The following is a 70,891-nucleotide window of genomic DNA, read 5'->3' as shown; positions in this document are numbered from 1 at the left end:
GGGTTGAGTTAAGACCAGATGGTAGTCAGAGAAACACAGCAGACATAGACAAAAGAGGTTCTAGCGATCAGGTGTTTCTGACGAAAGAAACATAGAGGGAGAGGAAAAGTGGTTGGGGAGGTGATGGGGGAGAGTTCAGTTCACCGTAATTTCCCAACTATTATACATTGATTTTGCAAAATTTCTTCAGCTATTAGGTTAATACATGGGGGCAGTTAATATGGTATTAATATGTTTGTTTGTTTGGTTTTTTTTTACTTGCATAAACACTGCCCTGCGGTTTATACACAATGTGGCTAATACACAGGAAATAACTGTACTGAGAAACAACAGTGGTGTGAAGAGCAGGGAAACGTAATAGGTTCTGGACCCAAGAGCACAGCCCTTATACCAGAGCCGGAATCCGGGTTGAGATGAAGTTTTGAGTGTATGATGACTACTGTGATCTACTCTACAGCAGTGCATTATGGTCTTTGGGGCCATCTCTAAGCAAGGCTTGATTAGTAGATTGAAAAGCCAGGAGAGCAGGAAGAGTAGCCGACACCATCAAGACCAGCGGCAAAATTGAGCCCAACACTTCATCATACTCTATAAGAGTTTCATTCATTACAATGATATGATTATTGGGAGGGTTGCATTGGCCACTTTTGATTATTGGAGGGATTTGCCCCCCATCCCCCACTCCACACTCATGTTATGCCTATGATCAAGACACAGGCAGCAATATGGTGACATTGACTGAGCAACATCACACAAGAGGTGTAGCAAGGAGATGGCTGCCGGACACCATGAAAGACTCTCAGCTCAAGGTCCTACTTGACAATATCCATTAGTTTAGACCTGGCATGTCCAGTGCTGTATACTATATAGATGGTTTGAGATGTGGACTATGAACATTTAGATTTTTTTCAAGAGCCTCAAAATCTTAAATGTGCCTGAATCTTACACTATGCAGGTTTAGGTATTTTTGGAGACTGTAGCACTCCCTCTACAAGTCACAGTATATTTATATTTTACTTTGCTGTTGTAAATAGTAAACTTCTCATGACTTATCCCCCCTGTACACAATGAAAATGCTTTTGTTGTGGAGGTGAAGGATTAACAACAGGCAAAAACTATATCCAAAGAGCTATATCTACTGACAAGATAATGTTTCACAATTCTCGCAAGATTTATTTGGCCACCGTTCTTAAAGTTGCATTGCTGGTTTTCTCGATAGTGACTCGCTACGTCTATGCTGTATAGCTATGCTAGATGAACGATTCGCCTATTACAAGTTCATTTACCAACAAATTGGCTTCGTTAAATGCAGAGACCAAATTTCCCTCACGGGATCAAAAAAGTATATATACTTTATACTATACTTTAAAGGTGAAAATCTTGCATAGTGTTCCTTTAAGACAATAATAAATAATCAAACACACAGTTCCACTCATACACTGTCTACATGTAAAGAACAGTAATAAATAGTAAAAAACAAAACACTTAGGGACCGTTCGTTATTTATAAACGGGGTCACCGGAGGAAAATAGGGGAGGGTCATGTCTTTTTATTCTTTGCTGAGGGGAGGGTCACCTAACTTTTTTTGTCTAGGAGGGGGGTCACCCATCTTTTGTATTAATGAAAACAGCAAAAAATCAAAGTGGCTTGTTTGATTGTTGATTTCTGTCACCATAACGTTCTCTTTCATTCCATAGCTCTGTCAACATTGAACAATGAAAATAATTCCCGGGTTTCTCACGCAAAATACGGAAAATGTCAACATCCGTCCCCATTAACATTGGAAGGGTTGGAGCAACAAAGTAGCCTACTTTATTCACGCCTAACAGCCTATATCCATTTGGTCAACTTTATCCAACCCTAAAAAAGCTATTTAACTTTGGTTTACTTATAATTTACCGTGTAGCCTAGCCTAACTTTAAACAGTGTGCATGCTTATAAAGCATAGCCTACTTATCCACACATCCAGCTCCTAACGTTTTGACAAGCATCTCTACCAATTGACCTTGTTCCTGCCCATCTCTAGCTTTGCTGTCTCCATCCTTTCTGTTTTTGTTGTTTGCAAAAAATATATAGTAGGCCCTATTTATTGGTAACCAGCAACAAGTGCAATTTGTTAATCGCTGTCATTCTCTCTCCTGCCAACAAAAATGTGTTACGTTCCAAGTAGCAGTGCGTAATTCTGCTTCATAAAGTTGAACAAATACATTGGTCATACAATAGCCAGTTTATGGTCTACAGTCTAGAGTTGGTAAGTTATGGTAGGCCAACTTATATACTTATATACAGGGGGATTTCTTTGGCTCTTAGCCTGGCAGGTGCGCACGTAGACATACCTAGCCTACAGCCAAACACTGCAAGCGCCAATGAATCGTGCTCTCACGACAACCACGTCGTTAACTTAAATAGGCCTACTGTAGGTTAACATCACTCTGAGTTCGCATTCAAGCAAGCAAAACGATGATTTGAATACATCTGTTTCTTTGGAAGGGCAAGGGGTAACAACAGGACAACACAGAGACAGGCCAGAATGCAGGACTATGAGAGTAGGCCTAGTAATATGGGATATTCTACGGGAAAATATTAAAACGGCAAGACAGCGGGGAAAAGTTAAAATGATAGGCCTAAACCCGGAAAAAGTTGGCATGTTAGGTATTTTTCGGTCCCTGTGATTATTTGTGAAATTGTGCAAACGGCCTTTTCAAGTCATTTGAGAAGGAAGGAGTGCAAGCTCCCAAATTGACGCTCGTCTGAGAAATTGAGTTTTGGATAATGTTCAGCTTCGGCAGCTTTACAATGACTGAGGAAGCCTAGAGACGAGTCAATAGCAACAAGTTCATGTGTTGAATTTGTTATTACCCAGTGTGCTTTGTTGAATGGTCTCAATGTTTTATTGTTTTATTTCATGTGAATACTTACTAGAGGAGTAACTTATTTCAAGTAGGCTAATGCAGTTGCAGGAAGTGTGCATTTAGTTTCCATGCTTATTGTGTTTCCACAACAATGTTAGTGAGTAAATCTACTGAAATGGCCACCATCTTGGTGAAGTGTGATGTGTAAGATCAGAAAGCAGAGGGTGAGTTTAGAACGATAGCTTAAGTCGATGTGTTTTCATAGCGCTTAAAAGCGTGGTCGATGTGTTTTACAACGTGGGCGGAAAGTATCGACAATTGGCCGGGGAGGGTCATGTCTTTTTTGAAAAGACTGCTAGAGGGTCGTTGAAAATTTTCTTGCAGGCAAGGGAGGGTCATGCAACTTTTGATTGACGCACTCAAAATCCCTCCGGTGACCCCGTTTATAAATAACGAACGGTCCCTTACTCACTCACACACACACCATACACACACAGCCACACACATTGTACAAGCATCCAGTCAATGTATCAGTATGAAATACTGTATCAGAAGAAATAAAACATAAATAGTCCCATTATTGCCCATGATGTCCCATTATTGCACATTAACATTTGATTTTGTTCAGTTCACTGACCTCTAACCTCTCCCCTTGTGGCACACACTGAAAAGAGGTTCACTACTTTGATAAGTTGAGGTTGCACGAAGATATCTTCTCAAAATCTCAGATCTTTAGCACCCTAATAGCCGAGCTCTCCCGTTCCTTAACTATTAGAGTCTGGGTCTAGCGACTTCAAAGTCACGCGTTCAGTGTCCAGGGAGTTGAGGGCCATATCGCTTTCACTGTGCGTCGTGCTGGATGAAAGCATGTCTAGAATGACTGAATCTAAAAGGGAGCTCAGTGTTCAGGGTAAGGATCCATTTGTAATGATCCATCTCTAAAGTCTTAATGCATGACTGATAACACAGTATGCCATTTACAGAATGAGGTTTTATTCATGTGAACCTTTTAAGCACTTGATGGAATGAGAGAAGGGAATGTATGTGAAGACATTATCATAACTTCTAGCCCTGGTAATTTACTGCATACATACATTCTTAATTGTTGTACATGACCGAAATAGCTATAGGACAAATTATATATTAGCCAAAAGATGTTTTAACCTCTAAATATGCCTTGGAGCCATCAGTATCTAGTTACGTAAGTCTACATATATAGGCATTTATTTCATAGGTTTATTAACACACTGAATTTGTCTGTGTGTGTGGTGTTTGGATTTGGCTTTGTTGTTTTGAGACACACACTATTCTTCATTATTAGCTTTTTGAGATTCTAGTTGGAGGATCCACAGAAGTGTAAGTGCTCATTACACTTAGGGTTCAAAACACAGATGGGAATACTGGCATAGGACTTCAAATACTGTATGTGTGTGTGTGTGTGTCTGTATGTGTGTGTGTGTGTGTGTGTGTGGTTACTGAGGAGAAGCTATAGCATCTCTGCAGCTACATACATAGTGTAGACTAAACTGTACTTTACTTCCAAGCCATTATAAACTGAAATGAATGGGTAATGGTCTATACTTTATCATATAGGGCTCCCTGATTATTTTTATGACCAACCCTGCTATTTAGATCACGCTATTGCCACTCTTAATCTCACCATCTCATCACTGAATTTCCGAGCAATCAGAGCATACATGCTTCACTGGCATGGTTTCTTGTACAACATGATTTGCCAAGTGTAGCACAATGCTCGCGCCGGGAGCTACAGCTAATGACTGAATATGGTGGGCTTAAATATTCCACTACTTTTCATCCACGCCTTGGACATTTACAATTCTGGCTATGGCTACTACGAATCACACTTACAGTAATGGTGGAAGCAGTAGGAGTTCAAACTGTGTCTTTTTTTTTATTGTGGAGTTTTTCTATTTGTCTGGAGCTGGCCCTAATCCAGGCGCTATGCTCAGGGTTAGAGTGGCGCTGGCCCTAATCCAGGCGCTATGCTCAGGGTTAGAGTGGCATGGTGGCAGAGGTACGCTGCTGGTGAACTGTAGCGCTTTAGGCTTTGCACAGGGATTTGCCACTGCAGGGAATAAAGGTGGCCTCTGCTCCAGTAATGAAGAGGCGGATTGATGGTGTGTGCGAGCAAGTACTAACCAGCCTGTGTGTGTGTGTGTGTGTGTGTCTGTGTGTGTGTGTGTGTGTGTGTGTGTGTGTGTTTGTGTTTTACCTCCACAGAATACAGAGTAGCTACTCGGCTCTCCAGAGGATCAACCAGGACCTGGAGGACAAGATCCACAGGACGGTGAGTTCATGAAGTAGTAACATAACCACTTTATTAGGTGCCTAGGTGTGTGTGTGTGTGTGTGTTTGTGGGTGAGTTAGAGAGACAGGGAAAGTGTGTGTGTGTGTGTGTGTGAGGGGGGGGGTTGTGGGTGAGTTGGGTGTGTCTGTGTGTGTGTGTGTGTGTGTGTGTGCGTGCGTGCGCGCGTGTGTGTGTGCGTGTGTGTGTGTGCATGCGTGTGTGCGTGCGTGTATGTGTGTGTGTGTATGTATACTGTGTATATACGAAAGGAAGAGAGAGGGTAGACAGATGATCGAAAGTAACACGTACGTGACTATGCATACAAAGTCCCACATCTATCCTGTGTCCACGTCCGTCCATCTCTGTTCGGGCCCGTCCACCCGTCTGGGAGCCCATCCATCCCTGTATGCGCGATTAGGTGCGACCACGAGTAAACACACTGACTGGGTGAGCGATGGCTGGGTGTGTGTGTGTGTGTGTGTGTGTGTGTGAGGGATGAGATGAGATGGGTCCACGCATGAATCTGAATACCGACGCGGCCCACCCCGGGGCAAACTGACACTAATAACAGCCCTCCTCCACTGCCTCTCTACCCCCCCCCTCCTGTGGCAGACGAGGCAGGAAGTCTATTGTCCCTGGGACCATGCTAGCGTCTCTCATGTGTCATGGCTGGCGCTGCCGCACACTCCATGGGGTGCAATTAGCCATCTTCATTTGGAGCATATTAGTACTGTTGATTATTTTGCGCGCATGTTCCAGGCATGTCGTTGGATGTGCTTGCGTGCCCCTCGGAGTTGCTTGGAGTGCATTAAGCTAATGGGGTTATTAAGGTGTCAGAGCAAGCATGTGACATACGTACGTAATGGGGTGTTTGCTTATATGTTTTGTTTTTCCCTGTGTGTGTGGTGAGATTGTAATGGGGTGGGATGTCTGTGTGGTTTGGGAGTATTTGATATTCATTGGTTCATGTCCGCGTGGTGAAGGAGGGGGAGGTGGGGGAAGATGAGGACGATGGAAGTTTCTAGAATAGATATTTGAGGTTCCGGCGTGTGCGTCTCATCAATCAAGCTGTCTTTGAGTGAGACAGTGAGAGTGGTCACTATGTGTGTGTAAGTACTTGAGTGTGTGTGTGTGTGTGTCTGTCTCGCGCACGTTTCCTACCCTGTCGCCACTGTTCCTGCCCGCTCACGTGTAAAAGCGCTTTGGAAACGAGTGACATCTCATTCTGCTGCCCCGTTACGCCTGACGGACTCCACGAGAGCCGCTTCAATCCAAATAATGAGGAGTTCATTTGAATAATTAAGGTAAATCCATTTAGCCATTAGGCACGACGGGACGCAGGCGCTTTCTGTGAGAGGACGAGGATGAGGAGGGTGAGGATGAAGGGTGAGTTCAGAGGCAGCTCTGCAGTGCCAGGGAGGCTCAAGCAGAAAAGTGCTGACGGCGTTGTGTTCAGAGCCGGTGTCGAAGTGCCGCCCCCCCACCCCCCGACCCCCCAATCCTACATACACACACACGCACGCACGCACGCACACACACACACTCACCACCACCCCTTCTCTTTCCCCTCTCCTCCCCTCAGTCTCAGCACCATGACGACGAGAAGCGAGCGCTAAGCCGAGAGATCATCGTCCTTAATAACCACCTCATGGAGGCAAAGATGACCATCGAGAAACTACGAGAGGACAATGTAAAGCCTTTCTCTCCCTACAACCTCTCTCTCTCTCTCTCCATCTGTCTCTTTCTCTCTCTTTCTCTTCATCTCTCCTCTGTTGTCTTCCCTGCTCCCTCTCTCTCCTTTTGTGTGTGGGTGATGGTCATGATTATTTACATACGTATATATATACAGTCCTATATGTGCCTGTGTATATATATATATATAGTCCTACTTGTTACAATACATCTATCACACAGAAGCAACAGAGGTTCTCATCAACATGAGCCAAGTTTATTTGTTTAGCTGTACTTGTTCTACTGAACACACCATCATGTGGGGCGCCTTGTATTGATGAATCCCCCAGCTCCTTTTAATTACATGAAACCACAGGCACACTGTGGCCATGAAACAGAAAACATGTGAAGCCAGCCCCAGGAATCTGTCTTGTTATCACCCCCTGAACACACACACGTACACACACACACACAAACATGCACACACATATACCACAGCCGCAGTCCATACAAAAACCAACACACAGTCACGCACACACACACACACACACACACACACACACACCACAGCCCCCATCTACACAAATTATCTCACACACACACACACACACATACAGAGAAAGACACACACACACACCACAGTATTACCATAGCCTGGGTGACAGATTGCTTGTGGCTGAATGGCATGATAAATTAGCGATGATCACAGAGGGGGCTGCTGTCCCACCTGTCTCTTTCCTGTTTCCTGCTTTGGGGGATTGCAGGACCTCTACCGAAAGGACTGCAACCTGGCTGCTCAGCTCCTGCAGTGCAGCAAGTCCCACTACAGGACCCAGCTCTCTGAGGTGAGTCTCGTCCGTCCATCAGCTCAGGAGGAGGAGGGGGGGGGGGCTATGAAGGGGGTGAGATCAGGCATCATCTTTTACTGTGACACCTGCGGATATTTACTAGCCAGTATACAAGACTAGAGGATATACAGTATTATAATGACATGTCAAGCGCCTATTCGGATACTCGAGGCCCCAGCTTCAAATTTCCTGAACCCACTCCCCATCTCTCTCTCTCTCCCACTCATTTCCTGTCACCTCTTCACTGTCCTTAAAAAAGCAGAGTGTGAGACTGTTCAGAAGTTTGTGGATTAACCACAGGGTAATGCGTAATCACCACTTTCTGCAGCTCGGAGATGAAACAACTTAACAATGGCATAATCATCTCTCACAATATATCTCAGAGACACAGATACTCTCTTGTAGTCTCTTGCGAATGAGCAAATGAATTACAGAGTGACATTGAACTTGCCCATTGAAACTCGTCTGAGAAGACGCATGGCACTCCTGATGGATGGGTGACAGCTTGTTGATGGGGCCGAATGAATAATGCATCAGGCGGGAGGCATAAAAATGTAGAGCTGATGATCGCGAAGGTCCCTGTCTCGTTCGCCAAAAGCATCATGTGTTTCTTTAAAGTAGCCAGCTTGCCTGGGCATTGATGAGACGCACTAACGCCAACACAGCCTGGTGCTGCTGCTCACTGCATTAGTTGCGGGCGCTGTGCCAGTCCTTGGTGGTATAACAGAGGATTTAAACTGGCATCCTGCCTGGCATTTGAGAAATATACAGATAAATATGAACATACGTATATATTTCTGTGCAGTGTCTGTGTTTTGGCACATCCATTGAGATATAACTCATCAGGCCTCGTTATACTATTAGATAATAGCGATTTATTTCCCTCATAGTTTCCGACCTTCGACCATGAAGAAAAGAAACAGGTGGATTGTTAAATTATACACACAAGGTGTGAATAAAAGAAGACATAGATTGCGTGGGTCTATGAGATATGTTCCTCAACACAGCCAGATGGCCATTAGAAATTCAGAACACATTTAAATTTTGGTACCAGCAACATTTGAAATCATCCCTTCCATAAATGTTACTTATATTTCATTTTATTTTTAAAGTTGTGGCAAGCCATGCTTAACATTTACCTAGCGTTGCTGGCTTTCATATGAAATCATTTTCTCTGGAACTAGCTCCTGTTGTTGGCATAAGACTATAATTAGCTATGTTCCCTTTGGAATTAGTTGCAGTTTACTTCTTGTTGTTGCTATGGTGAGCGATCTGACAAGTAAAGCGAGGATGTGATGTTAAGAGGATTCAGGCCTAATGTTGTGTCACTGTGCACACACTGAAACCTGTGGAAGTACAGTACATCTCAAAAGAGCTTCACACCAAGGTCTCTATGAGAGAGAGAGAGACCTTTTCAGTGGCAGGGACACTTTTCTTTTTTCCACTTTTGTGTAAAATACTGATGTTTTATTCCTTATGTGTATTCCTTATATATTCTAATGTGACTTCCAAATGTGTAACTGAAACTACTGAATCAATATGCCAAGGTCCTATTGCTTTCTCTTTCTCTTCCACACCTCCTTCACACACATCCTTCACACACCTCCTTCACACACCTCCTTCACACACCTCCTTCTCACACCTCCTTCACACACCTCCTTCTCACACCTCCTTCACACACATCCTTCACACACCTCCTTCACACACCTCCTTCACACACCTCCTTCACACACATCCTTCACACACCTCCTTCACACACCTCCTTCTCTCTTTGTCTTTTCCTCTTGTGCTCATTTTTCTCCTATCTTCATCATTTCACTTCTTGCTGTTCTCTCTCTCTCTCTCTCTCTCCCTCAGCTGCCTGCTGATTTCCAGGAGCGCGTGAGCGTGCACATGGAGACCGCCCCGCTGTGCCACTCGCCGTACTCGGACTCGGTGCCCACCTCGGTCATCGCCAAGGTGCTGGAGAAGCCGGACGAGGCCTGCAGCAGCAGCCAGGCGTCCCGCTCGCCCAGCCCGCAGCCCCAGGAGCAGGCCTTCCTGCTGGGCAGCAGCATGGGCAGCGTGGGCAGCAGCGTGGGCGAGCGGCTGGGCGTGGGGCTGGGGCTGCGCGGGGGCACCTACAAGTCTGACCTGTACAGCAGCGACACGGCGCTCTACTGCCCGGACGAGCGGAGGCGCGAGCGCCGGCCCAGCATGGACGTCCACGGCAGCGTTGTCATCGGCGGCGGCGGCGTTGCCGTTGGCGTTGGTGGCGCCGTATCGCAGCAGCAGCTGCAGCTGCAGAGGCAGCATGTGGCGCAGCTCTACGGACCGCAGAACTCCACCGACAGCAACCCGGACGAGGGCGACCTCCGCGGAATGTCGCCGGGGCCCTTCGGCCAGCAGGAGCACTTCGGCGGCAAGTTCGGCGTGCCGTCGCTCGGCGGCGGCTCCAGCTCGTACTCGAGCTTCAGCGGCGGCGGGGGTTCTGACGGCGGCGGCGGCATCGGCGGCAAGGGCCAGGGTCCGCTGAGCAGCGGCGCGTCCTCGCCGTCCTCGCGCCACCACCACGCCACCCTCTACATGGACTGGCGCGACGCCGGCGCCGACTACGAGCACAAGAGCGACTCGTCGTGGGAGCGCGACAGCCCCGGCGCCTTCTCAGCGGCACCGCACGGCTTCCAGCAGGAGCTCAGCCTCCACAGCCAAAACGGCGGCGGAGGAGGAGGAGGAGGAGGAAGCGGCGGCTCGCCCGTCTATAGCCGGACGATGTCGTCGTGCTACAGCGAGCCGTACGAGCCGCTGCCGCCGTCGTCCTCGCCGAGCGTGGCCGCGTACGGCGACAGCCGGCGCAGCAGCGCGTTGCCGCCCGACGAGGAGGAGGAGGAGGAGGACGCGGAGGAGGACGAGGAGCTGATGATCGGCCGCTGGCGGCAGCTGAGCGTGGACGACCTGAACACGGCAGCGGCGCACGCCTACCGCAGCAGCCCCGGCCGCGCCTCGCCCTACAGCTTCTCCGAGCAGCACTTCTCCGTGCGGCCGGCCAAGATCCGCCTGGGCCCGCTCTACAGCAGCTTCCAGGAGGGCACCACCGACGTCTACCACCACCACCACCAACAGCAACAACAACAACAACAACAACAACAACAGCACCACCGCCACCTGATCGGCACCGCCAGCGTCGACCCCATCTGCTTCTCCTCGCCCAGCCCCGAGTGCAGCCCTGGAGGTGGGGGTGGGGGTGCTGGCATGCGGCAGGCGCACAGCCAGGCGCAGCTCTACCGCGCCGCCAAGGACGACAGCCAGGAGGAGTCCGAGCACAGCCTCTACCACTCGGGCGGCAGCTCCAAGGACATGGAAGGCCTCGGGGGGCCAGCGTCTGTGGCCGGGAGTGGCGGTGGCGGCGGTGGCGGCGGTGGTCCTGAGGCGGCCGAGTACGTGGACGTGAGCCCCAACAGCTCCACCGAGTCGCTGCACATGCAGGGCGCGCTGGACATGGCCGGCGAGCACGAGCTGCAGATGTATCAGGCCGAGATGCACGGACACGGCGTGCACGCTGGACACGCCGCCATGACCGCCGTCGGCCACGGCAGCTCGCCGCAAAGGGTCACCCCACGGCCCTCGTCCGCCCAGCCGCATCAACAGTACCAAAAATTTGGGACCCTGGGGCTCACCCGCAAGGACAGCCTGACCAAGGCCCAGCTGTACGGGACGCTGCTCAACTGAGGTGGACGGCCCGGAGCGGAGCGCTCCCTCCTCCTCCCACTGGGTTTTTAGTGGAGAGTGAGTGAGTGTGGAGCTCAGAGCGGGTTAGACGCCAAGGGGGCCGAGGGTGATAAGATGGAGGGGAATGCTCTGCTGCTGAGTCAGGAAAGTCTAAGGGCAGACTGTGGCACAAAAGGTTCTCAGTCTCTCTCTCTCTCTCTTTCTCTCTTTTCATGCTATCTTTTCCCCTCTCTCTTCCTCAGTCTCCCTCTCTCTGTATCTCTCGCTCTGCGTCTGTTTTTCTCTCCTCATATCCCTCTCTCACCACTTTCCTTACTTTCTCCCTCTCTCTCTCTATTTATCTCTCCCTCTTTTCCACTTTTCTTCTTCCTCTCTTTCTCTGTTGCAGTATTTTTGTAACTATTCATGAATGTATTCCGGGTCTGTAACTCTGTTCACGCACAGCTTTTGGACTGATCTAAAAGGTCTTAAGGAGAGGAGTAGGCTCAGCATCAGGTACTCCTCATCCCTTCTACAGCTGAATCTCTCCCAGCTTAGTTCAGGTCCACCTGTTCTTATGACCCTCCCACCCAATGACCTAGCAGCATTGCATTGCTACTGCAATGCAAGACCATTATAAAGACACATTATGGTGTTTTTTTCAGTCATGACATATATCCGGGACAACAACACAGCCCAACTTATTACAACTTATTTATTTCATGTTAACAAAGGTGTGTCACATTTAATACACACCCGTTAAATTGCTATGTAACATTACTTTGAGACTTGTGATGTAGTAGAGGTATCTGTAAAAATGTAAAAAAGTCATTTCGATGATGGATATATTACAACTATATTTTAACCATAGCTGCACTGAACAAAACAAGTATATTAATATCACTAAATGTTGTATGGGATCGAATATTATTATTTTTCTTTCAAAGAGCCCCTCAGCCCTTAGGAAAATAACCTAGACTAATATAAACTGTGGTAATTATATTCATAATCAAATAGAAAAGGCTAAGACCAACAGAGGCGGTGGAGACCTAGAAGTCAAATAAAAGAGTATTTGTATGTGCTGGCTGCTGGTAATCTGAATCAATTTCCACAAGAGCCTTACTGAAGATAAGCGAGTCACAGACAACGTTTAAGCTGACCATTATTATTCCATTTCTCTTAGTAATCTAACTGAAAACAACAAAAAGCATTTTGCCTTGAATGTGAATCAATGAGGTATTTTTCAGGTAATCAAGAAAGACTACTATGGTTTGTCAAGTGTTGTATGTTTGTGCACAGAATTGTTTAATTTAATTTACTATCTGCTATACTGGCCTATATCAAGGGTTAACTTTAAATGAAATCTAGACGTGGAATAAGAACTCTAATTCTGGTTCACTGATGGACATTTCAGCTTAATTTGATGAATTGTGGTATCAAAAAAAAAAATTGACTTGATGTTTTTATTATTATTATTACCTGGACGAAACCTGTAAGTTGTTTTGATGCGATTTTTTTTCTTACTGGTTGAATGTGTTGAGTTGCTGGTATTTTATTCCGTTGTGAAAACTCTTCTTTCTTTACTCTATTCCAAGTAGTCCTGGCCCACTCTACCTCAAGACTCTTCCCCCAACAATCCCCCCCCCCCAAACTCCCTCCCTCTCCTTTCTCCTCGATCAGCTGGGAGCTCATTTCTACTGACACCATGATGCATGACTCTATATTTCTGATGTATGTTTCTCTACCCAATAAAGCACAAGACAGCGCAAGATGGCTGTCTCTGCACCAAAGTGTTGTTCTGTCCTCTCTCTCTCTCTCTCTCCATGCCGACATAGCCCTCTCATCTCATTTTGGCGGTGCTCAGCAGACTTCCTGGGGCATGCCACTCCAAACACACACGTACGCACGCATGCACGCACGCACACAAACACACAAGTTTCAGAATCAGACTTGGCTGTATAATTAAGTGTTGGATGGAATCTGTGGAGCACTGGGGCTTGTTTACACCCAAACTGGAGCAGTGCACGGCGACGGGTCCTCTGGGAGAGCAATCTAGTACAGCAGTGTGGAGTCTTAATGCGCAGCACAGGGATCAATCCGCTTCAGTCCAGATAAGCAACACAAAAACAAGAGAAAGTAATGCCCCCACTGAATTCACTTGGGGCGGACTGGTGGAGGGGGGCGTGGGGGAGGAAGCGCCAGCTCTGTTAATGAGCTCCTTCGTCTCTGTGCGTTACTGTACTGGACAGCATGGTCGGTGACTATGACGTTAAAATTCACAACAGCACACTTTTTTTTTTTTTCATTTTTGCTTTCTCAAAAGGGGGGACGCAGCTTTGCTCTGGCTGCTCAGCGTTTTGCCCACTGACTCTCAATGTCACTTTCATTTCACCGGCCCACACCAGACACAGCGGGACCTGCATTTACACTTCAAACCACTCCACTCGAGCACATCAGCTAGGAAAACAAGCCATCTCTGCAGCCCCTGCTGCAAAACCCTGGACACTTGAGCGAAATTTCAATTGCGTGCTGGGCTTCAAAAGAACTATGTGTACAGCAGACCATGACCACAGCCTAATTCTTTTGCTCACTCTCTCTCTCGTTTTATTCAACCAGTTAAAAATAACTGAGAACAATGCAACAGTAGCAGCATCACATTCACATACAAAGACGCTTTCCCTTTGATCATGTCACATGGGAAAGCATGCAACTCCTTTTTACAGAAGCACGGATGGGTGGTGTTATTAAAATGAATCAAAGTTACAGGCAAACTTTAAATGTGTTGAGACACACCGGGTTAGGCCTAATGCCGAACGAGCCGTTAGAAGCCCTGTTTAATAATTCATGAGGCCAGTTCCGATTATTTATGAGTGGCCAACAGCTGAACTAGTACAACAGCTGCCGGAGATAAGGGAGGCAATCGCAGGCCGGGAGGAGAATCCCGATTATTCTGGAGGGTACTTGTAAAATATTCATGCGAGCCATTTGATTTTTTTAGAGAACAGTGCGTCTCGCTACCAACCTGATGGAGTTATTTTTAACTGTAATTCGCAAACAAATTCACAAACGCACTCTTTGGCACCCTTACAAATAAGTAATAATATGTGACCAGATTCACCATTTCAATTACAGCATCCGATACTGCTGCAACAGCACCTCTCAACAGTCCAGTTCAAGTTCAAACACTCCAAGAGACTCGCATCAAAGCTACCAGCTTCTGGTATTTCACAGATCTATATATAGTATGAAAAAATGAGGGTTGTGCTGTATTATCAGAGCATCGAGTCCGTTTTGTTCATTTACAGCACATGATAATTTGCTTTAGAATGACCCAGCAGTAAACCCAGGCTAAAATCAAATCACTAAATCACAACAATATGTAATGCATCATCATCCCCTTTATATGTAGTTAAGTCTTGAAAATGGGCGGAAGTGGACACTCCCACTTTCCTCAAAGCCTCTGTGCTTACAGCTGGGCTCTAAATGGTCCGAGAGGTGTGTGGCCTGGCGAGGATTTGTGGTGGACGGATGGCTGGACGCCTCACTTTCTCAGTCCGACCATCTCCTCGCTCAGGGTCCAGAGTCTGTGTGCCGCCTGGTCGTCGGTGGCCTTCGGCTGCAGCACCTCCTCCTCGCAGTTGGCGAAGCACTTCCCGGTCACGCCGTCCACCTCCGGCGAGCAAGCCAAGTAGAGTGGCGTCTGAGCGCCCTCTAGTGGGCTCTTGAAGAACATCCAGGAGACCAGCTTGAACAGGGGCCTGGCCAAGAACGGGATGCGGACGTGCCGGCCGAGGTTGGTCCTCACGATGCCTGGGGTGAGGGCGTTGACGGTGACGTCTGTGCCGTCTAGCCGCCGAGCCAGCTCGCGGGTAAAGAGCAGGTTGGCCAGCTTGCTCTGGCTGTAGCAGAAGGCTTTGTTGTAGTCAACGGTGCTGTTCAGGTCGTCAAAGTTGATGTGGCCGTACTTGTAGAGCTTGGAGGATACCACCACGATGCGACTGGGCGCCGACGTCTTTAGGAGGTCGAGGAGGAGGTGAGTGAGCAGGAAGTGGCCGAGGTGGTTGACACCCAGCTGCATCTCGAAGCCTTCCTCGGTCCTGCTGTAGGGGCACTGGTAGAGGCCCGCATTGTTGATGAGCACATCGATCTTGGGCTCCTCCTGACAAGGATAGAGAAACATCAATGAGAATTAGGCTACTTCATAAGATGATGTTTTGACTTACATCTCAGTTTCATCTTCCAAATGAATAAATCAATTTTACATTAAAATTATGAGACCAATGAGGTTCATTGCTATTCAGTCATTCATGCCAACTCAATTCTCAGTTTGTGTTGGATTTTCTCAATGACAGCAACAACAAAAAACATGTAAAACGTCTATTAAATTCATGAAGCCTTGAAAAATCCTACGGCTCTATGCATACACAATACTACCCGGATCTAATTAGTATAGTAATGCATATGAAGTTTTGAAGTTTGATTCTTTTCTTAATTTGTGCAATTGCCTAGTGTATTCTTAGCCAATTGCTTATTTATCACTGAAAATTGTACATGCAAGAAACCATAACGATGATTTGAAATATATAGCCTACATTCTCCTACAATCTCCTAAATATTGACCCCTCAGCTTCAACACTGGGGGGAGCTATTCAGCCTGTTCAACTCTGAATCTGCATTGACCTTAGTTACAAAACATCAACTGGTCAACATATGCGTCAAAATATGCGTGGTCCCCTCATAAATAGGCTTGTGTTTAACTTGAGACTGAAACTGTTTAGTTTACCAACGCGCTAGCTGAAAGAAGTCAGTGTCTCAGGCTCACCTTGATAATCTCTTCACAGAAACTGTGAACTGACTTCAGGGACGCCAAATCCAAATGCTTGATGACAACCTCTCCTTGGTCAGGGCCAGCCGTTTTCTTGATTTCCACTGCTGCTTCCTCTGCCTTTCCCAGATCTCGACACGCCATGATCACACGGGCCTGAAGTTTCAACAGTTCAGCGGCAGTGGCTTTCCCAATGCCACAGTTTGCTCCAGTCACAATAATGGTCTTTCCGCGCATCATTCCGGTTGGGAAACAAAGCAATTTCACCGATTTGCGCTTCGAAAATATCCTGCGTGCAATGAGTAAAACTCCGCCACCGAGCACAGCTGTTAAAATAATCGCGGCTGACATTAGGCCAGTGCTAAATTTCCTCGCCAGAGAAATGAGACAGTCGCCGCGTGAAAGCTAGCAAGTTCTGTCACCGCTTTGTTTTGGTCGAGCAAGCGCATGTGTGGTTCGTCACTTCCTGCCTGTCACATGTTAACAGGCTAGCGCGCAGAACAAATCAGAGGATAAAACAACTCTATTTTGTGTACAATATGTATTTCTTCTTAAGTAGCTTACACATTATAGGCCTATGTAATAAATACAAAACAAGGAAGGACATATTTATAACAATTAAGAAAAAAATAATTATAGCTGTGAAAATTAGAATCTACTAGTAGCTCCAGGGGAGGCAGTAGTAACAAGGCTAGCCTATATCAGTATGTCCATGGAGGTGGCCTAAATGCTGAGCAGTGCAAAGTGATTCAGTGTAAGCAGCTGTAGTGGTAAAATAAGATGTGGACTGTAGAGTGTGCTGTTGCCATTGTGCTGGTGTTTTGGCAGGCTTCCAAAAGTCAAGGAAGAGTCTTGAGGTAGAGTGGGCCAGGTCTACTTGGAATAGAGTAAAGAAAGAAGAGTTTTCACAACGGAATAAAATACCAGCAACTCAACACATTCAACCAGTAAGAAAAGCGTTGTTAAAAAATGTATTGTAAAAATGTGAAGACAAAAAAATCTTGTTCCTTAGACTCTATACTAGCAAAATATGCAAAAAAATAAAAAATTTTACATGAAAATCCAGTGGGAGCCTATTTTCCAAACACATGCGTACTGTACTATTTGGGGCCATGGCACTGGGCCCAGTTTCCTGAATGCATTGTTAGCTAAGTAGCGGTGGTCCCTCTTAACCGAAACCATCCTAAGCACGTCATGAAAACACTGGCAGATTTACTGCATTTGTGATCCAAAGTAGCCTAGTCATAGATTAACCTGACTCTCAGCAGATGAATTTCGTTCCGCCTAGCTCCACTCATCCATCTGGGATCGCTCCATTGGAGAGGTGTTTCAGAAGGCTTTATAGCTCCACTCATCCATCTGGGATCGCTCCATTGGAGAGGTGTTTAAGAAGGCCTTATCAAAAATCCTTGCATATGATTGGATTAGCCACTTGTCCGTCATCTTTATTGACGTGCTACTTCAACCACTCACATCGAAGCCAACCCGTGACGCTTGCTTCCTCGATGCGTTGTCTGAATCAAAACAGTCTCACAGTCGCTTCTCCGCTACGTCACATCTATGAAACTCCAGCTCTGCGTCCTGATTGGCTCTACCATAAAATCTGGTGCCGAAATCACTCCCAACGGAAGCGATCCCAGATGAATGTGAGTGAGCTAGGCGGAAAGAAATTCATCTGGCGAGAGTCAGGTTAGTCATAGATGGCTAAGAGAGTTTGAACTTGGAACTTTGCACACTTACAAATTATGTAATTGCAATGAATTAGCTTTTAGCTGAAAATATGCTCATATATTTCATGCTCATAAAAATGTGATTTTGAATATGAAAGGTGACATTAGCAGAATCGTTTCGGATTTCAATTGTCTAGGCTATCTTTTTATCAAAAGCTTTTTGATTATTGATTATTGAATATTGAATTTGAATATTATTATGATTATTTGTGTCATACGCATACCAGGGGATGATTTATCCGGTTATATAATGCAGAGGTCAAAGTTGTTCTAGTTTTGGTTTGTACATTTTAGGCAAAGTAAGAAGTAACGTTAGGAATCTCTGATCAATGTGATTGGTAAGGCCTGGGGACAGAGTGGTAATTTGGTAATATCAGGGGACATCACGTCACAGCTTCCATTTGAAATTTGGACCTACATGACTTAAAGATAAAAATAGAACTATAGTGTTCCAGACTAGATTTCTCTGAAAGAAGATCTAGTTGGGCGGGTCCAACCCTGCCAGGTAAAATGATTACCTCCATATAGCCTTGACCTCATTGGTGATAAAATGTTTTGAGAGACTTGTGAAAGACATTATCTGTTCATCCACACCTGGCTTATTAGACCCCTCCAGTTTGCCAGACCAAATAGAAGTGCTAATGATGCCATATCCTATCCACACCACTTTCTCTCACCTGGATAAAGGAAAGGAAATTATGCATGCCTGTTGTTCATTGACTATAGTCAGAGCCTGTCTACGGAGAGCCATGGCAGTTCCATTAGAATTCCACTGGGGATGATCGCGGGCGAGCGCAGATTGAATGGGGGTCTATGGAGCTATCTAGACGGCTAAATGTATCTCTTTCACCTGCTTGTCGTGGAAGAATCACAGATTTTTATTGTAGTTTATGCAAGTTCAATTTGGATATTAGATCTAAAGTTGAATGAACATGTACTTATGTCCTTTTCATTTCTTACAGGTTGGGTCGTTGTTGCCCATAGCACGCTAGCATTGTGCTAACGAATGACGTCATTGACATATTTGAAAGACTTTGTAGAACAATTACATGACTTAAAAAATATAACAATCAACAGTGTGCAACATACAAATTACTAGACAAAAAAATATATCCAGAGAAAAGTGGATATTATCAGGATAAATGTTTCTGCACAGAGTGGTCAGATATGCTGAGAGAGTTGTCAAGACTAAACTACCTGCAATCACAGGATATTTACACCAGGCGTTGCCAGTCAAGGGCAAAGAAAATATTAATGGACTGTCACCACCCTGCCAGAACCCTGCCATGAATGCATAACTGTCCCAGCACTTTTCCTTTATTTTATGCCCATTAAAGCATGTATTTAGTTGTACTTATGTACCCCCCCCCCCCCCACCACCACCACCTTTCTTATTTATTGTTATTTTATTTTTATTTTATGTCTTGCTCTTCTACTTTTCCTACTATTTTTACCCTTTGCATAGCGTGGAGTTGCTGTCACAATCCCTCATTTCACTGTTTTTATGTTTCTGTGCAAATATGCAAGTGACAAATTAATCTCTTGAATCTTGAATTACGGCATAATTTAGCACTGTTAATGTGGACAGCTCCTGTAAGGAACTTTTTTAGTGCATGCATGTTGACGCTATGAGCATGTTCAGGAAGGGGGAAAAAGAGAAATGTTCGGAGGATCAATCAATTCAATTGACCATTTCAATTCATAAAGGGCGTTCTTTCAACGTGTCTTGGCAGGGACAGGTATCTAAGTCTCATGACCTCACCACAGGTGTGCCTCAGGGATCAGTATTAGGACCCTTGCTTTTCTCTATTTACACCACTTCCTTAGGTGAGACCATTCACTGTTATGCAGACGACACTCAACTTTACCTGTCTTTCCCACCTGATGACTCTAGCGTTTCCCACCGGATTTCTGCATGCCTTAAGAATATTTCAGCCTGGATGAAAGATCGGCACCTTCAGCTTAATCTCTCAAAAACAGAGTTTTTGGTGTTTCCAGCTAAAACAGCTATTCCCCAACAGATTAACATCCAGCTTGACTCAACTTCACTGACCCCAACTAGATCGGCACGTAACTTGGGCATTGTAATTGATGACTGACTTAACTTCTCTGAGTAGCTTCTATTGCAAAATCATGTCGGTTTATGCTTTACAACATTAGGAAGATCAGACCTTATCTGACACAAGATTCCACACAACTTCTTGTTCAGATCATGGTCATCTCTAAGATGGACTATTGCAATTCACTATTAGCTGGCTTACCCGCTTGTATATTAAGATCATTACAGCTGATTCAGAATGCTGGAGCACGCCTGGTCTTCAATCAGCCAAAGAGGACACATGTAACTCCTCTCCTAGTTACTCTCCATTGGCTCCCTATAGTAGCCAGAATTAAATTTAAATCTCTCACTTTGGCCTATAGGACACTGACTGGATCTGCTCCTAGTTATTTTAATTCAATAATCAAGCCTTACATCCATAACCGCCCACTGTGGTCTTCTGATGAGCGTCTGCTATGTCGACCAGTCATAAAAACTAGGTCTAATTCAAGACTCTATTCCTTAGTGGTTCCATGTTGGTGGAATGAGTTGCCCAGTGCTCTCCGTTCCTGTGGTAGTTTTGGGTCGTTTAAGAGGGGTCTAAAGACATTCCTGTTCAACGTGTACTTAGTTGTTTAAGCGCTTATGTGTTATGGTTTGTAAAATATTGTTTTATTTTCATTAGGCTGTTGATTAATTTGACATTATTGTTTATTATTGATATTCTCCTTAATGTAGTCTTACCATGTCATTGTTTTTATATTATTAATTTGAATGGACATTATTGTTTTATTATTGCTTTTCCCCTCATTTTCATTGCTTATTTTATTAGGCTACTGATTGAATTGATATTGTTGTTTAATATTACTATTCTCCTTATTATATTTGACCAACATTCTAATCTGTTCCCTGTTCAATTTTAAATATTATGTTGTTTTGTATTATGGTTCCAGAGAGAGTGCCCTGGTGGTTTTTCGTTAGTGGCGTGCACTATCAAAAGCTTCCATTTACTGTACCATATGTGTGGTGCGGTAGGGCTGTCAACAATATCGCTGAAGCTACTGGTCCAATTCTCACAAATCTTGTTGGAAAGGTGTAGCACAGGCTAAGGAGCCGATAAGACTCAAAGGGAACTTTGAAGCATTTTCCATATTGTAGGCTATCCTTAGCCTAGAAATCTAGACGCACCCTAGCGGCGGCAAATCAATTTGCTTAGCCTGTACGTCTAGTAGCAAACCATAGGGATTTCTATTGGCTGACGCTGTGGACGTCATCCAATCACAGGGCTCTATTTTGTTAGAGAGTCTTAAGGCGGGCTTAACAGGATGACGACAGTCCTGCGATGGTGAACAACAAGGAAGGTGGCTATGGCGAACGAAGAGCGGTTGTTTGAACCGGCCTTGGCGTCAACTTTGGAGGAGTTGGACTTATGCTTTTCTTTGAAAGTTGAGCAACACAATGCACTTTCGAAGTGGATGTATCTTGCCGACCGGATAAGGTAAAAGTTTGATATATCAACGTCATCCTGCTCTTTGTTCTGATTGGTCGTAGCGCTGGCCTATTGCATGCCTAGGCCCCTTGGATTAAAGGAGAATTCCGGTGTGATTTTGACCTAAAGTGTTTTGAAACATGATACCGAGTGTGAACGTATGTCTCTTAGCCCATCTCGGCTTGTCCCCTGCACTCCGAAATCTGGCGCTAGTTAGCCGATGCTACCAACAAGGCGGTCAATGGTGGTGCCTCGGCATCGGCATAGCCATGCAAATAAATCACTGTTTTACACCATTTACGAGGCTCAATGTATCTCCACACTTCATTGGTAGACTTCCAAGGGCCCTGACATTTAAAACGAGACATTGAGAACTTTGAAAAAGCACTGGTAGTTTACTTACAAGACGATTTATACAGACAGTATCTTCTCGAAGTTTAGCGTTTGCAGCCATCTTGAATTTAGTCACGATAAGTCGAGCGACGAGTAAGAATAAACAGGTATGATAAGGGATCAGATTCCAAAAATAATTCAGTGGAAATGCATGGATTCCAGTTGCTGCTACTGGAAGAAACTGGAATCCATGCATTTCCACAGAATTATTTTTGGAATCTGATCCCTTATCATACTAGTTCATTCTTACTCGAGATGGGCTATGAGACATACGTTCACACTCGGTATCATGTTTCAAAACACTTTAGGTCAAAATCACACCGGAATTCTCCTTTAAGCGAGGTGAATGGGTCGATTCCAGACTATACATTTCAATGATATAGGATGGCCCGCCAGGCTAGGATATCCTCGCAATGATAGCGAAAATGAAACTTAGTGCCCATTTATTTTAAATTATGAATTTGTGCGTGCATATGTCACTGATTTTTTTCACGTCTTACAACATATAATGCATTCATATGCTAGTAGTAATGTCAGAAATTATCCAGTTTATAGGCCTCTTAGAAATAGTTGTTGCATCTTGCATGTTACATTTAGATGCGCACTCAATCGCGCATCCATGCAGGCAAAACGTAGGCCTACGACTCAAATGTGGCGACGGCACACAATTTGTAAAAAAAAAACGTTTACAATGCACTGGCGGTGATAGCCTACACTTAATGTGAATCGCGGACAATAACCAAAGAAAGGAATTTGCACCTCCATTCACCAAGTAAGGGCTGTAGTAGGCCTAGTGTTTCTACATGATGGCACAAAACGTAATTTCTGTCAGAAAGGAGCCTATAATGCTCAGGGTAACATGAGGTGATGCAGGCAGAAGAGGGGCCTTAGCCTATTCCTGAATCCTGTCCCTTTCAACGTTAAAATTGTGTGATTAGCCACCAGCATAATATAATCAAAATACAAAATCCTATTAGGCTTTAGGTCCAAACCTATGAGTCTAAGCCCTAGTTTTAAAAAAAATATCTTCAGGTGTAAGTAATTAGTCAAAGAGCCATTGTAATCTGTGTAATATAGAGGTTAATAAAGATACTCTAGTTTGTAATGTTTTTTAAAATATTAATTTGGGAGACAAATGGAGTCATACCATAGGTCTATGTCCAGGGATGGATTAGCCTACTGAATGGGCCTACTGGGCCGAAGAGCTCAGGGGGCCCTGAAGCCCAAGCCTCTGCGTGAAGCTGCTTGTTCTCCACCCTTCAAGCAAGCCCCCGGACCCCCTATCTTATGCATGTCCGTCAACAGTTTGGAATACCCTAATTGACTAAGTGAACTAATTACTTGTTTGTGATTTTTAATAATATTTTTGCATGCAAGGAAATGTATTGAGATTCTGTTTGGGGGTCCCCCAAACCTCGCCACAGATTTGGTCCCCCCCAATGTTGACATCATGACTACGGCCTTGCTTAATAGAATGTGCAGACTGGTCCAAATAGCAAAGCTGAATGATCTGACTGGTTCAACAGGTGAAAGAGGACCTTGCAAATTTTGTGAAAGGCAAATTTTGTAAATGTGACAGTAGGATTTAAAGACAAAATTAATTTAGAAGATATCAAACCATGTGAGAGAAACATGCTGGAACCTGTTGTAGCAACATTTTATGGGTTATTAGTTTAAAATTGGTATAGCGTCTGTATGCTATATGCTAGCATCTATATTATGAATTAGCCTACATAATTTCATTACTGGTCGTTCATTGGCAATTTGCTTGGCTGTAAGTGGACACTCTGTTGACTGACCCAAATTGAACTAATGGCGATGTGAGCACACCTAAGCAGTTGTAAAGTCTCGACGGCTTTCCAGGATTAGAAGGATTTGAAGAGTTAAATCCTGTTGACAGAGTATAAAGGGCAGGTTAAGAGTACGATTTATCTGACTTTTATCCCCTGTGTTATCCCCAGGAGCAAAGATTTTGTAAGGCAGATGAGTAATAACACCTAACCAGATTGTCAAGCAGCATAAACACCTTTCCTTACATTTTGTCAGTGTTTTTTTTCTAATGAAGATGGATGGTTAGATATCAATGCTTTATGATACATCCAGAAATAAGCAGAATGAAAATTAAGAAGACCTGCATAAGTAGTCTGAAGTCTTTGCAGATACCACAATGTTATGGCTGGTTCCTTCAGGAACAAGTTACATCTAGGGATTTCTTTGGCGTAATCAGTTATGCACTCTCAACAGCTTATTTACTATTTTAAGACACCAAATTCTGCAAACAACTGAGTACCCCCCCCCCCCACCACCACCACCACCACCACCACCACACACACACACACACACACACACACACACACACACACACACATTAACTCTTTGCTTTTGACAAAACCATTTCCATCAATTGTGAGATGAAATAATAGTCGATTAAAGACCTCTTGTATTCCATTGAACCCAACTGACAATGGACTGCTTTCCTAAACTACGTGAATTGGTATGCTTCCTTGTATCTTCCTATAAGAGTAGTAGTCTAGTCCAAAAATGTGGATTAGAAACCTGACTCCGTAAACACAGAGTAAAATGTAAATGTCCTTCAAGAACTGGCGTCAGGTTTGCCCAAGTTGTTTTGTGGCCGTTTTTGGAGCCTGGGTTGTCCACAGAGATCACATGTTTTTACAGTGTATTCAGGACACAGGCAGATAGCAGATGGTGAGGTGATGTTTGCTGGAAGTGACAAAAAATGTTTTAGCCTAAAAAATGTATGACATCACTCAGTGCACCTTTAAGGAACAAGGTGGATACGAATACAACTGGAAAATGGTGTACGTAAATACTAGTGGAGAGCTACCACCAATGCAGCAATACCATTTATTTTCCAACTCTAGGGTTGTATATCCTACCAAAACTCATTATCAGACTTATCTGGCACTAAACAAAAGTCTGTTCAGACACACACACAAATAAACCTAGGTGTGCACACAAACACACACACACACACACACACACACACACACACACACATAGACATTGGCACACTACAGTAAAATTCTAGACAAAACACAAAAAGCAGTGTATGACCACTTCATAATAAAAGTAATATGCGGATACAGACATGCATTTGGGTGTCATCAAAGAGTAGGCCTACTGTCTGTTGTTGCAGATTTGTCTTTCTAGAAAGGTAGTGCGCACATGTTTGTGACTTTGTAAAGACTATGAGGATGGCTTTAAAACACAGTTTTTGTACAACAAATTTTGCAGGAGCTACAGGGGTAAGGTTGTTTCAGATAGTACATGACATCAACATGTATGTGGCCATATTATGTATCTGTTACGTGTAGTTTTTTACATTTCAGTCTGAGTCAGGTAAAGCGCTATGGGACCTTTTATTATATATATAGGCATTGATGCTTTGCTGAGGTACAAAATCAATGAAAACAGACAGGGTTGAGTATGCTGTGACCATAATTGTCTTTCTTAGTGTATTTTCATTTTCTTCTGAACACAAATGATAAACAGAGAGAAAATGTGATCACTTTTATTTTACTGCTGTACTCATATATTGGTGACCATCTTTTCAATCACTTTTTTATGTTTTTACAGCATCACGCAAACCCTGTAAAACAAATACGTTTTAGGACATACTGTGGATTCATCTTATCCTCTCCTTCCCCTTTCTCAACTAACTGGATTAGTCAGGTGTAGGTAAGACCAGAGAGTTACAAGCATTCCTTAATCCAAACATTTGCTGTGGAAAGATAATCAGGATTTAGAAGATCTTTGCTGCATTTCTCTGTATACAGCTTATAAGCAGTTTATAGCTCTACAGTATATATGCAGAATCCCCTCACATGGATCACTTCTTCTGGCCAGCAAGAGACAGGAAGACACTGCAGTAAAGATGGCGAAGGACTTCTACCTGTACGAGAACATCTCCAAAGTCAGTCCCTTTGAGGGCCCACAGTATCATATCGCTCCAAAATGGGCGTTTTATCTACAAGCGGCATTCATGGGCATGGTGTTTTTCTTGGGAACGCCGCTCAATGCCACCGTGCTTTTCGTCACTGCTAAATACAAGAAGCTGCGGACGCCTCTGAATTACATCTTGGTGAACATCTCTCTTGGGGGATTCATCTTCGATGTGTTTTCCGTCAGCCAAGTGTTTTTGTCCAGCCTACAAGGATATTACTTTCTAGGTCACACAATGTGTGCACTGGAATCTTCAATGGGCTCAGTAGCAGGTATATTGGACGAGCTTCTTTTTATGCTTCATTTGTATATTTATATGTTTTTAATGCATGTTTTAAAAATATCTGCATTGCACTAGCTAAAATATAGTTTAGCTATTTATCATCTCTAACAGTGCTTTTTGAGTGTAGAATCTAAAAAAAAAAAAACAATGTGTTTCTTTGCAGGCTTGGTAACAGCATGGTCGCTTGCTGTCTTGGCAATTGAGAGATATATTGTCATCTGCAAGCCACTTGGGTCTTTCAAATTTGGAACGGGTCATGCAATGGGTGGAGTGGCCTTCACCTGGTTTATGGGGGTTGGATGTGCAGCACCACCCTTCTTCGGCTGGAGCAGGTTGAGTATAAAATAATGAATCGATCTAATTTGTGTTGTAATCATTCTTTTCCCGGGGCGTTCAGAATCAAAAGGATACCTATGCAAAATGCAAAATCCTATATACGGCTGTTTAAATATTGTTACATGGCTTTTCAACAAGACAGTTTTTCACCTCATTGTTGTTTTTTGTAGGTACATCCCTGAAGGCTTGGGCTGTTCCTGTGGTCCTGACTGGTACACGACCGGCACAGAATATAACTCGGAGAGTTACACATATTTCCTGATGGTCACTTGCTTCATCGCCCCTCTCACCTGCATTATCTTCTCATACTCGCAGCTTCTGTCCGCCTTGAGAGCCGTGGGTTCTTTCTCTTGATCATCATATTTCAGAAAAGGGAAATATTCTTGACCTCTGTTGTACAATTTTCTCCAGTTTACACTATTCAGTTTACAGTATTCTACATTCTGTTCTACAGTTTTTACCTTGATCCTCCAGGCTTAAAATGGATATAGTACAGCTTCAAAAAATTTTACCCACCTCTGTTATAGGTTGCAGCACAACAGTCTGAATCGGCATCGACACAGAAGGCAGAGAAGGAGGTGACCCGGATGATCATCATGATGGTGTTGTCCTTCATCGTGTGTTACACACCTTATGCTCTAGCTGCGCTGTACTACACCCTTGACCATGAGTCAGACAAGGATTACCGTCTCGTTACTATTCCTGCGCTTTTCTCCAAGAGCTCCTCTGTTTACAATCCATTGATTTACTGTTTCATGAACAAGCAGGTATGGATCCTATCAATAAATACACATACAATCCCTCGCCCAGACAATAATGACTTGCCATTGTTAACTTCAACAATTTCTCAACAACAGCACAAGCAGATGATCTTGCCAGGTTTTGTTAAGCTATCATTGTATACTTTTTACTTTTTATTTCAGTTCAATGCATGCATTATGGAGACTTTCTTTGGAAAGAAGATTGATGAGGCTTCAGAGGTGTCCAAAACTGAGGTCTCGTCTGTGTCTGCTGCTTAGGACACCATTTCAATCTCCCTTGATTGACTTGACTCACTTGAAGAAACCAGACATTTAGTACAACGTGGAAACTGATTCAGCTGTTTGGTATCTATTTAGAGCAGTCACATGATTCAAAAACCTGACCCTCAAAAGCCACAGTCAGGATGCTGCCTGATATTTTTGGATGCAGGCTTTATGTCCATAGAATACTTTGATGACGAAGTTTGAGTGATGTTTGGACTTTAAGTTTGAACGATGGTTTCTCCAGTAAATACCTGATCTTTTTCTATATGTATATAGTATGCTGCAATAAGAAAATGAATTAAAAAATATATTAGATACTAGTATGTAAAAGTAATACTGCAAAAAGAAAATGAATAAAAACATATTTGAGATGCTAGTAAAACCACAAGAAAGCAAGTGTTCAACTTGCATAAGCAAATTGTTCAGATGGTTTTGTAAAATACTGAGCATCTGTCAATTAAACAGTGTTGAGCACTAGTGTTATGTGTTCATGTGTGTCTGTTTGCTTGTTTGGTTATTTATTTGTTATTTTGTTTGTCAATGGGATTATGCATACTGGTCTAAATGTCCTGAAACATGTAACATGGCCCAAGGAAGAACCTCTTTTATTTTGGAAAGTGTAACTACATTGCACAGGCGTCCATGATCTTCTCCAAATCCATTTTTCCTTGGCCCAGGGTTGATTAATCCTGTTAACAAGCGAACAAACCAACTAGCAAACACGGGACATCTGTGTCCAGTCAACTTGGTGGAGCAATGCACTCTACTCAGTGCCTATCAAGCTGAAAACAAGTGCTTACTTATTTTATATTATTTATTTGGCTAATGCTTTCATCCAAAGCAAACTAACTATGTTGATTATTACAAGGGTCAGCCTCCCCAGAGCATTTCAGGGCTAAGTGCTTAGCTCAAGGGCACAAAGGTGGCAGCCGGGAATAGCATCCACAGTATCAAAACGCACTGACTGTGCATTGAGGGGCACAATTAACACAATCAACTATTAAACAAATTAATTAATTGAAAAAGAATGCTCACCCTGATTGTGACAGTAACGGGCAATCGATGCTTAAAAATAATTCAATTTACTCCTTGCTGTCTTTATAAAAGAATCTATCTAAGAAGGTTTTATAACTACATTGTAGTAGTCACTCCAACTGGTCAGATTTGAACAGGTGAACCATCTAAATGTGTTCTGTAAGGATTTAAAAACAAAATGTAGTTTGAAGATAAACCAAACCATGTCAGGCTGATTTCTTTGAAACATTTACATGCTACAAAAGCACAAAAACTACTGACCATAGTCTCAACATGACTATTGAATTACTCAGTGTCACAAGATCGATGGCTCCAATGTCACTCCCACCACCCACGTCTGTAACCTTCGACCCCACACTTTTCTGTTGATGTAAATGTGTCCATGTACCTTGTTTGTTTGTTAACTTGTTGTTTGTTTGTAACTTTGTATCTATGTGAAATTGTGAAGAGTCTTGAAAAGCGCTATCATTTTTTTTCGATTATTATTTATTATTTTATAATTATTATTATCATCATTGTTAATATTACGATTTAAGGGTTAATTTCAGCAGATTTCAACTGAAGTTGTACTGCACTTAGACATGATATGCGATCAAGCTTTGCAAGGCTATAAGTAGTGGAGGATAACATTTAGGAAAATGCTGATCTAGTTACCTAACCCAGAGAGGTGGTGAGGAAAAACATCACTGATTACATTCACCTGTTTCCCACAGCCAGTCTGGTATGTTCTAGTGGTATGTGACAATAGGGCCTTTTCCCCCACTGTTGTTGTGTAAATCTTGTCAGCTATGCCAATGGCTCTCCCTGGTGGCAGAACATGGGCATTGCCAAAAAAAACAAGAAGCCTTTTGTCACACATTCACATCTTTATGTAAAAAAATCTGTGTCAAATCAATTCTTCTATGAAACAGGTGCTCAAGAAAATGAACAATAGAAGGTATACGTCTATACAGTTGTTAGTAATAACGAATACAAACATACTATAGGATCTCACTCCTAAACCTTAGCAGGTAAAAAAACACTTGGGAGTTGTCTCAAATCTCTATATGTGAGTTTCAAATTAATCTAGTTCTATTCTAGAGAGGTATTTCTTATCGGACGTGAAGCCTTTGCCACACTAACACTCAGAGACTTAGCACATCCCGCTGACCCATGTCCGTATCATATCGTTGGCAGATTACTCACATGGCACTTTGCATATAAGGTTTTCAAAAAAAGTAACACCATATATTAACACAAGGGCAAAGAATCTTACAAAAAATATATCCAAATAATGTAGAAATACATTAACAGGTTATTCTCAAAATGCACACATCTACGTTCATGCCTTTGGAAGGGCACATACGGTTATTTTTTTTCCATTTCTCTAGAAAAGCAGACAGCAGCAGACTAGCTAGTGGTTGATAGACTACAAGTCCCCCCCAACACACACACACACACACATACTGTACACACACCAACAAATATGGCTACAGGAAAGAGAAGACGGAGAGTATTAAAAGAAGTGGTCAAATGGCTATGGAGCGAAGTTAGAGATGGAGATCCATAGTTGCACATCATCGGAAGAGAAGAGCTGGGTAGCCTGGTGTGTGGTGCTGGTGGCCGGGAGGCTGAGAGTTAAAGGACTCAAGGTTGGGGCTCAGCGTTGGGCTCATCATAAATATAACTTCCCACTCCTCCAGTGTTTACACCTGTTATGAGAAAAATTAATAATTACAAATTCAAACCAGTTACGCAGTTAAGACACTTGAGATGTACCTGTTTAAATGTATCCATAAAAATTATTAATGATGTACATTATGTTTTGTTGTTGGTTGTATATCTGATAGGAATTCACTGAAGTGTGATGTTCTGAGGTACCTTTGGGTCCAAACAGGACAGCATAGCATGGCTTGTGACAGTAGGGCTGGCCATCATGCTGTGAAATACATCAAGTAGAATATATTTCATTAGTTTCCACTGCATTGCAGACACAAAACACACACACACACACACACACACACACACACACACACACACACACACACACACACCACACACACACCACACACACACTCACTCACACACACACACAAACTCACCTCTGCATGGCCCCCTGGTGCCAGAGTCTTGCTACACCTCTCACAGCGCAAGCAGGGACGGTGCCAATCCTTACCAAGGGATGTCACCTTTTCAGCTAACACACACACAGAGAGAGAGAGAGAGAGAGAGAGAGAAAGAGAGAGAGAGAGAGAATACTCAAACTGGGTTTTAACTACAACCAAATCTTAATCTGACAAATCCAGCTCCAAAGTTTATGACTGTGAGGTGTCGGGAACCTTCAAGTAAAATGTTGTTGACTACATCTGGCTTGTAGAGAAAAGTAGGCCCATCAATATGTCTCTTAACAAGAGAGAAAAAATGCAAAAAAATATTTTGGTATTTATGGGTCTCCTAGCAAAAAAGGTTCCCAACCCCTGGTCTATGATAGGTTTTGTACAGAACTTTTACATGACCTGCATTGAAAGAATAAAGTTGTTTAGACTCACCAAAATACACTGTCTTGCTGCATCGTGGGCAGACGTTTGGCTGTCCAGCGAAGGATGTGAAACTTGCAGCTGGGGAGAAATCATCCAGATTATGAACCCCTTCATCTTAATTGCAGCAAACTTACACAATTGCAATAATATTGAGGTGTATGTATTTATATATACTGGAATGTTTTTAGAAGATTAGATTCAGAATAATCAGATTGGTATTTTTTCCGAGTGAGTGAATATTTGAAAATGGTTGTCAATGGTGATGTCATGATAGCTTAATGTGAAAAAGTTTTGAGGGGAAATGATTTGACTAATCTTCTCCCATTTTTATTCATGTTCTACCAACACAGATTTGTCCCTCGATCAGGCATTTCCTCCCAAATTGCATGTCAAAGCAAGTTGCCTACAATAACATAGCAGCAAAGAGTCATAGACTTCATTCAGATCAGAAATGGAATATGTTGGCTTGAGATAAAAATGTGTGAGACACTCCATGACATTGTGCCAAGGGAAATCCACAGGTGGTCTAGACTGCCATCAAGCTCCTTTTTGCCTTTCCTACCTTTCACTGGGCCTCTAGGGGGGGCGGATGCTTTCTTCTCTGCCGGCTTCGGCTCAGTTTCCGTGGGAACGCTGGCAGCATCCTCGGTGACAGGTGTATCATAGACATAAGAGCCAGCTCCTCCAATGTTCACACCTTCACAGACAAAGAAATGTGTGAAATTGGCACAAAGAAATTTACATTAGTACATAAAAATGGTGTAATAATAACAAATGGTGATATTACATGCTAAACTGTCCATTTACATTTTAAATCAAATCACATGGTAAATGAAATGTTAACAGTAATTCAACTAATTTTAAGTAAATAAAAATGTTAATGTTGTTGTCATCATCTAATTATTGACCTCATCAATGCAGTAATCCAGCATTAATTTAGAGAGCCACTATGAGCCATCATAGAGATCGACCTGATAAAAAGCTGTTAAGGGTACTGTAAAACTGCAAAACTATACTGGCTGAGTGAATCCAGTAAAATGTGAGAGAAAGTGGAATAGAACTTTATGTCCAATATTCCAATATATGGTTTAATGTTCTGCATTATGTCCAATATTCCAATATGTGGTTTAATGTTCTGCATTTCTCATTAGTAGGTCACTTTGATACTAAAAGTATAATTCTATGTAATGACTTTATGATATCTGTACTGTCCCTGTGTATATCTCTGTGTGACTGTGTTTAGAGATAAGCAGGAATATTATGACTTTGCAGTGTTTCACTGTTGTGCATGGCTGCGTCAGTAGCTATTTGCTCCGGATTGCCAGGCTGCCACTAATCAGGGTCTGATTCAGTGTAGTCCACGTGAGATGGGATGACCTACGCCATCTCCCGTCAGCCTGGAAGGATACTTAAACTCTAACTATTCCCTTGTCTAGTTAGAGCAGTTGATGGATCTTTAGGTGAAGTCATGCTGTCTCTGATACAATTGTAAATCATTGTAAATAAACTCTATTCCTGATTTTTCATACTATTGGTCTGACTGGGTCTCTATGGTATGGTTAAATCTATGGTATCAAAATTACCATCAAATGGTATGAACTAATTGATTAAATCCATTTTAAATTCATTACACTCCCTGCTCTAAGCGATGCTGGGTAACGTCACTTCTGTTATCATTCAAACAAAACAGAGAGCTAGCTCGCTACTTCCTCCCCCTCCCTCCCGTGCAATTGAAACTCTCCTAAATGAGCATCTTGTCTGTGATTTGCTGAAACAGTTTGTTATGTTTTTATGGGCTAGGTTTGCCCAGGTTGTTTTTGTTGCCGTTTTTGGAGCCTGGGCTGTCCACAGTGATCACATTTGTTTACAGTGTATTCAGGACACAGGCAGCTAGCGAATGGTGAGGTGATGTTTGCTGTAAGTGACAAAAAATTGTATAGCCTAAAAAGCGTGTGGCATCGCTTAAAGCACCTTTAAGCACAATTATTTTAAGGCCTCGTTATACAAGATATGAGACAATAATCAATAAAGAAAATGTTAGTGTTCTTTTGTGTTTACATTGCAGTTGTATCACACAGGTACATAATAACCTCCTGACACCAATGAGTAATTACTGTAAAATAGATTGATGTACTGCACCTTTTGGTCCATAGAGGGCAGCATAGCATGGCTTGTGGCAGTAAGGTTTCCCATCATGCTGTGTGCAGAGAGAAGCATAATGTCTAGTGAGACAAAGCATTTCACAACATGTGGGGGAATTGCAGATATAGTTCACTCAATTTCTTGACGAAAATAAACTATGGTGATGTAAAAGGTTAAAATATAACAAATAACAAAAACATATTTGATCTTTAAATGACCATTATAAGGTGCTATTATTGTCATTACATTATCGTTGTCATTATATATACATGTACCCAGTGATTAAACTAGCATTAGCATAAGTTTATGGCATTAATGAGAGTGAAAAGCAGTAGCAGTGTGGGTCATTTGAGTTATTGCACTGCTTCTCTGTCTCTGTTTGTTTTATAAATCTCTTGGCTTCTCTCCCCCTGGCTCCAGGACCTGCAGTGTGTATTCACCAGAGCTGGAACTCATCCTGGAGGGGATGACTCAAGCAGCTAAATGGAACACGCTAGCCCAGTCCCTCATTGGGTGACGGGTTTCCATGGGCACGCTGGTGTCACTGATATGACAGTGAGGGCTGATCCTGGGGGCTGACTGGGCCGTCACGGCGCCTGGTCGCCGCCCGTCTCTATTACCCACCTCTGCATGACCTCCAGGGATCAGCGTCTTGCTGCAGCGCTCACACTTCAGGCAAAACTTATGCCAGTCTTTCCCCAGGGATGTCACCTTCTCCGCTGGAGAGAGAGAGAGAGAGAGAGAGAGAGAGAAGGAGAGAGTATTTTGGGGGACAGAGAGAGAGAAGATAAAGGTGAAGCGATAGGGAGTGCAAGCAAAAGAGTGAAATTTGATATCAGCGTATCAGCTTGAAGACCATTTTCATTCGCCATCTGCCTATTGCAATGCATGGATAGTTTCTGGACCATTTAACAGTCTCGGTTTTCATTTCATTTAATGGATGCTAAAAGAGTTAGTGATACAATAGAATACAAAGCTAAATGAACAGGCTTCACTTGCTTTGACTATGTTTAATGTAAAATACATTGAGTCGTCCAAGACAAAAAATGTTTTTGTTATCATTATCGTGTACACAATTACAGGTTAATTTAATAGATTTACTCCACAATGCCACAACCCATTGTTTTAGTGCCTTTTAGTCTGATGAGTTCTGCATGCTTGTGTGACTTGAAGATGTGTCAAATGAAGATGTCATTTAGGAATTGGCTTGATCAACTTATCTGGGATGTTTTCACTCTAGGGACACACCCAATAAATCAACTGTTATCTGTGTTTTCTGCTGAGTTTTACCTAATCTTTCCCTAATTCTTCTGAATAAGTAAAGATGTTTAGTGACAGTAAACACAATGGTTTAGACAAGGAATGTTAACAGTGAGTGACTCATCAGACTCATCATTTGTTCCTGCTTTAAAAAAAATATATGGCCTTGTTTAAACTCAGACATCCACATGTATGCTCCTCCTAAATGCAGCAGCATCAACATAAGCATGCTTTCCTTTAGCTATTACGAATAAGTAAAGCTAAATTCTTATTCAATGGCCCATTTGAAGGGAAAAAAAGAAGATGTGGTGCATAAATTAGGGTGGTTTTAAGACTTAAGACTCAAATCAAATGGAAATGGCATGACATGCAATCCGAGAATTGAACCCATATAGGACTAGGCTACTAGCATCCTCTCATGAAACTGCCACTACCATTCAGTCTCAGGGAAAGGATTGCAGATGCACAGAGTACAGTAAGGCATCCCATCAGTTTAAGTGTTTTGCTGAATCCGTTCCAAAGTAATACTCGACTGTAGTGCACACCAATTCACGCGCACGCTCGTGAGACATTCCAGTCCACCTAAATTCTGCCTACTTCTTTAAGCAGTTGAGTTGCCTATGCGATGTTTAGCCCATTCCGACTGGTAGGCTAATGATCTAAATGCAAATGCCTTCAACACCAAAACAACGCAGATTTAGGCTACTCATTTATCATTATACTGTACATAGCTCTATGAAAGTGGATGCTTTTCCATTAGCAGGTCTTATAATGTCACAAGCGGTGAAAGTTGCTCCTTCGCCGCTTAGGGAGCTGTCCGTAGTCATTGGTACTGAAATTATCCTCGTCTCTAGGATTTTTACTTCACCAAACCCTACTGCAAAACTGGTGTCGCTGAATGCTTCCTCTAAACACGGTGCTAGGTTAGTTTCGATAAATAACATGGCGCTCCTCTTCGTTAGTTAACCGGATTTGCTTTCGTGCATAGTTAAGATATCTCGGTTAACGAGATTGTCAGTGGGGGGTTGTAGTTTAATCTGTCTAACAATTAAACAAACACATGGTGTCCATATTGCTCTAAACCAGCATCCGCTCATATGGTTTCCTTAACTGACCCCAAAGCGCACGACTTCGGCAGAAAATGAGCAGTATCGGATAACCAATGTGGAGTTAGCCTACCACGTCGATAAACGTCGTTGCCTAGATAGCCTACTGGTTCGGTCGCATGGTTCAGATGAACTAACCTTACCTCGACTGCATAAACTGCACCTGTGAATTCTCCCCTCAGTTCTTGTTTTTTTTTTTTTTGTCAAATTAGCTTGGTTAGATCTTGCCATATTCGACTCTGTCAGGCTTTCCCATGGGCTAAGGTCCATTTAGTAATTTCGCTTTAAGCAATGTCCACTACAATGGTCGGTTGCATCCGACCCCATGCGAAACGATGATAATGAACGTGCATGGCTTTCACTTACCAAAGTAGACCGTTTTATCACATTTAGGACATTTTGACGCCATCGTTGTCCCGTTGAAATGGACTCCTTGTTTTTATGAGTGGCTGAGTGTTAGCTTAGATTGCGAGTCTCATGGGCGGTTTCACTTACTCCAGCAAGAGATGTTCACGTGAAGAGACTGGGATGCAAATGCATGCCTCATCAAAGACAGAGCTTTTTTCTGCGACCGGGGCCACGCCCAACCGTTGACGTAATGTTGGCTAGCAATTTTGTGGCCATGCGCCAAAATGATAAAATGGCTCTTTAATAAAACATCATAGGTAGGCCTATATTACAATATTCATCCATCATTGTGGGACAGCAGTGTGCAGATTAATATCCTTCATAGTCTATTATTAAACCATTGTGACACCTATACCCTCTGATCTTTTCAGCAATAACTTAGAAAAAGGTAGTCAAAAGCAGCAGGCCTATGTCTTAAAAACACACTAGGCCTACTGCTTGTAATTCAGCCTCATACCTACGGCCAAATTACTGCGATATCCTTTACCAACCCCACTCTCACTCGTGTCATATTGCTTAAATATTCAGGTTTTATATGCTATATGTTCCAGTATTACAAGTGGCTTAATGTGCTGATGCAACATCTGGCCACTTTGTCTGTTATAGGCCTATTTTTGCAAAAATAAAATACACAGCAATAAGACCTGCTGCATTCTTTAAGAAATATGCAAAATCTCTCTAGCATGTCTGTTTTCTTGATATCTCTGTCTGAACACAGCTTCCCCCACATTCTTTTTTTGGTGTGTGTGTGTGTGGTCAGTTTTGGAAGGGTATAACCATCTCATTACCCTCAACCCTGAAAACCAAGAGCTTATAAACATGATGTCATCTCAAATCCTTATCACATTCCCCTTCATCACATTATCTTTCATTGCCTATATAAGCCTTTATTTCTAGGTGATTAGCCTTACTAAATGCAGGGCCTATACAACGGACCACCAGCCTTTCAGCACCCGGGGTCTGTTTATTTCCACTTTGCGTGGTTGTTAGGTTACGGGATTGGCCGCTCCTGTGGAATGTTAAGTGACGTTGCACAGGACCCGAGCCAGCGCCACTCCTGAGGGGAACACTCGGGCTGATAAATGCACGCTCTTGTACTACAGATATTCTACATCTCACATGAGCCTCAGATCTGTCACTCTCCTCCATTTATGGTGTGAGTTATGGTGGCTGGGCTCGTTTGAACCGGACAAACTGTTGGAGTTGTTGCACTAAAAAGGTGACATGAGAAAAATTATTAGGGCCTACTGTTTTGCAACGCAGGGTCTTGACATATATTTCTGTCATCCTTGATGTGAAAAGAGGTGACTTGGGAATAGAACTGGATAATGGTGTTCATGACTGAAGAAAACAATTTGTCTCCCTCACAAACAGGTGTTTTCAATATATTCAGTACAAAAATAGCCCAATCTTTAAACATGGGCTTGCAAACGACAAAAGGTCGACCCACAATTTGCAGTTGACTTTTAATTTCTGTCAAGCAAAAGGTTAACATCCACCAGAAAATTCCATTTATGCATGTAGTATTTTTATCTTTGTTTAAGCAACACATAAACAGTAGCGATATTGATGGAAACAATGTCCATTTCCCTTCCACAGAGGCACTCTTGTGGTCCCAGTGGACAGGAAGAATGCAATAAGCCTAAAATAAACATTAACAATTTACGTCTGTTCCTTGCTTTTTGGCAGACTTGAGAGAAAAGGAGAGAAGAGAATGGAGATTCAGAGAGAACAGTAGGGAAGACGAGGTTAAAACTCTGCACCGTTGAAAAGAGTTTGAACTAAAAACTTTTTTACTTTTGACACCACATTATTTCCCTTACATTTCCGTTTCTTAATTTTCATCATGAGTGTCTGTCGCACCCTTTCAACCTGTTCACTTCCCTCCTCCTCCATATCAAGCTGGGTGGATGCCAGTTTTCCATGCCGCATTGCTGGCTCTTTAGTCAGCAGTGGACATTGAGAATGCATGAGCTCTGACAATGACAATAGCCTTTATCTCCTAATTCTACTCCGCTAGCACCCCTCAGCCCACCCTCCCCTTTCTATTTTAACAGAACTCCCAAGACACACACACACACACACACACACACACCTGCTTTGGTGGAGTGAAAGAGGGAAAGTGACATTCTGAACCAAACATCCACACACACTCACACACACACGCACACACACACACACACAACAGTGTGAGAAGGAGAGACTGGACATACCCAGCCCTTCAGTACAGCGTAGGTACTTATCTCTCTCCCACTCTGATAAGAGGTGACAGACACTGCATGCCAACCATACATGGCTCTCACAGTCTCTCTGATTCTCTGTCCCTGCAGACTGATACTCAAACACACTGAGATGCCTCATGGCAAGCCCACAGAGAGAGGGGGCCAAGGGGGCAAGGGGCCAAGGGCCACAGCCTGGGGGACAGCTATCGTTTGAGGGATGGACTTGCTGATGCATTTAGAGCACCAGGGCCCAATTTTAATTGCATGTGTTATTTCAACCAAAACAACAATTTCTCTGCACGACTGTACATTAGACTTTATTTATTTACTGTACATAGATACAAGTAAATAATTTTACAGTTTAACGATGAAAGCATATTAATTCTGCCTTTTGTATATCACACTCAAGAGTAGTTGTAGCCACAGAAGAAAGAAATCCTTCATTTTCAATCTGAGAATACATTTCTTACTCTGTGATATCACGGCCTGAACGTAAGGAAATTACCACACTGAACGTAAGGAAATGACAGCAATAGTGTAGAAGTTAGGGGAACACATTGATACCAGTTCCCTCACTGACCATAGTGAAATCCTTCCTAAGATGATTGTTGAACATTGTTTATTGTTTATGTAACTATGTTGTCTAACCCTATACATTCCTCACCCTACGTGAGGACATATACTCATTAAACATGTATCTTTCTAAAACCGGTCCAGCAGGTTCACCATGTTCATTTGGGCTCATTTTTAAACATGCAGGGCCCCCTAGTGTGTGGAAAATGTTCAGTGTATGAAAAACCGTCAATGCATTTTCATCACATTAACATTAAAATCTAATTATTTTCAAAGTAGACCATGCCACATTGTCGTAGTTATAGTCTGTAAAACTACGTTTTGTTTTCTAGAAATTACATAAAACTTATGATCAAAAAGTAGTTAAGAGTCTCATTAACTTGGGGCTGTCATCTTGCATGGGTTCACTCGACTGGGGGCTTCAGTATCATTAGCAAGTGTTCTGCTGTGCCAATCCTTTCTCCTGCCAATAGACACGACAAGGACGTTTTGTGCAAAGTTATGCAACTCTTCCCTTTGGCAGCTTGTTGTTTTGTGGCGGACAGGAAACCCTGCGAGGAATGAAGGTGGTGGAAGGTTCACAAAGAGAAACGGATGAAAGAAATGTTGTGGTTTACATTCTTTATTCGTCACCCATCCATTTCTGCATCCACCCCCACCCCCAAAAAATAACATTTTATACATAATTCACCAATTTCTTTTTTTTTTTTAACCATTTGCAATTACATAACAACAATACCAGTGCAGAAAATATACATTGTGTTCCCAAAACTACATTCAAACCTTTTTTTCCTGGACACTAAGAAGACCAAAGGATAAAACACACAAAGGAATAAAACACCCTTTCATCTGTTTGGACATTCAATTTGTTTTCAAAACACAAAAAGTAGCAAAAAGGTGTGCACCTTTGGATGAGACTCCCAGAACAGATTTCCTAAGCCTTTGCCTTCCAGGGCTAAAATCCAGTTTTTTTTTAACTCAGTGTAGTGTCAGTCCTTCAAGAGTAGGCAGTCACAAAAAGAGGTCGGGACTAACCCTATATCTAGTGCTTTGGTGGAGAATGAGAAAATTAAGAGAGAATCAAGAAAGAAAGAAAGAGAGGGAGAGAGGGAGAGAGAAGGAGAGGGAGAAAGAGAGAAAGAAATAAAGAAAGAAAGAGGGAGAGAAAGAGAAAAAATGGCAAGGTGAAGACACAGACTCTAACGATTTGTGAGATCTGAGTTGATGATGTGCTCAATAGAAAGACAACTTCCTCCTCCTCATTCACTCTGATTAAGTGTTCAACACACCCGAGGTTCATTTGCTCTCCGAGTGCAGAAGAGTACAGATAGCCCGAGGGGCCTAGAGGAAATAAAGAAGGATTCGTATTCCTCATCTGAATCATTACAGTGGAGAAGTGAGGCTTTGAGATTAAGACACACAGAGGCATATGGGCTTCAGATTTAAATTCCTTGACTGACAAGATAGTGATTTGACAATTTTCGTACTTCAAATGTACACAGCATTATTTATAAATACAAATTTATGTATAAATTAGACAAATAAACAAGACTTGAAAAAAAAAAATCCAACAATCCTGCATTTCATACTAGTTAATTTAAATTGACAGGCTGATTATTCTCTAGATATTTGGTGAAAGGAGAGAAAGGGGGAAAAAGGCACAGCAACATTGAATTTCAGGAAATAATAACCATCCCTGCGCATAATCTATCCACAGCCAAGCCGAGTGAGAAACAGACCTACTTGAATATAAATTAACAAACTGTATTGAAAGCAAGATTCAACTCTTTAAAATGTGTGCGCCTAGTACCTACAGTAGCATATCAAGACTTACATTTTAAATAAATTAAGGTTTAAAACATTTTTTCCCACAAAGGTGAAAGCAAAATGTTTCACCATTTTATGTCTGTTCAGACCTCATAGAGCAAGTGTACCCTGTACACCTCACAATAATAAATATATCTGTAGTGTATTTAGGAGATGTACACCCTTCTCACTCTGTTAACATTAAAAAAGGTTTCACCGGGAGAAGACCTTTGCTCTTTTGTTCATTTAGGCGCTATAAACCAAGGTAAAATGTCCCAGGTCCAAAGTCCTGCCCCCAAAACAGGCAATATTCAGACAAAGACTAAATACATACCCTCTCTGTTCCTTGAGAACTGTGGCCTTTAAAACCATATTAGGTTTAAAAAAATGACAAAAGAAAAACAAACGAATGAAAAGAAGAAGAAAAAAACAACACAAGTGGCCGTTGCCTTCTCTCTACCCTGCTGTTGCAGTGAGTTGTCACAGAGCAGTCCATATAAGGCAAAGTGAGGCGCAAGAGACGTGGAATGCTGTGGCAAGACTGGATCAATCACGACGCGCCGCTACTCTACACGTACACTAGGTCCCGCCCCGGCACAGCCTGCGCCACAACTTCCTGTCCGGTGGCCTCGGCGTCCCCCTCCTCCCCCTCCTCCTCGTACTCGATGGGCTTGGGGCAGCTGTACGGGTAGCCGTTGTCGTCGAAGAAGCGGCGGAAGGTGAACTCGTAGAAGGCGTGCTCGGGGTGCTTGCCGTTGCGGAACCAGCCGTTGAGCGTGTCGTCGTTGCGGTTGCCGTCGGCGTCGGTCCCGTCGCCGCCGCCGGTGCTGCTCCACAGCTTGTCCGGGTCCACCGGGTCGAAGTTGGACGTGTCGGTGCTGTGCGTGATCTTGGGCACGTAGGGCGCCGGCCGCTGCTGCTGCCGCAGGTCCGTGGAGAAGTCCACTGAGCGGAAGAAGGGGTGTGCCTTGATCTCGTCGGCGCCGTTCTTGCCCAGGCGGTCTTCGGGCCCGCGGCACAGCTTGACGATCAGGTCCGACGCCTCGGGGCTCAGCTTGGCCTGAGGGGGGATGTGCAGTGCGGTCTGCCAGTTTATGACCTACGGAGCAGAAGCACAGCAAAGGGGACAAATCACAGAGCGTATGAGCATGAACAGACTTACTACGGAGTGGACAGGACGCATCTGGCTGCAATCTATGGCAAAAAAAGACCTTGAGTGCTAAAAATCAGACATACTTTGACCAGTCAAGTATAAAGGCAAATGGAACCCAAACTTTGGTTTGTTTGGGCATTCTCAAAAATGTATTGAACACCCCTTGTTTAATAGTATCGCCATAAAGCTCAGCAATGCCTACCAACAAAACGTATTAGAAAATGCTGCTTTACCTTGACCTGAGTTTCCAGTGGCGTGGTGGCCAGGAAGGGCGGCTGACCCACTAACATCTCATAGAGGATCACGCCCACACTCCACCAGTCACACAGCTGGGTGTAGCCTGCGGAGAAGAGGAGCACTCGTGAAACACATAACCGCTACTCATCAAGCGCATAGCCGTCACCAACATCCACTGCTTTTGGACATGTTTGCATCCGGTCAGATTCATACAGACAGGATGGAAAGGAGATGTACTGGCGTTGGACACAAGAAAAGGACACAGATGACATTTTAAACCCTGGGACAATGGCTGGGGCCTTGGTAACAAAAACAAACAAGTGGTTCGAGAGGAAATGTGTCTAAAGCTTCCACCGTATAAATAAGTGGACAAAAACTCAAGTGACATCACCCATAGGTTTTCAGAAGAGCAGGTATGAAGCTCGAAATAGGAGCCTATGGGCGCCACCATGTTTATTATGCTTGCTGATGTAAGCTAACAGGCAGACAGACAGACAACACATAAATCACAGCAGACATTATTGTTTGTCGTAATAATAATTGGATAGTAGGGCAGGTTTAGAAACTTCCGTGGTGGCTTCATTGTTTGTTATCGAATATTGCCGCTTGGTCTGAACTCACACTTACATACCAAAAACCAGGAAAAACGGGCTCTGGGAAGCATAACATAGGACAGAAGGCAAAACTCAGTGACAGAGACTGCATGTTATTTAATAAGGTGTTTCCTATCTTTTGTCCAACCCTGCAGTGTCTGGTATTGTCTTACCAGTGCGTAGCAGCACTTCTGGGGCAATGTAGTTGGGCGTCCCCACCAATGAATGGGCCAGACATCGCTGGTGTTGCCGAGCAGCGCGGCGCTCCAGGGGCTTGAGCCGGTCGCCGCAGCGACAGTTGGCGGAGTCCTCCCACTCCTTGCTGAAGTCCATGCTGTCTTGTCGAACGTGATCGCCTGCCGAGATGCCAACGACACAGCATCAGAAGTGTGAGGACAGTATTCCAGCACTTTAGAAATGCAGACCGTGCAAGCCACTTAAGCTATATAATCTAGTCCACTTGGAGAATGCTTTTGAATGCCTATGGCATGCTATATGTTGCTAGATTACATGGAATTCCATGCAAAACAAAACAAAAAAATGAATGTAATTTTTTTTGTCTCTCTCTCCCACCTGCTTCCTGTCATACTTCACTGTCCTATCCAAATAAAGGCAAAAAGCCCAATATTATAAAACAATACAATACTCAAAACCAATTATGAAAACCCTTAGTCTACCATCCCTCTTCTCACTCTTGACAAGAGCATACCTAACTGCTGTGGACTCGCATATACAAACTGACCAAATGAAGTAGTCTCCCCCGCGTCCACTCACCGCTCTGGTAGTACTTGGAGTCATGGGTCCAGCGGAAGCCAGTGCACAGGCCGAAGTCGGTGAGCTTGATGTGTCCGTCGCGGTCGATGAGGATGTTGTCGGGCTTGATGTCGCGGTGGATGAAGCCCATCTTGTGCACGCTCTCCACGGCGCAGGTGAGCTCGGCGATGTAGAAGCGCGCCAGCTCCTCCTCGAAGATGCCCAGCCGGATGAGCAGGCTCATCATGTCGCCGCCGGGGATGTAGTCCATCACGAAGTACAGGCTGTCCTTGTCCTGGAAGGAGTAGTACAGCCGGACCACCCACTCGTTGTCCGCCTCGGCCAGGATGTCCCGCTCGGCCTTCACGTGGGCCACCTGGTTGCGGAGGAGCACGTCCTTCTTGCGGAGGGTCTTCATGGCGTAGAGGGCGCCCGTGTCCACCTTGCGTGCCAGGCAGACCTCGCCGAAGGCGCCCACGCCCAGGGTCTTGATCTTGACGAACATGGACTTGTCCATCTTGGCGCGCTTCAGGCGGATGTAGTTTGACTCCTTCTGGCTCAGCATCATACGCATCTGTTCCTGGGCGTCACCGGATAGGCCCACCTGGGACACACACACAAAAACACACACACACACAAAGACAGACAGACAGACAGAGAGGGGTTTGTTAACCAAAAATAAGGTACTAGTGAAGATTTCACATGCAGGTGTAATAACAAAAGGATTTGCTTAGACACAAACACACGTTACATAAATAATTATAGACTGAATTCACTCGCACGCACACACACCCTTCATTCCAGGTGACTCATCACATTCTTAGATCATCTGGTTAAACACACGATGCCATGCAGTCACATGTGGATTCTTAAAATACCATGCAGAACTGACGTATCAACCACTAACAAATGACACACACACAGAAGAGGTTATATGATGGGAAAACGCATCCAAAGGCCACAGAGATTTGTAATTGAAATGGGGAACAAAACATATATTTGCGTTGCATGCATTAATTATTTGTAACTCATCTTAATGAGAAAACATGAAATTCAAAATGCATGTAATTTAATAGCCATACATTAACTATGCAATGTTGGGAAACTATTACATTGCCCTGTATGTCTTGTGCCAAACTCATACATTAGTATATTAAATGTTAAATATATTGCTATTTCATTACAACATTTTAGGACATTAATTGATTAAAATGTCGTCAAACAAAAGTAGCAAATACTCGTGACGAACATGTGGCTTACTTGCACAGTGGTGCATGTGGACTATTCAGGTGACAGCGAGGAAGAAAGCTTTTTACCTGCTACACCAGAGGTTAGTGACAGGACTGAGAGAGAAATAAAGAGAGAGATGAGAAGTAAGAAAGGTACAGCGGACTACATACGGCCTGTGGAGAGTTCCGGAAAGGAGAACTGCCCCCACCGACACGGAATGCCAGTAAGAGAAACAGGTAGGGGTGTAACGGTACACAAAAATTATGATTTGGTATTTACCTCTGTGTTGCAGTCACGGTTCGGTTAATTTTCAGTAAAGTAATCCTGTAAGTGCTGCTCGCCTAACATTCACTGACAATACTGCAGATGCACAACAAAAAGCTGGAATAGCATTTTGAAAAGGTGTGAAATGTTTTTTGCCATTAATTAACTAAACTGACATATGGTCTGTCACTTAATATGCTTTTGTGGGAAATTGCTCTTTTTGACTGCATTCGGTACACATCTGTTCTGAACCCAACTTCCTGTCCTGCATCTAAACGGTTCGCTATGGATACATGTACCTTTACACCCCTAGAAACAGGAATAAATAGAGGAGAAATAGCAGAGGACTATGGGAGCATAAAGAAGGTCTTTCAAAGGACCAAAAGAGTACCGAAAAAAAACTAGATCAGCTTGTTTTAGGCTAAAATACAGCCAATGACATCGGGAAGCCTTCTGTGTTCTCACCCTTTGCATCTCGCTCTCCAGCTGTTTCTTCCTGCGGATCCTGTGCTGGTAGTTCTTGAGTATGTTCTCCACGTGCTGCTCCATGAAGAACTTGAAGGCCTGCGGCGAGTAGATGGGCACGCGCACCTCGCCCCGCCGCTCCTCGTCTCGCTTGTTCCGCCGCACCGGCACCGGCGACGTGGTGATCTGCTTCTTCTCGCCCTCACCACCACCACCGCCGCCACCGCCGCCGCCACCGCCACCACCACCGCCGGGCGCCTCCGCCGTCTCCCGCTCCCTCTCCGCAGAGCTGCTGCTGCCCTGGTCATCGTCCGCTGCGGCCGTGGCCTCCTCAGGACCGGCAGCGCCTTGCTTGGAGCCGGGCTCGCAGGTTGGACACGGAGCTAATGGCTGCTGCTGCTGCTGCTGGAGGAGGTGTTTGGGGTACGGTGGTGGGGGGCCTTGGTAGCTGGGCGCCTCGGCCACCATGGTCATCTGAGGGGGTCCTCCTCCCCCCGAGGCGGAATTCTCCTGGTAGGGGCTCGGCGGTGGCGGAGGGAGAGGCTGCTGCTGCTGCTGCTGCTGCTGGATCCAGGGCGGGTGTGTGGGCGCCACGGCCGTGTGCAGCTCGGGCTTCTGCACGCGCATGCTCTTGACGGGCTGCAGGATGGGCGCCTGGGTGATGGCCGTGACCGTGGTGGCCGAGGGCTGGGAGCTGGAGGGGGCGGCCTGCCCGCGGCTGCCCCCCATCTGGGGGCTGGTGAAGGAGTTGGAGCGGACTGGGACGTTGTGGCTCGCCCACGAGGGAGGGGGCGCCAGGTCCTGGCCACTGCCCCCCGCCGAGGACGCCTGCTGCTGGCCAGAGCTGTGTGGTGGCGCCTGGGCCCACGGCTGCAGGTTGTACATGTCCAGGTTGTGGCTGTTGCGGTTGGGGACCAGCATGGACTGGGGGAGGTTGCCACCGTTGACGTAGGGCGGCGACGGGGCAGGGCCACCACCGCCGGCTTGCATCTGCAGCGCCGTGGGGCTCTGGCGGTTGCTGGGGTTCATGGGATACGGCGGCGGGGGCTGACGGTTGCTGCTGCTCATGGCCACGTTCTGGTGCCCCATGTAGTCAGACTGCGCAGGGTTGCCATTCTGGGGCCAGCAAGGGGGGAAGGTGAACTTGTTGCCCGCCGAGGAGGGCATGATGATAGGCTGCCGCCCGACGGGCACCGGGCTGATGCCCCGCTGGTTCTGGGAGGGAGGCGGCGCTGCCGGGTAGCCCTCGGACCAGCCGCTCTGGGGCACGGGGGAGATGCGCGGCCCCAGGTAGTCCATGTTCCCCGAGAAGCGCTTGGTGGAGGGGTTGGCGTCCCAGGAGGACGGGGGCGGTGTGGTGCCCCGGTTGGGCGGCGGCGTGACGCTACGCATCTGCGGAGGCAGCGGCGGGTTGACCCGCTGCCCGCCACCCAGGTGGGCCTGCTGGAAACCGCTCGGCGTCGGCGGCGGGCGTCCGGACATGTCCCCGCCTTGCGGACCGGGGCTGCTGGAGCGGTACATCATGCCCGCGTCCACCATGACCGGGCCGTGCCTGTGGGGGGCCAGGGACTCCTTGGAGCCCTTCCAGCTGGGCTTCCTGAGCACCGGCTGCTGGATATGAGCCCCACCTACGTAAAACACAGAGGAACACAGGGCTCTGAAGGAAACATCGCTCACACTCACACTTCCTAAACACAGTTGTGAGCAAAACAAAAGCGAATCGAGCGCTGCCGAGCAGACCCACGACTCAAATTACACTCATCTCACAACACTGCACTATGTGCCATTGTCTGATTGCTGAATACCAAGGAAAATACAAGCCCCATCATATATGACTCATAAAAAAAAGCATAAAAGGAGTCCAAATCCAACACAGCTCCCAGGGGGAGAGAGAGGCCTACCTGGCCCTTTCATGCCTGCGTTGACGGGGCGGGCGGCGGCCGCAACCATGACCATCTGTTCCCTGACGGGGTCCTGGTAGCTCATCTTACTGATGTATTCAATGGCGGCCTCTATGCTGCGGCTGTTAGTCTGCTTCAGGGCACGCACTGCCATCTCCTGCGGCCGCCAACAGAATGAAGCACAGTCAGATCATTGAACATGGATGTTAAGGTCTGTCAGTTCGCTTGCCAAATGCCTTCGTTTTAATCATGTTTTGGTTCAGCTGAAATAGTCTTTTGAGCACTAAGCCATTGTCTGATTGTACCCAAATTGGATTAAACCTCTACTGCATTGTGAACACTAAATGAACACCATGAGTTACCCCCTAGCAAATGACAAATGAACTGATGAACACAGGCCAGGCCATAGACATGCAATACAAGCAAGCAAACAAATACATAAATGGACACAGATGCATCACGTAATTATACCTCTTCAAAGCCAGCTGAAATAAGCTGAAGCTTCATTTGCTTGTTGACATCTGAAGTCGACTCATACTCAAAGGGCTTCAGGGATTTCCGGATTTCCTGAAGGGCCTTGTAATAAGGATTTTTGGGGTTGCCACTGCGTCCCTGCTGCCTCGTATCAACAGCGACCATGTCCACTTTCAAGCCATCGGAAGGCCGTGGGAGATTCCGCAGGCTTTCCCGGATCTCCTGTAGCATATGCTCGCTGTTGCCACTGTAGTTGCTCGCGGGGAACGTTTTGGGTCGCATCTGTCGGTATCCTTCGGGTTTCTCCCCTCTCTTCATGTAAAAACATGTATGTTGACAGCCAACAGGGAGAACGTGGTTGTATGCAGCGCTTCCTTGCTGCCTGGGAGATGCGTGTCGAATGTCCACACGAGTGTCCCGACCATTCACTTCTTATTACTCAGCTGCTGGAGGAAGACAACATACGTATTTAGGATGACAGTGTTAGCTCACGCCGTTTCAACTTCAACATGATGTCCCTTCCATACCTGACAGATGTACTGTATAACAATAACACTGCAACTTTCGATCGATCCATTTCCCTTTTCAGATAATAGGTCCTTGCTAGCCATATCCATAGTGAAATGCATCTTACCACCATCATGTATTAAGCTATTTTACAACTTTTCAATGTTACTTCGCCACAATCAATTAGGCCGAGAAGTTGATTCAACATTTGATGCAGCCATGCAAGTAAACACGAAAAGTCTTACTTTGATTAATTTATTCGAAAACATAATAGTATTGTCACTACCGTGTTCCACAACGTCCCACGACCACTTCAGCTGATTGACTGACCGGGGGCCTAAGCTAATGATAGCTATCCTGACTAAAGCTAACTAGAACCAGAGAATGTCTATTAGGAGACGGGCTCTGCTAGAACTAGTTTAGGTGCGGTCAACACTGCTCACTGCTCAGCTACTGCAGCTAACCCTCCAAGTCACTGGCTGAACTGGCAGGTGACATTTGAACAAGTTCGAGAGTTAGCCAATTGATCTCAATTTTGCGCAGTACCTGCTTGTATGTAGAAGTACCAAACGCTGGGACAGAGCTGACTCTCTTAATAGTTAATTTAATAATAGTTTTATAATAATGCCGATCTAGCCGTCAGCTACTTTACGTTAGCTAAAGTTAATGTGCTAACATTACCTAACTTGAATAACTCCACATTTGAACACTTCCTGTACAAATAAGCAATTTTTGAAGATGGTTAATCACTAATTATGCATGCCACGTTTACATGAGCACTGACAACATAGTTTTCCCTGAGTGGTTATTACAATTTAAGTACAACTGAACTAATTCAGTGATAGTTAGCTAACCAGCAAGCTAACAAAGTTAGGCTTGAACAGGGGCCTAAAGTATCCGATTAGCTGAACTGGCTAGGTACTAACATTAGCTTGTTAGCTAGCTATTTGTTGATACTCAATGTTATGCCACTTACCTGTTGATTTCCAAGGTGCTCCACAGATCTCGGCGTCTGGGGCAGTTTCATATAGAATGTAGTGTTATCATTTATAACGGATTTATATTTCCCAGTACAAGGTCTAAGGCAAGTTACAACAAAATATAATCCCAACGTCTTTGTTTTGTCACTGTCGCCAAGGTTTTCCAATGTCTCTCCTACGATTTACTGTTGCCCGGATGTTTGAGTACTTCCGCCTTTTCGCCACTAGAGGGTGATATGTTTTAATTTTCACCAGAGCCAGATATGATCATCTATCATGAAGGGTCTTGTGAAGTAATAGCAGTAATAACATTTTCAACTGAATACTTGCTATCTAATTTCTCATCAATTTCTCCATTTTGTCAAGCAATACGATGTGTGATTGTCCATGTTTGCTTGGTGTGGATGTAGAGTACAGCTTGATACTGATTTCAGACAAACTTGCAATCTAAATTATACCAAGATGTATAAGAGTTACACATTTACTGAAGAAACCAACAATACTAGACATACTATTTAGACATGTCATGGTTCATTATAAATGTACTTAAAAAAGCATTGTAACTTCATACACACATCAGGAATAGCACACAATAAGCTCAAAACACCTCCAACACCTTGCTGTAAGACAAATCCGGCTTTTATTTTACTGTTGCCCATGGTTATTTCAGCTGAAAATAATGACAGAAAAATTGCCTGACCCAAAATTGGAAATATGAAAAGATATCTTCACAAGTAATGAGTAAGCAATATGTTACAAAAATACATACAAAGAAATAAACAAAAAATACTTTTTTAAGATAACTTTCAAACTGGAACCTGTCTGTTGACATATACTGCCTCTCCATCAGTCCCACATACAAGGCATTGGCCAAGCACATCTAAACTATTTACAGAAAGGGTCTGACTAGGGAGCATATGGGTTGTTTCAAGGTGGCCTTTGCCTGAGTCTCCAGAAAGCCACGCACTGATAATTGATTGGTTTCCTCCCGCTGGGGCAATTGCACTGCGGGATATTATGCTAGTGTTACGTCCACCTATGGGAAGAAATAGTGAAAGAGTGAAATGTACACATCACTAATGAGTTAAAAGGCATACAGCACTTTATTATGCTTAGAGGGGGCCACATGTGCAAAGCTCGGAGGACATAGCCTTTTCTTTGCTGTGCTTCACACATACATTATACATGCCTGCATACATACATGCATGAAAATAAATAATAAATAATAAATAATTAGTGCATGTTCATTCATTATTCCGTTTCCAAACCAGATCCACAAAACAACTTTTTTTTGTTCTTTTTAAAACCAAAATGGAAAAACAGAAAAAGGAAAAACAACAACACAAAACAAAAACGTTCTGACATTCATTCATTAAATTAGTCAGAGAAATAAATTAAAAACTAAACTGAGCAGGTTCTGCTTTGAGTACAACCTTAGGCCTAGAAAAGCACTGTGGGGCACCAACGCGGTGCAGAGCGGTGTTCTTCCACTCTCAAAAAGTAAAAAAATAAATTCTGCATAAGGCTGAAGTGTGGCCATAACTTTGTAGTTCTTCTTGGCTGTCGTAGTATCAAAGGTTCATCAACCTTCTCTGGTGGTAAACTATCAGATGAGCAGAGTGCACGCTAATCTTTTCTGATATTTGCTACAATTCCTAGAAAACAAACCACTGCTCCTTCGTTTTTTAAAATGTTGTCCTTTTTCTGTTTTGGTTTTAAAAATAGAAAAAAAAGATTTGATTTGGAAACAGAATAATAAATGTACAAACCATACACGGATTATGCATACATGCATTGCTAGCTGGCCTTTCTGCTTGTGTAGTGACAATTACAGATGATTCACAATGCAGCAGAATTTCTGCAGTTGAATACTTTTGCAACCCCCTGTACAAGTAAATGCTGCTTAGAATATACAGTACGTCTGCATAACAAACATATATACAAGACTGTTGTGGGAGTTTGGCTGAGATTTCAGTCGGTAGGCACTGATACTCACTCTGCAGGAATGAAGGTGTGTCTGAGCTGCTGGAAGTTTCCCAGTGCAGCAGGGATCCATCCTCTGAGCACGTGAACAAGTGGTCTGGGTTGGAGGGATGAAAGTGGACTTCCCACACTGCAAAGAGAACAGTACATAAATGGCTACTTCCAATTCAAAAGATAGATAAAATTTAAATAAATAGAATAGATAAAATAACAGATAGTAGATAAAAATATAAATAAGTAATAACATAGATTAAATAGAATACAGTAGATAAAAGATACATTAATATAAAAACAATTCTCACTTTCGGCTGAGTGGGCCTCCATGAGCGAGAAGGGCATGTTGCCCTGCCTGACGTCCCAGATGCACAGCATACCGTCCTGTCCTCCTGTGGCCACTATGTGCTGTTGGTTTGGGTGTCTGTCCACACAGTGGAGAGGAACTCGGTCGCCAGTGCTGCAGCACACAAAAGAATGACAACAATCAGCAATTACTCACCAAGAGGAACATCACACAGATGCGGATCTTTTGGTTTTGCACAAGTCTCTATCCTTTTTTTCCTCTCTCAATTTTCTTAATTTAAGAATATTGATGCAGTGTTGATTGACTGATTAGCAACTGTGTTTATTGGCCGATATCGCTATAAATAATATGACATTTAACAATGGCAGTGGCTGACGTTAATATGTCATGTTGCATCAATTCTACACCAGCTAAATGTTGTGTTATGCTCAGACTGGGACATTCAGAGCTAGAGCTATAAAGTATAAAGGCCTAAAAAAAACTGGGAAACAGTAAATGAATCATTTTTGTTTGAATGGGTATAATTAACAACTAAAACAAAGTAAACAAACCAAAATATATCAGTATTTGTATCAGTGGAAAAATGTGAAATGTGTGCGAGTACGCTTACAGGGCAAGGATCTGTGCAGGTTCATTGCTTTGTTGCCTGAGGTCCCAGAGTTTAAGTTGGCCAATTGAGTTCACTGTAAGAACTTCAGCTGTTCTCAGGAATGTAACGGCATGGATTGTGCTGCTGTCTGCATTTTCTGAAATTAAAAACAATTGTTACCAAAAATATTCAACTGACAGTAAATCTAAATCTAAATAATATTATATTACTATATTCTCAATATTAAACTGAATACATGAAAATACATTCCTTTTAGGAAATCTGAATATAAGAACAACAAAATAGTTGAATAACGGTGGCCAAATCTATGTAAAAGTCTATGCAAACGAAAGAACAGTTTTCAGACAGACCTATAGTGCGCAATACCCCAGTCTGGTCAGCTCGGAAAAGTATAATCCTCCCGTCCTCTCCAACCGACACCACCTCAGGGCTGTTGCAGACCACTCCTGTGCACGGGGCATTATCGCAGGGATAGTGATGGGCACGGTCCCATCTGTGAGCCACAGACAGGGTCTGTAGAAGGAAAACAAAGACTTGTTAGATATGAAGAATCAGGTGACTTGGGATATGAAGTAACGTGTTGAGATGGATCCTTTTGGACGCAAATATTCTTGATACGGTTCCAGGGAAGACAGAGAAAACAAGATCGGTTTGGTACGTGTGGACTAGCCCTTTGTCAAGTTCACATTTACCACATCCATTCATACTGAGAGTTTACCTAGCCCTGTTTATAGTTCATATACACAGGCTACAATAACATCAATGAAAATATGTGATTTAATTGAATACCTGGTTGTTCTGATGATGCCGGTAGATGGTCACTGCCCCAGATGAAGATGCTGTGACTAGTCTATCTGCATCTAAAAACTTGGGCCAAAAATTAAGTGGTCAGTGTTACAGTACAGCAGATTTATATTTAAAGCAGAAGTTCTTACATGCCTTATTCTGAGATATCTGGAGCCTCTTTAATCTACTGGTTTTATCCATAGTTCCATTCCTAAATATGGTGCAAAAAGCAAACTTACTTGGAGATCAAGGACGTCTCCTTCGTGTTTTATTTCACAAAGTAACTGGGGATCTCCCTCGAACTCATCTTCCATACTAGCCACTCCATGGTCACCAATAGTCCACAACGACACTTTATTATCCTGGGAAGGTTAACATTGGGACATTAACACAACACAGTTAGCTATGTAACGTTAGCTAATGATAACTTTAGCTTTACGTGTGACAGCCCACCTCGTTGTCCCAAGAACCAGTGGCAAACATTTCTGGTTGCTGCAACGAAGCAGAAGAGACTGGTCTCCATCGAGTCTTGCTGATCTTCTGTGAGACGTACTTAGCGTTGATACTATCCATATTTCAGAACTGTATCGTTTTCAGCCAAAGTTCTACCTAAATAATCAGTTTTAAAACAGGCATGTTGCTTTTGCCACTCATATCCCGCCTTCCTCCTTTTCAATGAAATTAAGGGCACATGTTGTATAGACTGCCACCTACTGTTTTGGAGTATTTAGACACTACCACTCCAGGGGAATAAGTGGTATTTGACAAGGTGCTACCCTAGAAATAAAATAAAATATGTGATAGCATTGCATTTTGAGGTTGCTTTTTGTATTGTATCGCCCTGTTTATTACTAATATATGGCTTTGCAGGGATATAGCAGGTAAATAGCTAGGCTAACTATTATAACGATTAACCTATACAATATTCTTTAGGCAATATTATCGTTGCTATCATAGACTGTATAGAACTATAGTTCTATACAGTCTATGGTTGCTATCAATGTTTGATTATTGAACAAATATGAAAGCATTCCATTATCAATTATCAGCCTACATTGTGATTATAGTTTATCTGTCATATAATAACAGTAATATTCATACTGATAGCCTTATAGATAAAGGCTGACAATCAGTAATTAATTAGTTATCTATTCTAAAATACAACTAATTGACAGTGACACTAAACGCTATACTGTTGTTGTCATGTAATTGTTTATTGGTGCCACAAACCATCAAGTACTGTAGATTACCATCCAAACCATCTTAATCCTGTGCATAGAGCATAACGTATTATTTGAGCTTGAGGCAGTATAGTCAGAGAGTTTCTAATGAGGACACACAGCACTCAAAAAAATCCTCCATAGAATTTGTAAAGTTGTCTAACATATCCCACCCCTTCTAAAACGTCCACATGCGAATACAGAACATTGAGCCAATCGTGTGCTGTTTTGTGAATACATTGAGTCAATCATGTGGTGTGTTGTGGGGCTTCTTGAGTTATGATGTTTTATGCCCTATTTCTGCACTTTTACATGGAACATACTATGACATGCACAGATATGTTATCTCCTTGAAAGAGCACATCGACAATCTGAAGGTCAATGTTTTGAATGTTACACATGGGTAGTGATGTTGGATGAATTGCACAAAGTTTGGCCTGAAAGCTTGGCTTGGCCTTCTCTTGGTGTGTTTTGGACATTCTGCTCCTGCTTTCTGATGATAATGGCTCAATTCCTATATTGGGGCAACCGTGGGCTACTGGTTAGCGCTTTGGACTTGTAACCGGAGGGTTGCCGGTTCGAACCCCGACCGGTAGGCCACGGCTGAAGTGCCCTTGAGCAAGGCACCTAACCCCTCACTCCCCGAGCGCCGCTGTTGTTGCAGGCAGCTCACTGCGCCGGGATTAGTGTGTGCTTCACCTCACTGTGTGCAATGTGTTTCACTAATTCACGGATTGGGATAAATGCAGAGACCAAATTTCCCTCACGGGATCAAAAGAGTATATATATCGGATATATATATCCGGTTTCCGTGTTAAGACAGCATCGCTACATCCTGTGCAGTAGCTAAGGTAGTCTACAATGGCGTTCTTCACCCGGTTCCTGCAGGACCTGACAGTAACTTCAGTCATTTACATTTATCATGCTAAAAATCTGACACCAGGCACTACACTGATGCCAGAGGCCTGAGCCTAAGGGAAAATTACAATTAGGGGTTTGCACGGCGTGTCATCAGATCTGGACGTCGCCATATTGGAGATACTCGCCTCATTTGAAAGCATTAACCCATTTAGGCCTAAAACGCCTGGAAAAAATGCCTGTAAAACCAAAGGGTGATTTCAGAAAACCCCCTAAAACCTGAAGTTTTTCTGGAAATTCAGCAATTGTGTCAACGCCTACTTAATGATTGATTTCTCAGCCTCTGTAGCAGATAGGAACAAAATTTAAAAAGTATTTGAGAGCTTATACCTGTGGCTTTGCTAAGAAATTGGGTTTATTTAGTTATACCTTCACAAAAATAAAACATGTAATGTGTCAGTGCAGGAACAGCACTATTTTATCAGAAACCAGTGCATTTTCTACAGCTTGTCATTCTGGTTGACATCTACTGCCTGGTTATATGTATTATTGGTATGTTCAGAAATTACTGATAGGCCTACACAAGCTGAAATAGTTTCGGAGGTTCGTTTACATACCAGTAATGGCGTCGCCACAAGATGGCAGCCTCCACAGAACGCTCGCCGGATTCGTGTATTGATTTGAATTATGGAGCAGCAGAGGGTATGACGTATAAGCAAACAGAAATCAGGTGTAAAGCCTGTCCATTTAAATGTGCATGTCGCTATGAAATCATTAAAACCTGCGTGTTTTTAACTTTACTGGTTCCATCAACACCATATTTCCACATTACCATATTGTTCCATGGTTCCATATCCTACCACACTGCCCCAGGCTATTTCAGCCACCTTCTCATTTGATGGAACTGGCTACACCAATTTCCAATCCCAGATGAGTGGAGCTAGCCAGGGTTGCTAGATAGGCGGAACGAAATCTATGTGGCGAGGGAGGTTAGGCTTGTCGGTGCACCCCCCACATAATCCAATAAAACTTTTTGGAAAGGTCTGACCATGCTGACCATGAGTCTGAATGTTAGCATTGAACATTTTGAGTTGCACTACATGTTTTAGGTAGTCAAGTATTTGCATGTTTAATCACATCTAGAGGACACATGTTTTCAGTAAATGTATGTCACAAACCAATCAAGTAGAAATACTTTTTGGGCTGTACTACTGTATTTAGGGGAAGCCAATAATATCACTCAAACCATACATTTTCTGAAATCCTAGATGTGATTAAACATGCAACAGATGTCACACCTTCTCCTAGCTCAGTGGTGGTTCTAAAAGTCTGCATACAGTAGGTGTGGGCCCCACTAGTGGGGAAGAGAGCAGTCAGGTGGTGCACAGCCAGCATGACCTGCCTGACCTATCAATGCATTTCTTTATTAAAAATAAACAAAACAACCGAATAAAACAAATTAATCTTTAATAGGCATATGTAGCCGAATTTAAAAACAATCAGATCAGATTCAAGGTAGTGGAAGCAATACACAACATGGAAACAATCCAAAAATGATGTTTGAACATTGTTTGGGAAGGTGTGGTACAGGTGGGGCTTAAACATTTCTGGCCATGGTGGGGAATAACTAACCTGACTCTCGCCAGATGAATTTCGTTCTGCCTAGCTCCATCTGGGATCGCTCCATTGGAGAGGTGTTTCAGAAGGCTGGGCCTTATCAAAAATCTTTGCATATGATTGGATAAGCCACTTGTCCGTCATCTATTGACATGCTACTTCAACCACTTACATCGAAGCCAACCCGTGACGCTGAGAACAGTCTCACAGTCGCTTCTATGCTACGTCACATCTATGAAACACCTGCCCTGCGTCCTGATTGGCTCTACAATTAAATCTGGTGCCGAAATCACTCTCAACGTAAGCGATCCCAGATGGATGTGAGTGGAGCTAGGCGGAACGAAATTTATCTGGCGAGAGTCAGGTTAGGGAATAACCACCAAAGATTGAGAACCACTATCCTAGCTCATGGAGAGTCATGTTCCTGTAATGCATTTCCAATGTATTCCAATATATGGAAATACATTACCTACCTGAAACGTGTAGTCCTAGTGCAACCCAAAATGCTCAATGTTAACATTCTGATTGTTCAGCATGGTCAGACCAAAAAAAGTTATTGCTATTGTTGGATCATGTGGGGGGTGCATTGTAAGGGCCCTTCGCTCCTAGCCCAATTGTAATGGATGATTGTATTAATGTTTTGTTGTTGAAGAGATAACCTACACCCTTTATTCATCACCTTCACATTTAAGCATTTCTTATTTTTTTCTTTTTGCAGGAGACATTAAGACAAGAATTATTTGAGAGGTTGAACAGCAGGGTATCCTACGTGCTGCAACACGCCCCTGTTGATTCAGACTATCTTGAATTTTTATGCGCCCAGGAAATGGTGTTCCTGGATATTGTCTCACAGCATGTGCCAGTACCCCAGGAAGTGACTGACACATTATCAGAGTTGAGCCGTGCTCTTCAGAATGCCAGACAGCAAGAAACTCCTCCCCCACCAATCCAATTTGAAAAAAGAGGTGGAAGAGGGCGTCCATACATTGCGATAAACAAAGAGTATCTACAACAACTGGTAGAGTTTGGAATGCCCATGAACAGAATTGCCGATTTAGTTGGGGTTTCGCGTGCCACACTGTACCGCCGTATGGCTGAGGATAACCTCTCTGTACGGGGACAGTACAGTCCATGTTCAGATGCAGAGCTCGATGCACTGGTCACGGCAATTAAAAGCGAAGATCCACATGCAGGATACAGAAAAGTAAAGGGACTACTTTTGGGTCTTGGGCATCGAGTTCAGTGGCTACGTGTTAAAGCCTCTATGCATCGAGTCGACAGCCTCGGCATTCTGACCCGAATGAGGCAGATGGGATGTGTCGTGAGGAGAAGATACTCCGTGCCATGCACTAAGTATCTTGTGCACATAGACACAAACCATAAACTGATCAGGTGAACATTGCTCTTGTGGTGCTAATACATATGCCCAGAGTTTTGTTGCAAACATGCAGAATATGATTACTGTTATTGTCACAATAATGTGTATTTTCTGATCATCCAACAGATACAACATGGTCATCTTTGGAGAGATTGATGGCTATTCACGAAAGTTATGGCCTTATTCTGTTATTTCAATAGGCAGTTGCAAAAACTGCCACTGACGTAATGTCCTGTGCCACTCACTGGTACTGTCCCTGATAATTTCCCCAAGATAACCCCCCCCCCCCCCAACACATACATACTGTACCGCTCACCCCATCAGCCACAATTGTATTGTAAATTTAGTAATTCATCACTTGTAACATTTCAGATAATGTACTTGAAGGTGGCAGACAACAACCGGTCTGACACAAACCTAGCCTTCTTCTGCCAGGCTGTACAGGAATTTGGCTATCCACACAGGTAATTTTTTGGATGAGACGTTTTATAATAAAATTTATATATAAGAAAACATTATGAACACACAATAGGCTGATGCATAGTTAATTAGATAGGCATAGTTGTGAGTTTGAATGTTCCTCCATTCAATGGGCCATTATGTAGAGCCCCCCAAGCTATAACTGTTGGGCAGCAGCCCCAAATTGTTCTGATGGCGAGATCTCTCTCTCTCTCTCTAATGGTAATCAATGCATTAATTTACATGTTTACTTTGTATGAACATCTTCAGAGTGCGAACAGATCATGGAGGCGAGAATGTTGGCATTGCTCGTCTCATGCTTACCATGCGTGGACCTGAGAGTGGCTGCTTCATAGCCGGAAAAAGTGTCCATAATCAACGGTATGCTTTGTTGTTGTCTCTGAATATTGTAATCTAAGGACACATTCGTGAAACTGTTAGGCACACAAGTATTTGGACACACACTAAGATTGACCGAAAAGAGGAAAAAGAAATAATCTTTTACAAATTGACCTTAATGCCTTAATTCATAAAATGAGGAAAAATCCAACCTTTATCGAGTTAATACATGGATCTAGGATACTATGCATGCTGATAAAGCCACCTAGGCCTCTGGAATTAAAATAGCCCCACACCATCACATACCTTTCACCATACCTGGAGATTGGCATATGGTTCTTTTGCAATGCAAATCAACCCAGTTATTAGGCTCACTGAAATTAACCCATACCCATCTCTTGGTATGAAGGATCTGTGAAGATGGGGGGCTATTTTAATTCCAGAGGCCTATGTGACCTTATCAGGATGCAAAGTATCCTGGATCCGTGTAATAGCTGGGTAATAAAAATAAAAATCATGTCTCTATGTCAATTTAAACAGGCGTCCAAATACTTATGGTCCATCTGTGTCAAGGACAAAACATTTATTTATTTACGATACATCATTCTTTTCACAATAAAAATTGGTGTCATGAAAGGTTGGATTTTTCCTAATTTTATTAATTAAGGCATTAAGATCAATTTCTAAAAGATGATTTCTTAATTCTCTTTTTAGTCAACTTTAGCATGGATCCTAATACTTATTTACCAAACAGTATCTGGTTACATGGTTCTGTGTATTTTATTTCAAACAGAATTGAAAGACTTTGGCGGGATGTCTGGATGGGCATTTTATTTACAAATGCACATCTATATTTGTAAAAATCAATATACGAGTTACAAATATGATTTTTTTATTTGTAGATATCAAAACACACATGCAAATCAAGAAATATTTGTGGATCCCCCTCTGCGCATATACAAATATTATTTCCATATTATACAAATTTAGCTCCATACAAAGGGGCGTCACGGCCAACGCAAGGGGCTACGACGGCCATCGTGTTCTCTCATTGACGCCTGTAGGAGACAATATCGTTGATCCAATTTTGTAAATTTGCACGTCGTAAAGTTCAATATGAGAGTTCAAATAAAGCCAGTCATACAGCAGAACATTTTATTCAATATTTTACACCTACTAAATCATCAAAGTAAATTTCAAAACTTTTCAGCAACCGTGAGTCATAACTCGTCCTGACTGGGGCAACCTATAAGCCTAATACGTCCCACTCTGATGAAAATGATTGAAAAGAAACCGTTTGCATGATCTTAGCTCCTCCGGCCTTGTGCCGTGGGAGAGGCCCGTCCCACCTTACCCGGAGATGGGGGAGGGGCGCCCTTGCACCGGGCCCCTGCGGGTCCCGGGCCGGGGGCGTGCCGCACCCCCCGCAAGCTCCGCCCCTGTCACACACCTTTCCACATGCCCAGGGCCCTCTCCACAATAACGCGGGTCCGGCTATGGGCGTTGTTGTACCGCGCCTCTGCCTCGCTGTTGGGCTCCTAGATGGAGCAGTTGACATGCTTGTATTATCATAGGGGGTTGATGGAATAAAGTAGGTCTTGAAATGTCAGTGCACTCAGGGAATATAGACATGCTTTTGAAAACAACAGTATAGACTTTGCTACTATCTCAGCAGCAGAAGGCAACAACATGAGCAGCACCTACAGTAACACTGTGTGTGTGTGTGTGTGTTGGTACAGCTGGCGCAGATCCTTCAACCATTTGAGCATTAAAACATTTGTGCTATGTGAACTGTCATTTTGTGGTTGTGATTCAACACACAGCTTCACAACTACAATGGATGAAAAGTAATGGTAAAAAAACATTGTATCTGTGCATTTAAAATATCATGAAATACTTGTGTGTGGTAACAGTATTCAGTTTTCAGTGTCACAATGAAAACACATACATATAACAAGGGCAACATTGGAAAAATGCTGCATAAAGGCATGAAAATATTCCATTGAAATGAAGGGCAATCATAAAGTAAAGTATTCATTTATATAGCGCTTTTAGAACAGAGTGAAACCCAAAGCACTTACACAACAACATGTTGTTCAACATTGTTCTTATTACATATCCATATTTATTCTGCTCTTACTGTAAGGTAACTGCTAAGACACTGCACATATTTATATTTCATTTATATTACTCTAAACCACCTTCTGCAAACCAACTGTATACCACCTGTCTATACTTTATATATCACATTGCATTTTCTGCCTTTTTGGCACTTCTGGTTAGACGCAAACTGTATTTGGTTGTATTTGTACTTGTGCTCTGCACAATGACAATAAAGTTGAATCTAATCTAACCATGCCAATTTTCATAGAACATAATATACATTTATCCTAAGTAGGGCTGGGATAAACGATTATTTTTTAAACGATTAATCTAGCGATTATGTTTTCGATGCATCGATTAATCTAACGATTCATTTTTTCAGTCCGATTCGATTTCGATTCGATTCGATTATCTCCCCATTAATTCACTAATAGCATCTTATACATGTTTATTTACATATCTGAATGAAAAAACATGAATTCTTTAACATTGCAATATATGTTTATTGCTCTTAAGATTCCAAAATAAAAGACTGAAGTGCAAGTAACTACAAGTGCAAAGTAATGTATTCTTAGTCAGAGGTAGCATTCAATAAAGTTCAGTAGGCTAGTATATGTCTAATTGAGTGCCTGTCATTTTAAGACGTTCGTGTGGGAATCATGTGTGGATGCAATTCATAACGTAGTTCAAATAACAGTTCGTACTTCTACTTTGGACAAGCACTTTTGAGTCTTGAAAACACTTTTCCATTTCCATCGGGATTTTGCAAACAGAGTCAATAAAATGAGCCCTGCATGAGTAATACAAGCAGCTGCAAGTAAGCATGCTAAACTTGACATCCAAACAGTATTAGGCTTTGATATAGGGATACTGCTTGATTGCATAGCCTAGGCCTACTGTAACTTAACTTCGTTTAGTCTCCTCAATGTACTATGTTGTGATAAGACCTTAGCAGAGTTTACTTTAACTTTAATGCAGCGGTTTTGAACAAATTTGCGCAGCATGGTCACGATGCTAAGCGGATTTAATAGCAATGTAGCCCACTGTGTTCTATGCAGTGCTTCTATGTGGCAACAACAATCCTTCAACAATCGTGAATATTTTGATAATGTCCCTGCGCATTTTCAGACAAATAACACACAAAAGCAGCAGGGACAACGCGACTCGAACCCATCACAAATTCCAGTGAATATCAGTGAACCATGTTCAGTCAAAAGCCTATCTCATCGAGCTACAACGGCTTGTAAATGTAATCAAGCAAAGTGATATTCATTATCAGTGTTAGTTTATTTGCCTTATTCATTGTAACAGTGCGTGACCTCTGTTCAATTTGCGTAGCTTAGACAACTATCGTGTTGGAAGAGCGCATATGGAAAAATAAAACATATGGACACAGAATGCCACAGAATACCTATAAGGTAGCCTAGGCTAGTAAGCATATGGTCTCCAATCAGTAGTTAAAACAAGGACTACAGGTTCTTAACGATCATAGGAATATTTAGTGATTGAGCATCAGGCCCGAACCTACAACTACAAGATCCGAAATGCAGAGGTCTATCCTTTCACGCCACCTTGTCACGCTACAACAAATGAAAGTATTGGCCAGTATTTAGCCTATGTATTCGGTGTGTTTCATTAAATGTGTAACTTATTTGTTCACATTTGCTCGGTTGGCGATTTATGCTTCACTGATTAATTAGTAGGCCTAGGCTACGTTCAAAAGACTGTGACGTTATTATTAAAATTATCATTATTATGTATTATAATGATTAATAACCTAATAGCCTAATATATATTTTTTAAAAGCATACATAGCCTAGGACCTATTGAAATTACTGCCTATTGTTCTAATTATTATTATTATTATTATTATTATTATTAATGATATTATAGCCTAACTGCTGGGCCCAGGAAACGTCAATGCAATGTCAAATTTCATTACTTTTACATGACTTCATGCGTTCGGCTCTAACAGACATAGCCCGACATTCTCCGAAAACATCTGCAACCAGTGTTTCCCATACATTGACTAATCTGTGGCGGGGTGCCAGAAAATAAAAATCGGCCGCCACAGATGAATATTCTATTTTAATTTAATTTAATTTAAATTAAATATAAGGTCAAATCCTTGCATTGCCATTGAGCTGCGCTTTTTACGCACGCAGCCTTTCCTTGCCCCGCCCCGCTCTCTCTCGTAGCCCGCTGCCACTCCTCTGCATGTGCATTTAACAAAATATTCACGATTGTTGAAGGATTGTTGTTGCCACATAGAAGCATTGCATAGAAGACGTCTGGCTAAATTGCTATTAAATCCGCTTAGCATCGTGACCATGCTGCGCAAATTTGTTCAAAACTGCTGCATTGAAGTGAACTCTGCTAAGGTCTTATCACAACATAGTAGGTTACATTGAAGAGACTAAACTAAGTTAAGTTATGAAATCAAACAGTATCTCAAAGCTAACGTTAGAATACTGTTTGGATGTCGAATTTAGCATGCTTAACTCTTTCCCCCATAAAGACGTCATATGACTACCCCCCACAAATCCTTTATGACGAGTTTTGACGAGTCTGTTGTATCAATAAAGACGTGTTTTGACGATGACTAGAGCAAGTACCGTGTTTGCCTTTGTAACAAATAATCTGATCGGCAGAGCCGAAACCTAGCAACACCAGGCTAACCAATAGGAGTGAGGGATACATATTCGCGGGGTTTTCCGAAGTTTGACGATCTAAGTTCTAGCCTCTGAGGGGAAAAAAGACGAGCGCGTCAGCTGTCAGAGTGACCCGCGAATGTTGACATTTTGACCATGGCGGCGCGAGTGTTTAGGAATCCGGAAGATGCAGCCTTTTATATTGAGAATTTTCTTGATAACGAGTCTGATGGGTCTGATTTTTCTGGGTTTGAAGATGATTTTATACCCCCGGAGGAAAGTGACAGCGAAAGTGATGGTCACGAAAATGTCACTGACGAGATGAGAGGAACGGGAGATGTAGCCTGGAGTCGCGTTATAAGGGACCAACCAATCAATCCATTTACTATGGATTCGGGACCGAAGTTGCCAAGGACATTCAATGTAGGAAACGCTACACCCTTGGATTACTTTTTTCTTTTTTTCGTCGAGACAATGTTTCAGAAGATTGCTACTGAAACCAACTTGTACGCGGAGCGCTGTGCTCAAGAACACTCGCGAGTTGATAGCCTCTGGTTTCCGACTGACGGCGCCGAGATGAGAGCTTTTTTTGGATTAAATATCCTGATGGGTGTTAATCCGAAACATGAATACAGTGATTACTGGTCCACGGATCCATTCCTGGGTGTCAGCGGGTTTCAACGTGCCATGACTGTGAACAGGTACGAAAAGTTGTGCCAGTACTTACACTGTAATAATGCTGCCGTGCGAGTGACGAGAGCTGATGCTAGCTATCATCCGATAGCTAAAGTTGCGCCGGTGTTTGAGATGGCACGTCAAAATTGCAAGTTGTTTTATCAACACGGTCGTGACATTTCTATTGACGAGGCTATGAAAGGGTTCAAAGGCAGAACAGAGCTTGTAATGTACATGCCTAACAAACCAGAAAAGTTTGTGTCATGTTTTGTTATGAATGTCCCCCATGCACCCCGTAGTTTAATCTGGGCATGATGGGTAACCCGGATGCATTGTTTTGATTATGCGAGAAGTTAAGTAAAGAGACACGTTTCGAGCATACTCCTGCCTCCTGAGCCTTATTACCATTTTAAAGTTATGTAGAATATAACAAGTAGCGACGAGGATATCACTAATCTACGCGGCCGTTTATGTGACAACCACCGGGGTTTCTATTACGAGGGGAGGATGCTAGATTATGTTGTGTAATTCGTCTTCTGAGGAGGAAATATCCCGTGCTCCGGAGCCAGAGCAACCCAATGCTGAGCAGCTCACGGAGCCCAGTGCCAGTGCTAACACGAGCAGACCTGAAGTAAGAGAACCAACACCAATGATGGCGGCAGTTTTCGCTAATATTGGCCCTTTTGACGAAAATGTTGAACAATGGAGCTCATACTCCGAACGTTTTGATTACTTTGTCCAAGCCAACGGCATTGTTAATCCCAAAATTGTGCCCACTTTCCTAGCTGTGATGGGACCAAAAACTTTCAACCTATTACGTGACTTGCTTCAACCCACAAAGCCTGGGGAAAAGACATACGACGAAATAGTAAAAGTTTTGTCAGACCATTTTTCACCAAAGCCATTATTAATCGCTGAGAGGTTCAGGTTTCATAAACGTGACCAAGAAGAAGGAGAGTCAGTGTCTTTGTTTGTGGCGGCACTGAGAAAATTGGCAGAACATTGCGAGTTCGGTAACGTTCTAAACGACACATTGCGAGACAGGCTAGTGTGCGGCCTCAAAGATGAAGCAGCACAGAAGAGGTTGCTCACCACAAAGAATTTAACATTGGACAAAGCCATCAGCATTAGTCTTTCTATGGAAATGGCATCAAAAGAAGCTCAACAGCTACACGCAACCACCAAAGTGCATGCAATGAGCAGCTCAGACAGAGCGAACACGCAGGGACCATGTTACCGTTGCGGCAGAATGGGTCACCTAGCAACAGCGTGCAGATGTAAGGATATGGATTGTCGCCATTGAGGGAAACGGGGGCACATAGAGCGGGCATGCCAAAGTCAAAGAAATGTTGGCCAAACGACCAGAAATGGGAATAATGACAAAATGTTTGAAAACAGGCAGGACTACAGGAAAGAAAAGAAAAAAAGACCTGTTCACACAGTAAGGCAAGATGAACGGTCTAGTGAGTCTGATGAAGAGTCGGAGATGAGCGTACATACTCTGAAAATAAATAAAGTGGATGCAGATGATGAGGGCTATTGGGCAAGACCCCTGCTAGAAGGACACCCCGTAAAAATGCAGATTGACACTGGATCCAAAGCATCCATTATCTCTAAAAAGGTGTACAAGAGTCACCTAGGGCACTTGGCTTTAAGGCCCTCAGACACCAAATTTAGAACTTACCTCGGTGAACCAGTGCCCATGGCTGGTATGATTGACGTCACTGTGCAAAGCGACAACAAAGTGGGGACACTCCCCCTCTATGTGGCTAAGGGAAACTGTCCCTCCATCTTAGGCCGGGTCTGGTTAGAGAACTTGAAACTAAATTGGCAAACCGTGAAAATGCTGTCCCCAAGCTCCAGTGAGCTAACGGCTGTTTTACAGAGGCATCAAGACGTTTTCAAAAGTGAGCTAGGCCTCATGAAAGACATCACTGTTAGGCTTAGTCTCAAATCAGATGCGAGGCCAAAATTTCTTAAAGCCAGATCTGTACCGTATGCCATACGCTCGAAGGTGGATGCTGAACTGGAGGCCCTCGTCACCAGTGGCGTGCTGGAGCCAGTTGCTATCAGTGAGTGGGCTACGCCTATTGTTCCTGTGGCTAAAAGAAACGGAGACATCCGTATCTGTGGCGATTTCAAGGTGACGCTGAATCCGGTGCTCGCTCCTGAACAATATCCTCTCCCACACATCGATGATCTCTTTGCTGGACTGAGTCATGGCCAGAAGTTTAGCAAAATAGATCTAAATCAGGCCTATTTGCAGATGAGTGTCGAAGAAGAGTCCCGTGAATTTCTCACTATAACAACACAAAAAGGCCTGTTCAGATACTGTCGACTTCCTTTCGGCATCACATCAGCCCCTGGCCATTTTCAGCGCGCTATGGACCAAATCCTCCGCGGTCTCCCTGGCGTACAATGCTACCTCGACGACATCCTTTGCACTGGAGCCACTGATGGGGAACACTTGCGCAACCTCGATGCAGTCCTCCAGCGGTTACAGGACTACGGCCTTAGAGTGCGTAAGGACAAATGCGAATTTTTCAAGCCCTCAGTCGAATATCTGGGGCATGTTATCGATGCTAGGGGATTGCACACTGCCCCATCCAAGAGCCGCGCCATTGCTGACGCACCACCACCCCAAAGTGTGGCTCAGCTACGCTCGTTCCTTGGGTTACTAAACTACTATGGCCGGTTTATACCCAACTTAGCAACCATACTGAAGCCCTTGCACAGCCTTCTCTGTAAAGGAAAAGCCTGGCACTGGAGTGACGCATGTCAGAAGGCCCTTCAGCAGGCTAAGGATACATTGTTGAAGTCGGGGGCACTCACACACTTTGACCCCTCTCTGCCCATACAACTCGCTTGTGACGCTTCTCCCTATGGAGTGGGAGCGGTCATTTCTCACATACTGCCTAACGGGGAAGAGAGACCTATTGCCTTTGCATCACGAACATTGAACAAAGCGGAGGCTAATTATGCACAGATAGAGAGAGAAGCTCTGAGCATTGTCTTTGGAGTCCGGCGTTTCCACCAATATCTGTATGGACGGCGGTTCACTCTCTTTACTGATCACAGGCCCCTCACAACAATCCTGGGGCCCCATTCAGGCATACCGTCATTGGCAGCGAGCCGAATGCAGCGTTGGGCCATGCTGTTATCGGCCCATTCGTATGAGATCGATCAAATATCGCAAAGCAGACCGCCATCAAAATGCGGACGGGCTATCCAGGCTTCCACTACCTGTTATCAAACCGGAAACCAACAGTGAAGAGGTCTTCTACTTCAGCCAGGTGGAGGGTGCGCCTGTCACAGCTGCACAGGTGAAACGGGCAACGCGCACTGATCCTGTGCTGGCGGGGGTCATGGATATGGTGACAAAGGGCCATTCCATCAGTGATGTTCTAGGTTTTCAGCCTTACCTGTCAAGGAGAACGGAACTGACAATACAGTCGGGATGTTTGCTGTGGGGGAGGAGGGTGGTCATTCCACCAACACTACGCAAGACTGTTCTGCAACAATTACATGCAGGCCATAGTGGGATTGTGCACATGAAAGAATTGGCAAGGAGTTTCTTTTGGTGGCCAGGAGTGGACAGAGAAATAGAGAGTAGCAAAGAGTTGCCACGCATGCCAGAGGGCCCGGAACATTCCCCACTTAGCGCCACTGCACCCCTGGGAGTTCCCAGAAGAACCATGGCAGCGGGTACACGTGGATTTTGCGGGACCGGTGGAAGGGCAGATGCTACTGGTTGTCGTGGATGCCCATAGCAAATGGCCAGAGGTGGCAGTCATGAAATCCACCACAGCAGTCAAAACAATTGAGAAGATTGGTGAAATGTTCAGCCGTTTCGGATGCCCTATGCAGTTGGTCTCTGACAGTGGGCCCCAGCTGGTGTCAGAATTAATGTCTGCTTTCTTGCAAGTGAATGGTGTGCAGCACATCAAATCGGCACCTTTTCATCCGGCTACCAATGGCTTAGCCGAAAGGTTTGTCCAAACCGTAAAACACGCGCTGAAGACCTCTGAGGGGCAGGGGTCATTTCATCACAGGCTGCATCGATTTCTGTTAAATTACAGAAATACTCCCCATGCTACCACCAGGGCCTCTCCGGCATCCCTGATGTTCAAGAGGGACCTACGGACTCACTTTGACCTGCTAAAGCCCGCTGCTGTGAAAGACACTGTTCAGAAACAACAAGAGAAGCAGGTACAGCAACGCAAACAGACCAAGGAGAGGAAGTTCTCTTCTGGTGACCACGTGCTAGCTAGAAACTACAGTGCTGGTCCACAATGGGTGCCAGCGACCATTGTGGCGCAGACTGGTCCTGTCTCATACACCCTCCAGACTGCTGATGGTCGCATGTGGAGGAGGCATGTCGACCAACTCCTAAAGAGTGCAGCGCCAGCATCCACACCGCCTCCCATGGTTGACAGTGGGGAGGTCCAGGAAGACGATGGTGTGGACACCGTGGCAGCTCCTGGTGGTGCCCTTGTTTCGGAGGAAGCTGTACTTGATCCTCTGCCAGAGGCGCCGATGGGGTTGCCACCCCCACACCCGGTGCCACTATCTGCGTCCCCCAGAGGCAGTGTACCGGGGCCTTCCCGTGAGCGGCGGTATCCAGAAAGGGAGCGACGGGCTCCCAAACGTATGGACTTGTGAGCTCTTTAGCACGGCACACCCAATCATCTGGGGCAGAATAATACCCAGGGGTGCCGTCACGGGTGAGGCAGTCTACCCTCACCCGTAGGTTCTGTTTGTGTGTGTGTGTGTGCACGTCTGGGTGTCTGTTATAAAAGTTAAAGTTTTTATTCGTTTATGCTCCCCATGTCACTGTTATTTTATTATTTTGTGATATATGATTTTGATTAGTGGCAATTGGGTTATGGGGACTTCTATTCTAAGGGGGGAGGAGATGTCCTGTTTTGTTATGAATATCCCCCATGCACCCCGTAGTTTAATCTGGGCATGATGGGTAACCCGGATGCATTGTTTTGATTATGCGAGAAGTTAAGTAAAGAGACACGTTTCGAGCATACTCCTGCCTCCTGAGCCTTATTACCATTTTAAAGTTATGTAGAATATAACAGTTTGGAATCAAGTGCTGGGCCCGGTGTGACGGCAACACATCTTACATGTCAGACTTCAAGCTTTATTCAGGGAAACGGGACCAGACACCTCTTCAACAGATCCATGGTTTGGGATACAGGGTCGTGCATGATATGACCAGGGATTTGATTGGCCTCAATCACTGCGTTTATTTCGACCGCTTTTTCACAAGCATTCCCCTCTTGCAGAGTCTGCTAGCAGATAGCATTTATGCCTGTGGAACACTAATGTCCAATAGAAAAGGTGCCCCCACAGAAATAAAGCAAAAAAGAAACCTGAAAAAGCTTCTACGGAAACGAAGTGACAGTATTTTTTTCCAGAAGGCCGGCATCACTGTCACAGCATGGAATGACAACAATGTAGTTGTCGTAGCTCACACCTGTCTCCCACATCCTGGTCAGATGGTGACCTGTCATCGGCAGGTTGAGACGGAAAAGCTAGTCGTGCCACAACCACAAGCTATCACTCGATACAATCAGCACATGAATGGCGTGGATGTGCACGATCAGCTAAGAAAAAAATACGCTGCCTCTTGTCCCAGTAAGAAGTACTGGAAGTATATCTTATGGTTTGTGGTGGACGTCTGCCGAGTGAATGCGTGGATTTTGTACAGGATGGCATCTACAAGACGAGTGGGGAGAAAGACGCGATACACCCAGAAAGATTTCATCTTGGAGCTTGGTAAGGGTTTGATCAATGGCTTCACCTGTAGGAAGCGATCTACCATCACAGAAAGGGGGGTTGAAATTGATCCAAAAAGGCACAAGACGGCTCACACCTTCGAGCGACTTCCCGGCAAGCACCGTAGGTGTACAAATTGTTACAGACTTGAGCGTCGGCATGAAACGGTGTTTGGCTGTGCCACATGCAACACACACATGTGCAGGGACTGTTTCCTCCAGCTGCACCAACCTGAGGAATGAACTAAAGGTGTTGTTCATCTGATATGTATGTATATATTATGTATGTATCTATATAATATCTGTTTATATTATTGTTATGCCTAATTAGTTGGTAAATTTGTTGTACATCTGATATCTTTATCTATTCATATTATATCTGTTTTTATATTATTGTTACGCCTAATGAGGTGGTAAAGGTGTTCATCTGATATCTTTATCTATTTCTATTATACCTGTTTTTATATTATTGCCACACCTAATGAGGTGGTAAAGGTGTTGTTCATGTGATATATACTCAGCTTTATATATTTATATTATATCTGTTTTTATATTATTGTTACGCCTAATGGGTTGGTAAAGGTGTTCATATGATATCTTTATCTATTTATATTATATGTTTTTATATTATTGCCACACCTAATGACCTAATGTGGTAAAGGTGTTGTTCATGTGATATATACTTAGCTTTATATATTTATATTATATCTGTTTTTATATTATTGCCACACCTAATGATCTAATGTGGTAAAGGTGTTGTTCATGATATATTTATCTTTATCTATTGATATTATATCTGTTTTTATATTATTGCCACACCTAATGAGGTGGTAAATGTGTTGTTCATGATGCATATTTATCTTTATCTATTTATGATATCTGTTTATCATATTATCTGATTTTGTTTCAGTAAAAACAGATATTAATTGAAACAACCAAACACTGTCAAATCTGGTTTTATTTCGTATAAGATTGATAACTGATAGACTGAAACTACAACACAAAACAGGTCAAATAGGCTTGAAACTGTTTTGTACCACACT

At 43.6% G+C, this 70,891-nt stretch overlaps 6 protein-coding genes across 7 annotated transcripts in view; 2 read left to right on the top strand and 4 right to left on the bottom strand.

Moving 5' to 3' along the window:
• The window catches only part of LOC143109682 (brain-enriched guanylate kinase-associated protein), a 15,194-nt gene extending 3,617 nt beyond the window's left edge, over positions 1-11,577 (top strand). Inside the window, exons 3-7 of the mRNA XM_076272481.1 lie at positions 5,094-5,160; positions 6,743-6,850; positions 7,596-7,676; positions 9,537-9,893; positions 9,966-11,577. Of these exons, the coding sequence (XP_076128596.1) occupies positions 5,094-5,160; positions 6,743-6,850; positions 7,596-7,676; positions 9,537-9,893; positions 9,966-11,387 (2,035 nt within the window). The 3' untranslated portion in view covers positions 11,388-11,577. The remainder of the gene's footprint in view (positions 1-5,093; positions 5,161-6,742; positions 6,851-7,595; positions 7,677-9,536; positions 9,894-9,965) is intronic.
• A 3,174-nt stretch (positions 11,578-14,751) lies between these two features.
• Positions 14,752-16,624, bottom strand: rdh14b (retinol dehydrogenase 14b). The gene is made up of 2 exons (XM_076272482.1): positions 16,189-16,624; positions 14,752-15,525 (listed from the first exon to the last, which is right to left on the bottom strand). The coding sequence occupies exons 1-2, from the start codon at positions 16,540-16,542 to the stop codon at positions 14,908-14,910; spliced, it is 972 nt and encodes a 323-aa protein (XP_076128597.1). The 5' UTR covers positions 16,543-16,624; the 3' UTR covers positions 14,752-14,907.
• Positions 16,625-25,739: 9,115 nt separating this feature from the next.
• Positions 25,740-27,445, top strand: LOC143109116 (ultraviolet-sensitive opsin-like). Its single transcript, XM_076271737.1, has 5 exons — positions 25,740-26,079; positions 26,254-26,422; positions 26,597-26,762; positions 26,954-27,193; positions 27,350-27,445. The coding sequence occupies exons 1-5, from the start codon at positions 25,740-25,742 to the stop codon at positions 27,443-27,445; spliced, it is 1,011 nt and encodes a 336-aa protein (XP_076127852.1).
• A 1,887-nt stretch (positions 27,446-29,332) lies between these two features.
• Positions 29,333-36,018, bottom strand: crip2l (cysteine-rich protein 2-like). The gene is made up of 8 exons (XM_076271842.1): positions 35,880-36,018; positions 33,772-33,866; positions 33,145-33,202; positions 31,568-31,702; positions 31,015-31,083; positions 30,568-30,662; positions 30,347-30,404; positions 29,333-30,177 (listed from the first exon to the last, which is right to left on the bottom strand). Exons 1-8 carry the CDS (start codon positions 35,920-35,922, stop codon positions 30,113-30,115), a joined length of 618 nt encoding a protein of 205 aa, XP_076127957.1. The 5' UTR covers positions 35,923-36,018; the 3' UTR covers positions 29,333-30,112.
• Positions 36,019-39,320: 3,302 nt separating this feature from the next.
• On the bottom strand, positions 39,321-49,306 carry lats1 (large tumor suppressor kinase 1). 2 transcript variants are annotated; one of them, XM_076271674.1, is made up of 8 exons: positions 49,076-49,306; positions 47,590-48,038; positions 47,119-47,275; positions 45,218-46,845; positions 43,280-43,862; positions 42,679-42,861; positions 41,909-42,015; positions 39,321-41,621 (listed from the first exon to the last, which is right to left on the bottom strand). In XM_076271674.1, the coding sequence occupies exons 2-8, from the start codon at positions 47,908-47,910 to the stop codon at positions 41,091-41,093; spliced, it is 3,510 nt and encodes a 1,169-aa protein (XP_076127789.1). In that variant the 5' UTR covers positions 47,911-48,038; positions 49,076-49,306; the 3' UTR covers positions 39,321-41,090. The 2 variants fall into 2 exon arrangements, with proteins under 2 accessions (XP_076127789.1, XP_076127788.1); XM_076271673.1 differs by having other exon boundaries at positions 47,590-48,035.
• Positions 49,307-49,700: 394 nt separating this feature from the next.
• nup43 (nucleoporin 43) lies at positions 49,701-53,433 on the bottom strand. Its single transcript, XM_076271676.1, has 8 exons — positions 53,213-53,433; positions 52,999-53,121; positions 52,763-52,840; positions 52,324-52,486; positions 51,974-52,109; positions 51,365-51,516; positions 51,076-51,192; positions 49,701-50,115 (listed from the first exon to the last, which is right to left on the bottom strand). The coding sequence occupies exons 1-8, from the start codon at positions 53,330-53,332 to the stop codon at positions 49,886-49,888; spliced, it is 1,119 nt and encodes a 372-aa protein (XP_076127791.1). The 5' UTR covers positions 53,333-53,433; the 3' UTR covers positions 49,701-49,885.
• Between the last annotated feature and the right edge of the window lie 17,458 nt (positions 53,434-70,891).

This window comes from Alosa pseudoharengus, unplaced genomic scaffold (genome assembly GCF_046254945.1).
Source record: "Alosa pseudoharengus isolate Yale_2024_CS ecotype anadromous, Long Island Sound unplaced genomic scaffold, YU_APseudo_1.1 YU_APseudo_1.1_scf_7, whole genome shotgun sequence".
Classification (NCBI taxonomy): domain Eukaryota; kingdom Metazoa; phylum Chordata; class Actinopteri; order Clupeiformes; family Clupeidae; genus Alosa; species Alosa pseudoharengus.
This window is presented reverse-complemented; position numbering and strand designations above follow the sequence as displayed.

Coding starts and splice junctions, on each gene's coding strand:
- rdh14b (XM_076272482.1), bottom strand. CDS start 16,542: ATGTCAGCCGCGATTATTTTAACAGCTGTGCTCGGTGGCGGAGTTTTA. Junction 15,526..16,188: donor TCTGTGAAGAGATTATCAAG/GTGAGCCTGAGA, acceptor TATCCTTGTCAG/GAGGAGCCCAAGATCGATGT.
- LOC143109116 (XM_076271737.1), top strand. CDS start 25,740: ATGGCGAAGGACTTCTACCTGTACGAGAACATCTCCAAAGTCAGTCCC. Junction 26,080..26,253: donor TTCAATGGGCTCAGTAGCAG/GTATATTGGACG, acceptor GTTTCTTTGCAG/GCTTGGTAACAGCATGGTCG. Junction 27,194..27,349: donor ACTGTTTCATGAACAAGCAG/GTATGGATCCTA, acceptor TTTTTATTTCAG/TTCAATGCATGCATTATGGA.
- crip2l (XM_076271842.1), bottom strand. CDS start 35,922: ATGGCGTCAAAATGTCCTAAATGTGATAAAACGGTCTACTTTG. Junction 33,203..33,771: donor TCCCTGGAGGTCATGCAGAG/GTGGGTAATAGA, acceptor CTCTGCACACAG/CATGATGGGAAACCTTACTG. Junction 31,084..31,567: donor CCCTAGAGGCCCAGTGAAAG/GTAGGAAAGGCA, acceptor ATTTCTCCCCAG/CTGCAAGTTTCACATCCTTC.
- lats1 (XM_076271674.1), bottom strand. CDS start 47,910: ATGAAGAGAGGGGAGAAACCCGAAGGATACCGACAGATGCGACCCAAA. Junction 47,276..47,589: donor TTTCAGCTGGCTTTGAAGAG/GTATAATTACGT, acceptor TGGCGGCCGCAG/GAGATGGCAGTGCGTGCCCT. Junction 41,622..41,908: donor CACTGGAAACTCAGGTCAAG/GTAAAGCAGCAT, acceptor TCTGCTCCGTAG/GTCATAAACTGGCAGACCGC.
- nup43 (XM_076271676.1), bottom strand. CDS start 53,332: ATGGATAGTATCAACGCTAAGTACGTCTCACAGAAGATCAGCAAGACT. Junction 51,193..51,364: donor GGAGGCCCACTCAGCCGAAA/GTGAGAATTGTT, acceptor TTCTCTTTGCAG/TGTGGGAAGTCCACTTTCAT. Junction 50,116..51,075: donor CACACCTTCATTCCTGCAGA/GTGAGTATCAGT, acceptor TTCTTCCCATAG/GTGGACGTAACACTAGCATA.